The sequence below is a fragment of the Lipophrys pholis genome (assembly GCF_963383615.2).
Source record: "Lipophrys pholis genome assembly, chromosome: 14".
NCBI lineage: Eukaryota > Metazoa > Chordata > Actinopteri > Blenniiformes > Blenniidae > Lipophrys > Lipophrys pholis.
This window is the reverse complement of record NC_137633.1, coordinates 2,159,339-2,227,441: the sequence shown is the minus strand read 5'-3', so window position 1 is coordinate 2,227,441 and position 68,103 is coordinate 2,159,339. Positions and strand designations below refer to the sequence as shown.

General features: G+C 46.7%; 7 protein-coding genes and 1 long non-coding RNA gene across 12 annotated transcripts in view; 5 read left to right on the top strand and 3 right to left on the bottom strand.

Annotated features, from left to right (window-relative positions):
• Positions 1–10,076, bottom strand: part of LOC308119844 — an 11,621-nt gene extending 1,545 nt beyond the window's left edge. The window contains exons 1-3 of the long non-coding RNA XR_013935990.1: positions 9,755–10,076; positions 330–428; positions 1–180 (exon numbers count right to left, since the gene is read on the bottom strand). The exon at positions 1–180 is cut by the window's left edge and continues 1,545 nt beyond it. This is a non-coding gene — a long non-coding RNA (uncharacterized lncRNA). The remainder of the gene's footprint in view (positions 181–329; positions 429–9,754) is intronic.
• Positions 8,000–15,367, top strand: cfl2 (cofilin 2 (muscle)). 2 transcript variants are annotated; one of them, XM_080480089.1, is made up of 5 exons: positions 8,000–8,020; positions 9,238–9,419; positions 12,400–12,707; positions 13,829–13,905; positions 14,397–15,367. In XM_080480089.1, the coding sequence occupies exons 2-5, from the start codon at positions 9,417–9,419 to the stop codon at positions 14,513–14,515; spliced, it is 507 nt and encodes a 168-aa protein (XP_080336215.1). In that variant the 5' UTR covers positions 8,000–8,020; positions 9,238–9,416; the 3' UTR covers positions 14,516–15,367. The 2 variants fall into 2 exon arrangements, with proteins under 2 accessions (XP_080336215.1, XP_080336214.1); XM_080480088.1 differs by lacking the exon at positions 8,000–8,020 and having other exon boundaries at positions 8,793–9,419.
• Positions 15,368–18,335: 2,968 nt separating this feature from the next.
• On the top strand, positions 18,336–24,566 carry snx6 (sorting nexin 6). Of its 3 annotated transcripts, none has more exons than XM_080480069.1 (14): positions 18,336–18,386; positions 18,552–18,602; positions 19,550–19,654; positions 20,114–20,224; positions 20,324–20,445; positions 20,619–20,742; positions 21,069–21,164; positions 21,356–21,461; positions 21,604–21,679; positions 21,785–21,824; positions 21,929–22,015; positions 22,113–22,272; positions 22,484–22,569; positions 22,805–24,566. In XM_080480069.1, exons 1-14 carry the CDS (start codon positions 18,381–18,383, stop codon positions 22,856–22,858), a joined length of 1,224 nt encoding a protein of 407 aa, XP_080336195.1. In that variant the 5' UTR covers positions 18,336–18,380; the 3' UTR covers positions 22,859–24,566. The 3 variants fall into 3 exon arrangements, with proteins under 3 accessions (XP_080336195.1, XP_080336196.1, XP_080336194.1); XM_080480070.1 differs by having other exon boundaries at positions 18,355–18,386; positions 18,555–18,602; XM_080480068.1 differs by lacking the exons at positions 18,336–18,386; positions 18,552–18,602 and having other exon boundaries at positions 18,901–19,654.
• A 368-nt stretch (positions 24,567–24,934) lies between these two features.
• psma3 (proteasome 20S subunit alpha 3) lies at positions 24,935–29,879 on the top strand. Its single transcript, XM_080480782.1, has 11 exons — positions 24,935–25,232; positions 26,243–26,325; positions 26,409–26,532; positions 27,111–27,212; positions 27,403–27,476; positions 27,583–27,655; positions 27,811–27,876; positions 28,676–28,722; positions 28,803–28,870; positions 29,600–29,664; positions 29,739–29,879. The coding sequence occupies exons 1-11, from the start codon at positions 25,212–25,214 to the stop codon at positions 29,781–29,783; spliced, it is 768 nt and encodes a 255-aa protein (XP_080336908.1). The 5' UTR covers positions 24,935–25,211; the 3' UTR covers positions 29,784–29,879.
• Positions 29,880–31,856: 1,977 nt separating this feature from the next.
• On the top strand, positions 31,857–44,844 carry arid4a (AT-rich interactive domain 4A). The gene is made up of 25 exons (XM_080480552.1): positions 31,857–31,934; positions 32,875–32,925; positions 34,184–34,294; positions 34,776–34,841; positions 34,928–35,018; positions 35,740–35,819; positions 35,890–35,984; positions 36,123–36,255; positions 37,294–37,373; positions 37,571–37,647; positions 37,757–37,953; positions 38,039–38,111; positions 38,247–38,341; positions 38,465–38,562; positions 38,641–38,878; positions 38,956–39,188; positions 39,710–39,877; positions 39,959–40,040; positions 40,136–40,331; positions 40,600–40,662; positions 40,743–42,209; positions 42,294–42,398; positions 42,790–42,942; positions 43,078–43,224; positions 43,596–44,844. Exons 2-25 carry the CDS (start codon positions 32,920–32,922, stop codon positions 43,697–43,699), a joined length of 4,158 nt encoding a protein of 1,385 aa, XP_080336678.1. The 5' UTR covers positions 31,857–31,934; positions 32,875–32,919; the 3' UTR covers positions 43,700–44,844.
• A 545-nt stretch (positions 44,845–45,389) lies between these two features.
• On the bottom strand, positions 45,390–46,949 carry timm9 (translocase of inner mitochondrial membrane 9 homolog). 2 transcript variants are annotated; one of them, XM_080480550.1, is made up of 4 exons: positions 46,669–46,949; positions 46,480–46,527; positions 46,224–46,319; positions 45,390–45,718 (listed from the first exon to the last, which is right to left on the bottom strand). In XM_080480550.1, the coding sequence occupies exons 2-4, from the start codon at positions 46,516–46,518 to the stop codon at positions 45,584–45,586; spliced, it is 270 nt and encodes an 89-aa protein (XP_080336676.1). In that variant the 5' UTR covers positions 46,519–46,527; positions 46,669–46,949; the 3' UTR covers positions 45,390–45,583. The 2 variants fall into 2 exon arrangements, with proteins under 2 accessions (XP_080336676.1, XP_080336677.1); XM_080480551.1 differs by having other exon boundaries at positions 46,657–46,940.
• Positions 46,950–48,540: 1,591 nt separating this feature from the next.
• On the top strand, positions 48,541–66,769 carry kiaa0586 (KIAA0586 ortholog; the record flags this gene model as incomplete). The annotated part of the gene is made up of 27 exons (XM_080479814.1): positions 48,541–48,793; positions 49,353–49,431; positions 49,604–49,823; positions 49,940–50,010; positions 50,118–50,163; positions 50,251–50,365; positions 50,957–51,077; positions 60,325–60,463; positions 60,600–61,180; positions 61,248–61,305; positions 61,558–61,731; positions 61,971–62,121; positions 62,193–62,396; positions 62,499–62,614; positions 62,828–62,980; positions 63,050–63,234; positions 63,725–63,849; positions 64,155–64,351; positions 64,428–64,566; positions 64,641–64,797; positions 64,941–65,185; positions 65,311–65,363; positions 65,477–65,569; positions 65,655–65,760; positions 65,835–65,995; positions 66,159–66,192; positions 66,612–66,769. The coding sequence occupies 27 exons, from the start codon at positions 48,541–48,543 to the stop codon at positions 66,668–66,670; spliced, it is 4,035 nt and encodes a 1,344-aa protein (XP_080335940.1). The 3' UTR covers positions 66,671–66,769.
• irf2bpl (interferon regulatory factor 2 binding protein-like) lies at positions 53,686–56,081 on the bottom strand (the record flags this gene model as incomplete). The annotated part of the gene is made up of 1 exon (XM_080479442.1): positions 53,686–56,081. The coding sequence occupies exon 1, from the start codon at positions 55,681–55,683 to the stop codon at positions 53,686–53,688; it is 1,998 nt and encodes a 665-aa protein (XP_080335568.1). The 5' UTR covers positions 55,684–56,081.
• Positions 66,770–68,103: the final 1,334 nt, after the last annotated feature.

Sequence of the window (68,103 nt, the reverse complement as noted above, 5' to 3'; positions counted from 1 at the left end):
TTCATCACTCTTGTTTCTGGAGAGTCTTCCTCTGAGACGCTCGAAGATCTTTGACTTGCGACTGCGAGGTTCTCTTTCCTTTCGTCTGCAGTGTCCAAAACCAGCCAGTCGATCACCATAGGATGGCAGATCCTCCTTTAGCTGGTCGTCCGTCATGAGGCATAGAACACCAGAATCAATCTAAATTAAAGAAATATTTCATGAAGTCTTCATTCAACTGTATTAAGCTATAACAATTAACCTTTAATCAGAAATATGTTTTCATGAAGCATATCCACACTTCAAAAAAAGAAACAATTAATTAATAAAACACATCCTATATTAAGTACCTTCTCCTGTTCCATTCGCTGTATGTCTTCCTCAGGCACATGTCGTGACTTTAAATAGTCACTAAGGTCCATCTGGTCCAGTTTAAATGACTCTTGCACCTGTTGAAAAACATAAAAGCTCAAACATAACCTTAAATAATCTCCTTTTCTACAGCAACCCTCTGATTTGATTACAAATTCAATACTTAAAGTGGAGAGAGTTTGGTAAAGTTGGCACGTTATTCACAGATTCTGACTTTTAAACATTCTGGTTTATATTAATCAATGAACCTTGTAAGAAGGTGGTCCTAAAACATTTCCTTAAAATTATGAAAAAGTATTTTTGTCAAACTAAGTGTTGTAGCTTGATCAGCAGGACCACGCTGATAGATAAGCGGAGTTTGCTTGGTCTACATTACATTATAGTGAAGTTATTGAATGTTATTACTGTAGCGGCACTTTCACTAATTCAAAGTCTGCTCTGGTGAGGACCAGGAACCTGGTTTTAGACACATTCAGAGCAATATCCAATGTGCAGCTTGTCCTTTGGATATATCAATCAATTTATTGGCTTTATTGGTGTTTCCAAAACAGTCGATGCCTTCATCATATACTCAGCCCAAACTGAGTTCCTATATCTTTCCTATATTTCCAACAATAACCAAATTAACGCTGAGTATGATCCTTGGCTCAAACTGACCCCCTGACACGTCTCTCTGACACGCTTAAAAAACAGTGTTCGCTCCCCTGTTCTGCACACCTGACCTCATTCACCTGAAGGTTTTATTTCCTCCTTGCATTACCCGAGCTTCCCCTAGTGGGTGAACATAGTACTTGCACATAAGCCAGTGTACAGGTGAACACAGAGAGAGCATTGCATAAACATTCAAAACTTATCAAACATAAAAGTGTCTCCAACAATTACTAGTAATTGAATATTAATAATAAAACATTCTTTAAAAGTATAAGCTAATTTTTAATCACATTTTAAATATTCAGTTTTTTATTAATCAATGAACACTGAAATCTTGTAAGAAGGTGGTTAATGTTATTACTAATAAAAATCCATTAACCTAATGACAAAATATTTTTGTCAAGCTAATAGCAGTAGTGTGATCAGCAGGACCCAATGGATGGTCGGACTTAGTTTCTTTGGTCTTCATTACATTTGAGGGAAGTTGTTGAAGTTATTAAATTCTATTACTCATAATAAAAATCCCTTAAAATGTATGAAAAAAATATTTTCTGTCAAACTGATAGCTGTAATATGATCAGCAGAACAACTTTGATGGTTGGACAGAGTTTCAGTGGTCAACAGAATACTACAGTGAAATTATTGTAGTAATTAAAATGTATTTCTTATAAAACAAATATTAAAATGATGAAAAAGCATTTCTATATCAAACCAAGGGTTGTAGTCTGATCATCAGAAGACAAGTGAAGCTGCAGTGATTCACTTCACCAACACTAAAAGCCTAATATATAATAACCCTCAACAACATCGCGACGAACAGAAACTCCCATGATGCACCGCAGTGACCGTCTCCGTGATCGCGGAGCTTAATTGCTGCAATGCACTATGGGAGTCTTTGTTCGTCGCATATTAGATGTAATTATTGGAGGTTATATTAGATTTGTAGTGTTGGTAATGGTTGTGTTGTGTTGTGTTTTTGTTCCGTTGTTCATGTAGTTGGTTCATCTAGTTTTGTTTAGTTTAGTTTTTTAGTTGCAGGTGGGCAACCGGGAATGAAGAGGGTTTGGGTGTGGGGTCTCATCCTGCAATGGATTTTCTGCTCTTCAATGCTAAAAGTTTCACCTCAATCCATCAGAACTGTTTACACAAAATCTACTCAAAAAGACACGTTTACATGTCAGTTAAAGCAATGGAGACATTCGTGCGCCATGCACGTGATGCTCTCTGTTAACCGTGTGCTCTCAATGTATTTGGTTATGTCTTAAGGCTGCAAAATACTACAATGTTATTGTTATCATTTTTTTTTTTCTTCTTTATTGATTGTCATATTTGTATGTGATTGGCACGGGGCGTGTATTGTGGGGCGTGTTCAATAAAAATCACGTTGAGTGAGCACAGCTGGCTCTATGGCTGTGTGCTGCAGGTGAGTCACGTCGTTGCGTCTACTCTGTGAACAGGTTATGGGCCCAGTGTTTATTTGATTTATAGCACAATGAGTGGACTGGGAAGAACAGAACCTGGCGGTCGCTGGTCGCGCCTTTTGTTTGATGGAGATGAGAAGAATTACGAACTTTGGGAGGTTAGGTTTTTGGGACACCTCCGGCTGCAAGGCTTGAAGGTGATTATTACCACAGAGCCCGAGGGTGTGGAGACACCAGAAGAAGAAGCAGCATCAAATGCTGAGGCATATGCTGAATTAATCCAATTCTTGGACGACAAGAGTTTGTCGCTTGTGATGCGAGACGCAGCTTTAAAGGGGACATATCATGCTAAATCCACTTTTTTAGCCCTTAAATGCATTTTGTTGTATATTTAGAGTGTTTAGAAGTACAGAAAAGTTCAAAGTAGTCTCTTCAGGTGCTCCGTTGATATCTTTATATTCTGTTTTGGGCATATTTTGCAATCTGTTTCGATTTTTCTATTCTCTATTACGTTTTTTGAACAATGACGTCACAGTATTCGCAGCAGAACTGCCAAATTAGGACATCGACTCCAGGCCCAACACTTCGAGCAATCCACCATTTTTGTTTCTCGCTGCGATTTTGTAGTCCAACCTCAAGGATGCCGAAGTTACGAGAGGATAAGTCGAAATGTTCGGTTGTTGGATGTAGTAACCCACAAGCTTCGTTACACCGTCTCCCAGCATCAGAACCTTTTCCAAGTGCCTGGTTGAGTTTTATTTTTCACAGAAATGTACCCACATCTGTGGGTAAGGTCATTTTTGTGTGCGCGAATCACTTTAAGGACGACTGCTTCAGCAACCTCCGCCAGTATAAAGAAGGATTTGCCGAAAGACTTGGTCTGATTGAGCGGTCAGTTCCTTCTATCTATGGAGACGACGAACAGAGCACTTCGGTAAGCTGTATATAACGCTAAAAAGTGTGATGATAAGACGTCCCTGTCATTGTTTTGTTAGCAATAGCAGTTGCACCGTCTTCATATGTTAGCGCTGTGTGCTCGTTTTAGATTATAATGTAACTTCTGTGTTAAATAGTCGTTGTAATACAGGCAGTATTGTAGTAGTGGGCATGGATGGAGAAGTTAGTGTAAATATAGTAACACACCATTGCGTTACATCCATATGAAGACGTTGTTCTTCGGGTGCATCATCGTCATTTTCATCTCGCTCCGCCGGGTCCGACTCTGGCTCCAACATGTATGGCTGGATGGACAAATCTTCCGTTGTTGACATTTTGTAAATAATGTGTGAATATAAAGTTTCTGCGCCGCTAGATAATTGTATCTGTTCTATCAAACTACAAAGATGGCCGAACAGGGTGGAGTTGAACCGAGTGTCACCTCTGCAACCTGGAGAGGAGGCGGGGTATGAAGAGACCGCCCCAAAACGAGTTGCTCTCAGAAGCACATCAGAAAAGGGGTAGAAAAGGGGCCTGTGGAGCTCTAATAATGAGGAATTCAGACCCAAGCATTGCAGTTCCGCTTTATATAGACCACAACTGTATGATTTATATGTAAAAAGGAAGGATTTAAAAGCATGATATGTCTCCTTTAAAGATTTTGAGAGACTATTATGCAGGCAAAGGAAAGCCTCGAATAATAAGTCTGTATACTGAGCTGACTTCGTTACAAAAATCAAGCAGTGAGAGTGTGACTGAATATGTCATTCGTGCAGAAACTGCCATCACTGCATTACGAAATGCTGGAGAGGTTTTGAGTGACGGGCTGTTGTTGGTGGCTATGGTTCTAAAAGGACTTGCTGAGACTTTTAAACAGTTTGCCATCCATATAACGCAAGCCGAAGACAGGATAAGGTTTGCAGAATTCAAAACCAAGCTTCGAAGCTACGAGGACATTGAAAAGATGCCGTGCTCCAGCCGCAGAAGATAATATAATGGCTGTGCGCACAAGACCGAGGCTGAGACCCGCCAGCTCAGGCTCATCTGAACGTGGAGTTGACAGAACTGCAGCGGACGTGGTGCGCTACAGATGCGGCCTGAAGGGACACATGGCCCGCACTTGCCAGCGCAAACTGCGGTGCAGCAAATGCAAGAGCAACACTCACTGCGCCGCAAACTGCAGGAGACGACGGAGCCAGGACGCAACATGGAGGGCGAGCGGCACCGAGGACGGGACCGACGAGTATACGTGTTCCGGGTGACGGATGGAGAGGCAGGATGCCAACCAAGCGGCCCGGGTGTCGACGTGAGGGGCCTGATGGTTGACTGCGGGGCAACCTCGCATATAGTCACCGACATCGCTAAGTTCAAGAGGCTCGATGACGAGTTCCAGGCCGGGGATCATTGCATGGAGCTGGCTGACGGCACAAGATGCAAGGGAGTAGCAGAGCGCAGAGGTGATGCTGAGGTCCGTTTGATGGACAGTCACGGACGTCACCTCAAAACGACGCTGAGACGTGCGCTGTACATTCCCTCCTTCCCACAGGACATCTTCTCTGTGCGAGCAGCGGCTTCCGGCGGAGCAAGCGTGACATTCAAGAAAGGCGAGGACATTCTGGTGCATAGAAACGGTACAAAATTTCCAATTTATGTACATGATAGACTATATTATTTGCATACAGTACCTAATGGGTGTGATGACCAATTGGAGGGATGTTATGATTTAAAGACATGGCATGAGATACTGGGGCACTGTAATTTTGATGATGTGCAAAGGTTAGAAGGTGTTGTTGATGGCATGAAAATTCAAAGTCCAACAAACAAACCTCAAACGTGTGAAGTGTGCACCAAGGGCAAGTTTACGCAAAGTCGAAACCGAAAGCCTGATGTGAGAGCTAAAAGGCCTCTAGAGTTGGTGCACACAGATTTGGCCGGTCCAATCCACCCAGAGTCCAGAGAGGGATACAAATATGTTTTGTCATTCACTGATGATTTTTCCAGCGCCGTGTTTGTGTATAGCCTTAAATGTAAAAGTGACACACTACAAGCAACAGAGAGGTTTCTTGCCGATACGGCCCCATATGGTAAAATTCAGCGTCTTGGATCTGACAATGGCACTGAGTTTACTGCAAATAATTACAAAACTCTGTTGGTTAAGAATGGTATTAGACATGAGACCTCTGCGCCATATTCTCCCCACCAAAATGGCACAGCAGAGCGAAATTGGCGTACTCTTTTTGACACGGCACGGTGCGTGTTAATAGAGAGTAAGTTACCTAAATGTTTATGGCCTTATGCAGTGCAGACAGCAGCCATAATCAGGAACAGGTGCTTTAACACACGCACCAAACAGACACCAGTTCAGATGTTAACAGGGAGACGGCCCAATTTATCCAGGATGCAAAAGTTTGGTTCAGAGTGTTTTGCTTATAAACAAAAGAAAACAAAGCTAGATCCAAGATGTGAAGAGGGTGTTTTTATTGGTTATGATAAGAGCAGTCCGGCATACATTGTCTATTTCCCTGACAGCAGGAAAATACAAAAACACAGATTAGTCAAGTTTATGTCTAAAACCAGTGTTGAGCGACAGACTCGGACTGGCATTGTTGAGGAGGATGATGATGATGTTCTGGAGCAGAGGGTCAAAATAACTGGGCAGGATGTAAATGTAAGTCCAGCAAGTGAGCAGGTTCAAGTAAAAGAGGATGAACTGAGTAGTAGTCCTCAGACCCAAACAGTTGAAGCTACAAGGTATCCTTCTAGAGTGAGGAAGAGGCCAGACTATCTGCTTGACTATGTTTCTCAACAAGCATCTGATGAGGAAACCGATCAGGTGCAGATTAACATAGATTACTGTTTATAGAGTGACATGTAATATACCTGTAACTTTCAAAGAAGCTGTAACCTCAGACAGATCAAAAGAGTGGGTCACTGCAATGGATGAGGAAATGCAGTCACTTAGGGTAAATGTGTGGTTTTCTCTAAGTAGCTTGCCTGAGGGTAAGAAAGCAGTGGGGGGGGTAGATGGGTTTATGCGATTTAAAAACAATATAGATGGATCTGAAAAGTGCAAAGCACGTTGTGTAGCCAAAGGATACAGGCAGAAGAGAGGGGTAGATTATGAAGAGACTTTTCCCCCCTACAGCTAACTTAACAAGTATCCGAGTGATGATACAAAAAGCAGCACAAGAAAGTTTGATTCAGCATCAAATGGATGTAAAAACGGCCGACCTAAATGCACCAATAGATCACGAAATTTACATGGAACAGCCCGAGGGCTATGGAGTAAAATCTGACACAAATGAAAATGTAGTTTGTAAATTGGAAAGGTGATTGTATGGTTTAAAAGTACTGCATGAGTACTTGACCAAAAACCATTTTGAGCAGAATCAATCTGACCACTGTGTTTATACATGGGGAAACACCCAATGAGAAAGTGATCATTGTAATATGGGTTGATGATTTGTTAATTGCGGCAAGTGATGCAAATGTTCTCAAACGTGTGAAGGACATGCTTGCCGAAGGATTCAAAATGAAGGACTTGGGCAAACTTAGGCATTTCTTAGGTATTGATTTTAACCACAGTGACAACTGTGTGAAAATGTCCCAAACAAAATATGTGTCAAAAATATTACAAAGGTTTAACATGCAGGATTGCAAACCTAGATTGACGCCATGTGAACAAAAACTGGACTATACTAATGATGCCGAAAAGATGATTGATTGTGAAAAAATATAGAGAGGCGGTGGGAAGCCTCATATATTTGACAATTTGTACTAGACCAGATAGAAGTTTTGTTGTAGGCAAACTGTCACAATATTTCACAGAGCCAACTGTTTAACTGTGGCCCATTGCTCAACATGTACTGAGGTGTCTTAAAGGAACAATTAACAAAGAGCTGTGTTACAGAAAATATGACACATTGGGAATAAGAGCATACAGTGATGCAGACTGGGCGGCTAGTAATGACAGGCGTAGTACCTCTGGGTATTGTGTAGGTCTAACCGACTGTGGTGCTTTGATTTCATGGAAGACCAAGAAGCAGCCAACTGTGGCACTGTCCACCTGTGAGGCAGAGTATATAGCAATCGCCACAACCATACAGGAGCGTCTCAATCTTAAACAGCTACTGGAAAACCTTGATAAATGTCAGTACACACCACCTAAGGTATATGAAGACAATCAAGGTACAATAGCTTTATCAAAAAAATCCTGTGAGCAGGCAAAGATGCAAACATGTAGACGTCAAATACCATTTTATTAGGTCTTCTGTAAATAATGGCACAGTTACATTAGTGTATTGTCCCACTAATGAGATGGTAGCAGACGTGTTAACAAAGCCTGCAACCAAGTGTAAGTTAAGGAAGTTTGATGAATTTATTTTTGGAAAATAATATGACATACTGTATGTCAACAATGTGAGAGCAAGTGGGGGTGTTAACCGTGTGCTCTCAATGTATTTGTTTTTGTCTTAAGGTTGCAAAATACGATGTTATTGTTTTCCTTTTTTTTTTGTTTTCTTTATTGATTGTCATATTTGTATGTGATTGGCACAGGGCCTGTATTGTGGGGCGTGTATTGTGGGGCCTGTATTGTGGGGCGTGTTCAATAAAAAATCACGTTGAGTGAGCACAGCGGTCTCTATGGCTGTGTGTTGCAAGTGAGTCACGTCGTTGCGTCTACTCTGTGAACACTCTCATTACTGACATGCAGACAAGTGCGGCTCTCCCGCGGACCGTAAATGGCCCGCGGGCCGGGAGTTTGACATCCGCGGTTAAGAAATAAATGAATGCTTAGCACAGTTTATACCTCACGTTGATGCTAAAGATGTGTTGATAGTCAGGTGAGGACGTTTCATTGAAGAGTTATTGATGCTGGAAGTCCAAATCTGTTAATAATTGGGCCAACTTTACCAAACTGGAGTGGGGATATCTCGATCACTACATCAGCAATGGGAAATATGACAACACAGGATGCTATAGAGGTGACAGTAGCTATCACAATTAGAAATGCCATATGGAAAGTGATAATAATTATGTCATAATTATGACTTACCATGGGATTTTTTTTTTTTTTTTAAGTGGGAGTTTTTTTTTTTTTTTTACCTGGCGGAAATGGGCTTCCATAGTGTAGGCCACTGAAGAAAAAAAAATAAAATTCGGAGGCTACAAAAAAAAAAGAAAACCTTCTTGGCCCCAGAAAAAGTCAAAAATCAAAGTTGAGATTTTTTATTTTTTTTCACGGTGGAAAAAAAAGTCCGTCCCTCCACATGCCAGCGCGTGTCACTGCTTCCTCAAACTGCACATCAGGCTTAGGTTTAATGAAGTGGTGAAAAGTTGCTTCAGGACAGAATGGAGCTCATAAACACGGTGCAGTTATCGTCAGTATCAGGACCAGAAGAGACGGAGCAGCCTGCTGCCTGGTTCCGTCGCGGAAGTACGACGGACAAAGGCACGGATCCCGGGCTGCTTATTTAAATGTGTTCTTATTAATCAAGGAAATCCTGCGTAAAATCACATGTCCATAAGCAGTAAGCAACCCGATATAGTCAGAATTAAGTGATTTAATGTGAATTCACATCTACGGGCAAATGAGGGATGGATTGACGGTGTATCCGTGGAAAAAAATAAAATCTCGACATTGATTTTCGACTTTTTCTGGGGCCACGAAGGTTTTTTTTTTTTTTTTCTTCAGTGGCCCTAAAACTCTTCCGTAGATATTTGACACTCATCTTTGGATTATATTTTAAGTAAAAAAAAAAATGTATCGCGTTGTCACGTTTCTTTTTTTTTTTTTAATAAGTTTTAGCGCCCAGGGACATTTTCTTTTACCATTTAAGGAGATGTGATTTTTTTATTTTTTTTATTCCCGCGGCAGACCGGCTCGGCTCGCGCTCGGTTGGCTCGGGTTGATGCTCTGATCCCGCCTGGCCCCGCCCTCGCCCTGTCTCCTCTTCCTCCTCCTCCTCCGGTCAGCCGGCCACATTCTCTGCTACCTTTCACCCCTCAATAACCGTCATTTAACGGCGAAGCAGCGCGGACAAACCCCGGGACAACATGGTAAGTAAATAACACAGACGACGCGGCGCGTCGGTGCGGCGCTCGGAGCGGCTCCGGGGCTCGGCGCGGTGCGGCTCCGGGACTCGGCGCGGTGCGGCTCCGGTTGTTCCGCGGCGCGGTGGGCAGCGTGACGTGAGTTAGCATCGACGCGGCTATCTCGGCTATCCGCTAAGACCGTCTCCTCACAATTCGGTGCTTTGGTTTCCCAAAAAGCGGCCTCGCTACCAGAACTCGTTCCGCAGATATTAGTGAGGGTTATTGGGAGTATCTACAAAGATAACGGTCCGTGTTCCGGGCCTGTCCCCAGGCCGTGTGGTGCGGGGCGGCCATCTTACCCCGACTGAGGTCCTGCGGCGCCGACCAGCCCTCACTACCCGGGCCGGGGAGAGCCAGGCCCGGACGTAACGGGCCAGGCGAGCCAGGGCGTGTCAAGGCCCGAGAGGGAGGCAGAAGACCGGGCCTCGGGACCGAGCCGCAGTGGGTCAGGAAGCCGCAGTTATGGTAGTATAGACTGGCAGGGAGCGGCGGTGACTGTGCAGTCTGGGTGGAGGCCCGCTGGCCACCGGTTCTCCAAGACTGGTTCTTCAGCTGAGTCACCATTCATCCATTCTTCTGTCCAAATGAGTCACAACACGTTACTTCCAGGATCATTTACTCTGCTGCGATTCTTTATGTGGAACTTAAATATGTCTTCAATCCCCACTTTTCTAAGGGTGTGTTCACACCAGCCCTGTGTGACCCGGACTGGAGTTCATTTCAGAGACTTTCAGGGAAAGTATGCTTCGTTTGGGCCAGTGTGAACGCTCACCTGAACTCTGATCCGGATCAAAGAGGTGAACTCTGGTCCACTTGGAAGTGAACTGAAGTCCGGTTCATGGCCAACATGAACATGTCAGGAACTATCAGCGGACGAAGCGAGAGGATGTGATTTAGAACCTAGCGCATTTTGGGTCGGAAACAAAGTAAACGGCGCAAATCCGAAGAACCAAACGCAAAAAAAACCAACTTTGAAAATATCTCATGGGCAGACGTGGCGTAGTGAGCAAGACTATATCGCGGTTGTTTTTGGCTACCCGTTAGCCACGAGCTAATTACTCCTGACTGAAGTGGATTAAACCATTCTCTCCGGACTAATCAATGACCCATGTTTCTTCTTTGGCTTTCATTATTTACTCTCTGGTCAGTGTTTGTTCCTGACGATGACAAAAACAATCTATGATTTTTTTTAAAAGAAAAATTTGAGTTTCAATTCTATTTAAGAAATAATAATTCTCATTGCACTTAAAAATGACTGCAGACATCTGCTATATTGTCAAAAGTGCAACTTTATTGCTGTGATTTTCCTCAGTTAAAATGCAAATAAACAATCTCAAAATAAAAAGTAAATCTGTCATTCAATAAATTCAAGCTTTAACCCAGGTTGAAGCAAAAGTGCAAAAGCAACTACGAAAACCCACAAGGAATGTTAAAACGAAATGGAATTTTGTTTTGAAAAACTGGGGGGATTTGCTAATTAAAAGTCTTTAGCTTAAAAATCGATTTAAAGCTCTTTTTTTTTTTTTTTTTTTTTTTTTTTTGCCCATCCCTTGAATTACTTAATGAAGAAATGTTCTTAAAGGTTAAAAGTTATAATATAATTTGTAGAAGTTCACAATGAAACTTTTACGTTTTTACACACCGGCCTACTCAGTCAGTCCTGAATGATGGGTTTTGTTCTGTTGAATGACGCTGTGTGGGGGAAAAAAGATGGACTTTTATTTGAACACAAAAGAAAAGTCGTCATCAGGAATGAAATGGTGAAGGCGCCTTCACTGACTCGAGCTGCATGTTGTTTCAACACTGACTCATCGTCTATAAAAACCTGCTGAGTCGCTCTGCGGTTCATCTGAGAGCAGCGAGCTTAGAAAACCTGTGAAAAGCCTGCAAATATGTGATGGGAGGGCTTCACTCAGAGTCGGCCACAGAACACTAGGAGCGATCGAAGGACAGAACCGCGACGAGAACCAGCTCCGTGTTTAGCTTAGCATCGTTTAGCTTAGCATCGAATGCCAACTGAACGATGCATTACCAGAAGTGCACAATGCCCTCTGTACAATTTGTGCCGCTCCCCACGACCGAGTCAAATTCTCACTGAACCAGTTCCACGTGTCTCTGTTGAATCTGTCTTGGTGATCGAGCATAATGTGGGCCCTGACGTTGGTATTTTCAGGTAGGGTGGCAGCTACACCCTTTGTCAAGACACGTTCTGATCATTTCACTTGTTTCCACATGTCTGTGACGAATCGGTGTGGCGAAAACACATTTATTGAGCAGGATAAGTGGTGGTTTCTTGATGGGACTCAAATAAAACATATGTGGATGATCATGTTAAACCGTGTTATAATTTAATAAACAGTCTCTGGGTAGAGGTTTTGTGTCTTGGAACGAAGTTGCGTTATCCTCAAACGGATAACAAATTGAATGAATTACAAAAGAAGGTCCTACACTACCAAGATGTTGAAGTATATAAATTGGTTTGGCTCCTTGACAGCAGAAAAATGGACGTAAAATATTCGGCCTCGGTGAGAGAGAATGTTAATGCTTAGCAGCTCATCTTACTTTATTTATTTTTAATTGGTATTGTCCATGGTTCACATAATTCTCAACGCAACATTTTGCCTTATGCATTCACCTCACCCCTTTAACATTACAGAAAAGATGGCCACCCTAGTTTAACATAACCGATCCATCTTTTCAAGAACACACTTTGCAAATGCAGTTCTTTCCATTGTAAAAACCTCAAATGATATCAAATCACTCAGCCACTGTTGGTTTTTCTAGTTTTATCCACTTCCTTGTAGCTTATCTCACTTTAATAATCTAGTAAGTCCATCTCGTTATTCGTTTGGTTTTGCCATGTGTCACATTTGATCAGGATACGAGTTGTATAAATGTTTCTCCTGACTCCCGTGCTAACGCTGCGTGTTGTGGCGGTCCGCAGGCATCAGGCGTGACCGTGAAAGATGAGGTGATCAAGGTGTTCAACGACATGAAGGTGAGGAAGAGTTCGACCCAGGAAGAGATCAAGAAGAGGAAGAAGGCGGTGCTGTTTTGCCTCAGCGCCGACGAGAAGCATATCATCGTGGAAGAAGGGAAGCAGATCCTGGTGGGCGACATCGGAGACACGGTGGAGGACCCCTTCGCCACCTTCATCCAGCTCCTCCCATCCAAAGACTGCAGATACGGCCTCTACGACGCCACGTTCGAGACCGAGGAGACCAAGAAGGAGGACCTCGTCTTCGTCATGTGGTACAGTGTCATTGCTACAGCAACGCCCTTTTTTTCCAAAGACAAACACCTGAGATGTTTGTCAGAGTTCCTGCTCCAAACATGCTCATGTTGTTTTTTGTTGCTTCCACTGCATGGTGCACAGACATGTCTGCAGTCCTGGCAAAGATTCTGAAGTGGAAACTCTATTATAATTTATAATCTGGAGGCTGAAACTATACTCTCGCCTGTTAATGGGTGAATAATCCAACAAAGATCAGCGTTTTCTTCATGTACAAAGAGTTAGAGCGGGTAAAATAAGTCTTGAACACGTCATTGATGTGTTCCTCAAGGTGCTATGGACATTTTGTTAACAACCCATGTAATCCACGCATGCAAAGAAATCAAATGAAGTTATGTGTAATAATGTGAAAAGACACAGAAAAAGTATTGAATAGATTTTTCAGATTTATTTAATACTTCCTTGTATGGAGAAACTAGTCGCCTGCATTGCTCGAATGTGATTTTGGCTTTTTCGGCTCTTCTTCCACACAACGATCTTCAAATCCTGAAGATTCAACTCTGATCTTTAGTTCTTTCCATAGATTTTCAATTGGATCTGAATATGTCACTACATTTATTTATTTTTTTAATTAATTCTTCCTTCACTTGTATGAAGTTTGCCGGTACCATATGCTAAAGAACAGCCCAACATGATGGTCCCTCCACCATACTTCACTGTTGGTCTGGTGTTTTTTGAGAGATGTGTGTTTTATGGCATCCGAAGAGCTCAAGTTTTGTCTCATCTTACCAAAGATATATCGATTGCACCGTGAGAAATATATTTACTGAAGTGTTCAATACTTATTTTACCGGCTGTATGTGCCAATGTGGCGACGTTCACCCTGAGAGGCTGTGACCCGGTCCGAGAAGATAACTGCTTAACAAAATGAGCTCAGAAGTGCTGCTTCTACATGTAATTAAAGTCTTCAGGAAGTTTAATCGCTGTTTAGTCTGAATACACAGTGCAGGGAGGCCTAATACTCAGTTCCCTCACCCAAGTTCACCTGTCTGCCTCTGTGGCAACGCCCCCTTTCATCTAAACTGACAGTCTGTCCCCTCGGGCCGTCCCTCCCTGTTTACGCCGCTTGCTTTGTTCTCAGGGCCCCGGAAGACGCGTCGCTCAAAAGCAAGATGATCTATGCGAGCTCCAAAGACGCCATCAAAAAGAAGTTTACAGGTGAGCCGGCACGTCCATGCAGAACCTGGCAGAACCACAGTGGGTTCTGTATGGGACACTCAGAACTTGTGAAACTGGGTCAGAATCTGTTCAGGATCAGTGGGGCAGCATGAAGAAATAATACTTTTAGGGTTTATTTCCTGAATAAAAACGGTCAGGATCACCATCATTATTATTATTATTACACATTGCCACTTTGACAATTTCCATTTTATAATCTAGTTGCAATGTTTCGCCGCTCGATATTCTCCATTTTGTTTTTATTCTTCATTGGGTGAAGTGTTAAGCCTGTAGGAGTGAGGCAGATTTGAATTCCACTGTCTTGTGTGTGTGTATAGCAGGATTGACAATAAATCTCATTTTTACTTTGACCAGCAGTAGAACCTATATAGTGAGTAGAACTAGCATTAGAACCCAGATTTTGGCGGTAGAACCACCGTGAGCTGTTGAGGTGTGTGTGGACGCTGACCCTGCCCTTGGGCTTCTTGCAGGAATCAAACACGAGTGGCAGGTGAACGGGCCGGAGGACCTCAACGACCGCGCCGCGCTGGCGGACAAGCTGCGCGGCCAGGGACCCCAGGTGATCTCCCTGGAGGGCAAGCGGGTGTGATGTCACGGCGGCACGCCCAGCCGAGCGGAGCCAAGCCAACCGCCGTGCCATCCAGACCGAACCCCCGCCCTCCCCCCGACATACCGCTGTTCGCTCTGTCAGTCCCTCCCCCTCCCCCCCCGGTAGACCCCCGTTTCTTTGTTCTTGTTCTATCTGCTTTTTTCAACATGGAGATCTCATTAACATAACGATATGCAAGCCCCGCCCACTCTGTTGCCACATGACTTTAGGGTCGTCTCTCTCTCAGCTCAGAGTTTTGCCAAAAAAAAGTCGATGTGAAGGAAGCGGCCGCCCGTATGGGAGGCGAACGTGGCGCTGAGAAGCTCCGCCTCCCACCACCCACGGGTCGCCCTCACCGAGTTCTTTCCACGTGACTTTATTTATTGTTGTAAGCTGTTGTCGACTATGCACCCACCGAGCAGCACCCGTGCTCCAACACTACAGGAACCCACACATTGTCCCGCCCTCCCTCACGCTGCCTGTTTGGTCGTCGCCTTACTTTCATTTTGAATGTAACCGTCACGCCAGAGTTTAGGGTGCACTTTTTATTTCGGAAAGAAAAACACTACAGGACATTGATTTGACCCACCTCCCCCCCCCCCCCCCCCGCCCCCCTCAGTATCAAGAGACGACCCCACAACAACAAACGAACGGAGGAAAAAGACGACATCTGGAGCCTTAAAGTGGAACGTTGTTTCTGAGATCACAGGAAGCCACTTTGCAATAAAAGCGTGTGGCAGAACTTGACGCCTCGTCTCTGCTTCCACCAATCACAGAGCGCCTCCATGATTCAGAGCAAATTTAGTGACAGTGTCATTGTGGAACTTATTAAATCAACGGTTTTCCCTAGAACCTGTTTTAGAATTGATTTGTATCAAAATAACATTTCAGCAGAATTAATTTTGATCAATTTGCAGGAAGTACAAATGTATTGTGGGACAGAATATTAAAATATCAGACTCTGAGGCTCCGGTGTGGAACCTGGCCAGTACTTCATTAAAGCTGTATTAAAAACCGTTTAGAGCGTCCCGATTACTAGTAGAGGTCTGCGATACAAGTCTCTATTTCAAAATAAAAGCTTCATTAGAATAAGGATAGATCCATGTTTTGCAGTCAGAACTTTAAAAGAATCATTAAATGAGCAATAGATTCAAACTTTCCTTGATTACCTCTGAAGACCTGGATCATCTGGTCAGAAGGTTCCTTAAACCAGTGACATCCAATGAGGACCCCACTGCCGGCCATTTGGACTTTGATCAGAACATAATAGAATCCTGTGCAGCAGAACTAGTCCCTCATATTTAATCAGTCAAACCCAATAAAAACTGTAGCTTGTAGAACTTAACAGAAAGTGTTTGGAACCTCAAAACCTACTTTTTTATTCTTTAGAACGGGACAATAACCTTAAACGATTAAAATCCAAGTACAGTCTGTGAGACTTCTGATACAAACATTAAAAATAAAACCTGATGCTTTAGTAAGAATTGATTCCAAACAAATTAAATTCCCCAAATGGAACCAACATGTACCTTTTTTTTTTTTTTTATTTATTTAAAAACATTGAAGCTTTTCAGGCCCAAATTCTGCAGTGGAACCCATCGGTACCGGTAACTGCTGGACGAAATGATGAGAACCTCCCGGTAAAGAATCCACCGGTGAGGTGCCGGTTCTGGTTCTGGTCCAGGTCTGCTGGAGAACGAAACAAGCTGCTGACGCCTCATCGCACAATCTGATCCTCCTGCTGCTATTTGTGGAGCCACAACTGCTGCTGCTGCTGTCAGCGCCTCCACAAAAGGAAATACACACTCACTCACACACTCACACACTCACACAGCAGTCAAACAACCGTACAATAAAACACAACGGGCACTATCATACCAGAATCTCACAATATACACGAAACCATACAATCCACACAATCTTACAGACATGATCTATACATGATCAGACAATAAGCACAGTACTGACATACAGCCATGCAGTACTACACTCAAATGTACAATCTCAGCAAACATGATCATATGACTGGAAAAAAAAAACGACTCACTATAAATATCCTAATAATACAACATGTTGGTTTAAATGTATTTCATGTGTTGGGCCAACACTTTTTTCAAAAAGAAAAAACTGAATACTGTGACGTACTTTATTCATCAAGTAGAACCAACTTTGGCTGCAGTCACAACCACATATTCAATTTGGGCGTGGCTCTACCCGCTTTGCATATATGTATGTATATATATATATTCTATTATTGTTTGTGTGAAATGGTGGTAACATGACGTCTGTAGGAAACAGGGGGGCGGAGTCTATAAAGAGGGCGTGGGAAGCTCACCTGAGCTTTTCTTCCTGCATCGAGACTCACCTGAGGGAGAGCAGCTGAGACTGGCCTCTGTTTGGTGTCTTAATCGGTGGGATCGCCTCCAAGGAACATTGAAAATGTGTTAAAGACGCATGATCTTAAAGTGAATCTTTTACTTACAGACTAAAAGAAACAGGGGCACATGAATATATATATATATATATATATATAACTTTACAAAACTTATATACAAATACAATAACGTTTCAAAAATACCTTTCCAGGCTGGAACAGACTCCTCCCCCAGAGACATGGAGGTGGTTGGAAGCGAAATGAAGAGTCTAGAAAATTAAACCTAAAACCATGAGCTCAAATAAATTTGACTTTTTAAATCATGCTTTTAACAATTTAAAAAAATGTTCATCCTACCAATTAAGACCCCTTTTTATAGGCTCTGCCCCTTTTCCTGCACACTTCTTGTTACCGCCTTGTAAAATAGTTCAAGCTCAGGCAGATTAGATGGAAACCTTCAGTGAACAGCAATTTCCAAGTCATGCAGGAGATATTATATCTATTCTAAAAAAATATATATATATGGTTTCCGAATGTTTCAAAATTATGCTGCATGTTGTGTTGGTTCTGTCACATAAAATCCCAATAAAATACTAAATAAAAATGTGGAAAAGTTCGAGGGGGGGTGAAGACTTTTGGAAGCCACTGTACACAACAATCACACAACAGACACAATCATACGAAACACACAACCACAGTCTGTTTTCATCAGTTTGGTGAAGAAATGATTTAAACTCGTCAGAACACAGTTGCCCACTTTGTCTTTGTCTACGTGTAGTCGTGTGTGTGCGCGCGCCTCCTGCTGGTCACTGAGCCGAACTGCCTTTTTCCCCCCAGTTTGTTTCAGTGCCAATAAACTGAAGAGACTTTATGCTCAAAACTAGTCATAACATCATACAGAGATTCAGAGTTTTGATTTTGTTTGTAGTTTCAGTTTGTTTATTTACACTCTGATTTATTGTGTTTGGGCTATATTTTAATTGTGTTTACTTATCTGGACTCTGCTTGATTGCATTTATTTAGTGGGATTCTGTTTTTAATGGTTTGTTAGTACTCAGTTTCTGTATTTTAATCATTTATCCGGACTCTAATTGAACTGTGTTTGTTTGTACTCTGACTTGTTGTGGTTATTTATTCCTACCGTGCTGTGGTTATTTCTGTGTGCTCTGATTTGTTCTGTTTATTTTACTCTGATTTATTTTGTCAATATGTTTGTACTCGATATTTTAATTCTGTTTATAAAGTTGGACACTGTTTTAAATGGCTTGTGGTTCTCACTTTTCATTCAGATTAATTCTTAGGAGTCTAATTTGTTTTGTTTATTTGTACTATTATTTGTTGTGTTCATTTATTTCCACTCTCATTTGTTGTGTTTGTTTATTTGGACTATTGGTTTTATGTGTTCGGGCTCGTGCGCGGTAAAGCGCTGCGTGCTCGTGCGCCTATGCGCGGTGACGTCAGAGCTCTTCCTGTCTCCACCCGCTGGAAGCCATGATGGTTGGTTTCTGTCTCTTTCTGCGCTTCAAACTCTTTTATTGTGTCTTTTACGTGCAGCTTAGCCGCGGCGGTCCGTCCGCCGCCGCCGCTGTTGTTGTTGTTATTGTGGTTGTTGTTGTTTATGTGTGTTTGTGTCGCCGCCCTGACGGCTCCGTGTCTCCACAGCAGGAAGGGCTGGACGACGGACCCGACTTTCTGTCCGAGGAGGACCGGGGGGTGAGTGCCCTGAGCCCGGCTGTCTCGCACCGTCTGCCCGCTCCTCCCCCTCCCCCGTGGCCCGCGTGTCTCCGCCCGGAACCGGCAGCTCGTGAGCGCCAGCTCCGGTTCTGGCTGCCTGCTTTAGCCCACTAGTGCTAGCGTTAGCTCCGTGTTAGCGGGCGGTTGTTGGACCGGTTCTCCGGTAGGACAGTCCGGGCGGTTGACCCGCCGCGGGCCACCCGGCCTCACGGAGCTAACGGGCACCTGACGCGGCGGGCAGGTGCAGCTACCTGAGCCGCTTGGCGTCGCTTTGCTCGGTCACCATCACTCTGTCACATGACGGACACACGCACAACGGCACGTGCACGCGCACTAAACTCCGACGTTAATTGGTTAATCCAGCTCAGATGAGGTCAGACGTTAGAAAGTCCTGAGAAATTAAGTTCGGAGTGAGACGTCTCTGCTCATCTGTAGTACAGACACAGTCTGCAAAATACATGCAGTGTGCAACACAAATACACAGTCTGAACTACTCTGTGAGATGTCTCCGCTAATCTATAATACAGTCTGTCAAACAAATAAAAAACCTGCAGTACAAACACACACTGTGTAATCCAGATACACACACACTGCATTACCAGGATGAGTGTGTCTGAGATATGTAAGTCTGTACTCTCTCTGATGAGGTTTGCTGCTCTGAAGCTTCACTTTCCTCCCAGTCAAAACAGAATCGCTGCCTGAATTCAGTCCAACAGTGAGGAATCGAAGTGTTTGTACTTCTTGCTCTTTTAAATTCGACTAATTCTACATTTACTGCACCATCATCTGCATATGAGGACACATTTCTTACTGAGTGGACCGGTACAATGGAGGACATGAAAGGAGCTTAAATGTTCCAGTTTAAGACCTCCGCTCCGTCCTCCTGGTGCATTGTGGGATCTGTGTTCTCTGTCGTTGCTGTGCAGCCACGGGCGGTCAACGTGGATCTGCAGACGGACGCCACGCTGCAGGTCGACATCTCCGACGCCCTCAGCGAGAGAGACAAGGTCAAGTTCACCGTCCACACCAAGGTGAGACTCTCCTCCCTCACACGCCTGAACCTGCAGGGTCAGAGGTCACATCGGTCTCCGGTGTTGATGGCTGCCAATATTCATGTCATTTCATAATTCTGCGAGCGTGAGAAGTGTAACTACACTGCCATAATGAAAGAAGCTGTCGGCTATGACTGAAGATGTACCTTGTAATATGAGTTCATAACTGAATGAGTCGACTGTTTACATGACAATGTTGTCTCTCCTAATCCACATTGTGAGTCTGAGGTCAGTTGTGGTCTGCAGGTGGTCCATTTTGCCAGTAACATTCGTCATCAGTGTTAACTGTTAGAACTCGTATCAAAATAATTTTATCTGAAGCTGAAGGAGGTCCGTCCACCTCCTGAAGCAGGTTATTGGAAGACAACCTGCCCTGCCTGCTACCATTGATAATGATGATGACGAGGTGATGGTGATGAAGATGTTGTCTTCAAACAGAGCACGCTCCCTAACTTCAAGCAGAATGAGTTCTCGGTGGTTCGACAGCACGAAGAATTTATTTGGCTGCACGACTCGTTTGTGGAGAACGAAGAGTATGCAGGATACATCGTAAGACACACACACACACACACACACACACACACACACACACACACACACACTCCTGAGCTCCATGTCAGCGTTGTGTGTGTGTTGGTTGTTGTGTAGATTCCCCCGGCGCCCCCCAGACCAGACTTTGATGCGTCCAGAGAGAAGCTGCAGAAACTCGGAGAGGGAGAAGGATCCATGACTAAGGAGGAGTTCACCAAGATGAAGCAGGAGCTGGAGGCGTCAGTCACACACACACACACACACACACACACACACACACACACACACACACACACACACACACACACACACACACACTAGCACAGAACTCTGTGTTCTGGAGCTGACAACTGTCCTGTATTGAAATATTGTATTATGACATTGACTTGTCCTCCCTCCGTTGGTCCCTCAGAGAGTACCTGGCCATCTTTAAGAAAACGGTGGCGATGCACGAGGTGTTTCTGTGCCGCGTGGCGGCTCATCCCGTCCTCAGGAAGGACCTCAACTTCCACGTCTTCCTGGAGTACAACCAGGATGTGAGTACAGGCGCCACCTGTTCATATGTGAGACAGAAACGCAGCGAGACACACAAACCTAGCATCACACAGGCAGTTACCATGGCAACAAGAGCTTCTAGCTGCTCTGTCGCCACGGCAACGCAGCCGTCAACACTTTGTCACTGCGGTGAGCGAGTCGGTCCGACGTGTTCCTGGTGTATTACCCGTGTCAGGTTTTCTAATGGCGTGACCAACGTGTCCCTGGTAGCCGTGCTCATGGTCAGTGTGGTGGAGGAGAGAGAGGACACAGTGAGGTCACAGCTGAAGAGGCCGCTGTCTGATCTTTGACCTCTGACCTCTCACAGCTGAGCGTTCGGGGGAAGAACAAGAAGGAGAAGCTAGAGGACTTCTTCAAGAACGTGGTGAAGTCAGCAGATGGAGTCCTGGTGGCCGGAGTCAAGGTGTGTGTGTGTGTGTGTGTGTGTGTGTGTGTGTGTGTGTGTGTGTGTGTGTGTGTGTGTGTGTGTGTGTGTGTGTGTGTGTGTGTGTGTGTGTGTGTGTGTGTGTGTGTGTGTGTGTGTGTGTGTGTGTGTGTGTGTGTGTGTGTGTGTGTGTGTGTGTGTGTGTGTGCTGATGTTTGTGTGTGTTTCAGGACGTGGACGACTTCTTTGAGCACGAGAAGACGTTCCTGTTAGAGTATCACAACCGAGTGAAAGACGCCTCGGCCAAATCGGATCGCATGATCCGCTCACACAAAAGTACGCCCCACGCACACACACACACACTATACATCATGAAGAGATTCAAGTGAGTGAAGCCTGAGTGTGTGATGGAGCTTCCATCATGATGAAAGTGAAGAATGACTCAGCAGTTTGAATCAAAACATGTTTGTTTTTTCAGATGCTGCAGATGACATCAACAGAATTGCATCGTCTCTCTACACGTTAGGAACGCAGGACTCCACAGACCTCTGCAAGTACGACCAACCCCCACCACCCCCCACCCCTCACCCCCCCGGCACAGCTCACCTGCTCACTGAGGACACAGGCCAGGAAGTGACCTTGTCTTTCTCTTCCTCCAGGTTCTTCCTCAAAGTCTCTGAGCTGTTTGAGAAAACTCGGGTAGGTGGAGCATCTCACTCTCCTGAGTGTGTACCTGACACTCCTGAGTGTGTACCTGACACTCCTGAGTGTGTGTGTGTGACACACATGTTAATGTTTCACAGAAAATTGAAGCTCGAGTGGCTGCAGACGAGGACCTGAAGCTGGCCGACCTGCTCAAGTATTACCTGAGAGAGTCACAGGCTGCAAAGGTCCGAACACACACACACACACACACACACACACACACACACACACACACACACGCACTGTTGCCATCCATGTGATGCGTACCCGTGCTGCCTTCAGGACCTGCTCTACCGGAGGAGCCGGTCTCTGGTGGACTACGAGAATGCCAACAAGGCTCTGGACAAAGCTCGAGCGAAGAACCGAGACGTCCTGCAGGCCGAGACCAGCCAGCAGCTCTGCTGCCACAAGTTCGAGAAGATTTCCGAGTCGGCCAAGCAAGGTGGGTCTCGGAACTTTGACGACTGTTGCCCCCATGTCCATAAAAGTTAGGACGTTCTGTAAAAGTGACAGCGGATCAGTTAGAAACAGATGGCGCGTCCCTGAGCTCCATTCCTATTATCACATCCCTCTTGAGATTCTCTGAATCTTTCAGTATTTGTTGGTGTTTGGTCGACAGACGTTTCTAATGGTGCATTTTGGTTTGAACTCAGAACTCATCGACTTCAAGACGAGACGAGTGGCGGCTTTCAGGAAGAATCTGGTGGAGTTGGCAGAACTGGAGCTCAAACACGCCAAGGTGCAGACTTCTACACATTGTTACCTCTCTCTGACTCCGCCCCCTTTTTCCTCTCTGACTCCACCCCCTCATCTTCATTCTGACTCCGCCTCCTTGATTTCCTCCGACTGCACTCTTGTTTGTGTATCTCTTACTTTGCCTTCCTGTCTTTAACTGGCCCTACCCCCTTTTGGTTTTGTCTGACCCCGCCCCCGTCTCACCTCTTGTCTCTGACTCCGCCCCCTCTCACCTGCAGGGGAACCTCCAGCTGCTGCAGAGCTGTCTGGGCGTCCTGAAGGGCAACACTTAAACTGTACAACTCTGCAAACCTCCAACTGGACACGCCCCCTCAGACTACAGCACCGCCTATTTTCAGCTGGACACCCCACCGTGGGGGAAAGGGGCGGAGCCTGGAGGGAAGACGGGGTGACACCGAGAACAGACCAGAGAGAGAGAGTCTACATCACTAACCACGCTCTTCATCCTGTCCCTCTCTGCTCCTGCAGGTCTCTGGTCCTGCAGGAGCAGCTGGAGGCGCCTGTGAGAAATGTTAATGTTGTCGTGTCTGAGCGGAGCTGAGAGCTGCTCGGTGTGTCTCCGTGTGTGCAGGTGTCTTCAAAAGGAGAACAAAAATGTACAAAAAAAAAAATTTACTCTAAATGTTTGTCCGGTCTTCGTTCAGCAGCTGTTACACTAGGTTTTTTTTGTTGGTTTATTTTTCTTCCTGCTGATCAAAAGTTTTCCATTTTAGGGAAGAAAATCGTCGATGCTGTTTTGAAACAAACGTTCCTTTATGCTCAGTTTGTTTTATTTTCAGTTCACAGAGTCTATTTACAGGATCGACAGTCAAGCAAGATTTAGATTTAGCAAGTCTTAAAAAGCTTCAGTTAATTTGTAAAGTTTGACTTTACAGTTGTCATAGTGTCTCATAGTCTCTCAGCAGGTTCAGTCTTCTACTTCCTGTCTCAAGAAGTCTGGAAACAATCGGCTCTTTATTCACGTTTAATCCGAACTTTGGTGAGAGCTCCTGTTTAAAGACCAAAGCACCTGCACACTGGGAGCGTCTTCCTCCTCTGGCAGTACTGGCGTGTCCGGGGCTGGTTTTATTTTGGCGGTTAACTTCCTGTGCTGCTGCGTGTCGGGTCTCGTTCTCTTTCAAGTGTAATTTCACTCAATAAAGAAGAAAACAGCCTTGTACATGTTTGTATTAGTTAACTAATGGAACGCTAATCATCATCATCGTCACTAATCGTAGCTTCTTCTTTTCTGGGATCAGACGTTTGTTTGTTTTTTGTTCGTTGTGTTGACGCAGTGGAGCTTTGGGTCTGTTTGCCTTAATGTTTCATTTCCTGTAAAAAATTATTTTTTTTTTTTAACTTCAAACGAATGTTTTTCACTCTTCTGTGACCAAAGCTTCCGGTTCTGACTCCAGATGACTAAATAAAACTCGTCACAATCGTCCACATTCAATAAAACTTTACAGACCCTTTTCCTACAAACACACTGTGTGAGCACCTTACTGTGAAGCAGAGAGAGAACCTCTGATTTAGTAAAAAATTCAAGATTAGACAATTAGATTTTATTGATTTTTAAAAAAACAAACATTTGCAATAGCTGATGGTTTGTTTTAAACTTGCATTTAAAGCCATTTCTTTACCATTGCTTCTTTTGCTCCAAATATTAAGACTTTGTTTCTTTTTCCACAAAGTTTCTTGTAAACTAAAATTGCTTATCTAATCTGGTTATATTCATCAAGCTGTCAGTGTTTTGTTGGTTCAGGCAGAGAAACCTAAAATTCTACATTTCCCATAATGCTTCGACTTTGTGCTCCAGTTTAAATTTTTTTTTAAAAATTGTCACTTGACAGAATTTCTTGAGAAAAATATGTAAAAGTTTTCAAACTTCAAGTTAGTTTTGAGGCATTTTGACTTTATTCAGGATTTTTTTTTAAAGCGTCATATAACTGAAATATGAAATGTTAAAGACACAGAATGTCAATAAATGTCTTTTCAAATCTTGGAATGAACAAAGCACTTTTATTACCTATAGTTCCTGATAAATAGAGATGACAAAGAAGAAACGTATTTGTGGGTTTTATCCTGAACAACTGATGTTTATAAAAGACTGACTTAAAAATCTAAATTGTATAAACATATATAGTTCACTTAAGTTCATCATGCTTTTGAATTGTTTATGCACCTTTCAAATTTTTAAATTGTATAAACGTTCACACGTGAAAATCTAAAGGAGACTTGGTCTAAAAGCTTTTTAAGGAAGGCTGAAAAGTGTACTGTACCTTTAATTTGTGGCTGGCCTTGTCGTCATTGGATACGTCACTGAGCTGCGAGCCGCTTCACGCTGATTGGAGGAAAAACAGGAAGGCTCTATGTGAAGCGATCGCTTTCACTACGAAATAAAAGTTATATTAGATCCACAACAGTGACAGACGCAAAAACGTGACAGGTTAATTTTTTTTTTGGGCTTTTTCTTTAGTACATTTAGATTGTATCAAGGAAGTCTCACTGTTCATTTTTTTTCTTGCGAAGTTCTGGTGCGTGTCTGTGTTTTTATTGTGAAGGTTGGATGTGAAGAGGCTATGGTACTTCCCGTCGTCAGCAGCACCCTCACGCACACACACACTCGGACCGAGAGTTACAGTAAAGATGAGCTCCATCGGGACCGGGGTGAGTGTTTCGCCGTCCCTCGGAATCGCAGCGCCTCCTCCTCGCCTCTTTTTTCTTCGTGTTTCCTTCCTCTCCTCTCTACTCCGCGCTTTAAACTCAACTGCATTCATGCTGACGGACCATGGCGCTCCGTTAGCCTGTTAGCGTGTTAGCCTGCTGAGTCACAGCGCGGCCCTCAAATCAGAAACGAAAGTGGACAAAAACGTAGCTTAAAGTTAACTTTCATCCTCGTTTGTGTGTTTTCCAAAGCAAACTTAAGTAAGAGTAACGCCACATTAAAGCGTCACGTCTGTGTTTATTGTTATTTACTGAGAGATGCATGATGTGACAAAGATAGCATTCCAAGCTAACAGTTAGCACCGGTCCTGTCCAGACTCCATTCACAATAAATATCATTTAAGTCCCTCCGCGTGTTGTTTGACGTTTGCATCCAAAAAATTTAATTTTAAGACGTTACACAAGTTAATCAAAGTCTCCTGTTCCCAGCGGCCTTAGCGTAAAACATAAAAGGAATGTTAAAGGGTGTAAATATGAGCAGTTTTACCTGCAGCAGCCTGTCAGATGAGCTGTCAATTCAAACAGTTCATATATTTAATCAGACGTGAAAACAACAGTAGGACTCTACTCTTCTTGTATTCATAGTCTCTAAAATACAATCGGGCGATTGGTAGGCAAATTGCCCAAAAGTGCTCTACCTATAACTTTATTTACAATGAGCTGAAGTTGTTTGTGCCATTTAGACTAAAATGAGATTAAGAGGTTGATTAATATTAGTTTTAGTGGACAGAGCTATTTTTGTTTGATTTGGAAAAAAAAAGTTATTGATTATTCATGATTAAATAGTTTTGCAAATTTGTTCTCAACTGGCTCAAAACTAATCAAATTCTGAAAATGTCAAATTTCCCATTATTTCCAAACCCAAACCTATGATGAACCCAAAGATTCATGTTTTAACGTTTGTTTGTGTGTGTGTGTGTGTGTGTCCGTCCGTCCGTCCGTCCGTCCTGCAGTATGACCTGTCAGCCTCCACCTTCTCCCCGGATGGTCGGGTCTTCCAGGTGGAGTATGCCATGAAAGCCGTGGAGAACAGCAGGTCCGATTTTTTTATTTATTTCCAACCAGAAAACAAAGAGGAAGACCAACTGCTCTAAACAGTGTGTTTGTGTGTGTGTTTAGTACGGCCATCGGGATTCGCTGTAAGGACGGCATTGTGTTTGGAGTGGAGAAGCTGGTTCTGTCCAAATTGTATGAGGATGGGTCCAACAAACGCATCTTCAACATCGACAGACATGTTGGCATGGTAATAACACACACATACACACACCCATCCGTCTTCTATATTGCTTATCTTGTTCAGGAACGTAGGGCGCTGGAGCCAATCCAAGCGTAGTATGGGCGAGGGCAGCGGACACTCTGGACATGTCGCCGGTCAATCACACGGCTCCTTTAAACAGTCTGGAAGGCCACATTTAAGCTAAAAATAAAAATTCTCCTGGATCATAACGACATGTCATCTGTTTGTAACAAATCAAACTACACACAAATGTGTTGTAAATTCAGTGAGTTCTGATTATTTTAAATGTATAAAGACCTCCTCCATCAATGGAAGTAAAGTAGAAGAGGGTCCTCATCCAAGATGGCAGCCACATATATAAATATCAATGTGGCTGCCATCTTGGATGAGGACCCTCTTCTACTTTACTTCCATTGATGATCAGCTGCTGATGGTTCAGGGGAATGTCTGAGGTCAGTGAACAGAAACAGCTCCACCTACTGCCTGCTCAGGGAATGGCAGTTAAAAGTATTGATATAACTACAAATTACAAAGGACTGTTAAACTACCCCCTATTGTATGAATCCAACGCTCTCTCTCTCCAGGCAGTGGCTGGTTTGCTGGCTGATGCTCGCTCACTCGCTGAAGTCGCTCGAGAAGAAGCATCAAACTTCAGGGTGAACTACGGACACGACATTCCACTGAAGGTACGAACACGACTGTCCGTTTCTCATCCATCGCCACCTTCTGGTTAAAATGATTATCAAAGAAACCTCATCGGCGTAATCGGCTTCGTCATGAGGACAACATGAACTGATGAAGATATTTAGATGATTGTCTTGAGACTCCCAAGAAAACGTGTCTGTTTCTGACGTTATATAACGCATGTCTGCGCAGCACCTGTCTGACCGGGTGGCCATGTACGTGCACGCCTACACGCTATACAGCGCCGTCAGACCATTTGGCTGCAGGTGAGCTTCCCACCTCAGTGATGTCACTTCCTGTTTTCCGTCTGGCCGATCCATGAGTGTTCACCTCGGCTCTCGGCTGACCTTGTTGTGTTTATCCCACTCCCAGCTTTATCCTCGGCTCGTATGACAAAGACGACGGTCCTCAGCTCTACATGGTCGATCCGTCAGGTATCTCATACGTGAGTCTTACACACACACACACACACACACACACACACACACACACACACACACACACACACACACACACACACACACACACACACACACACACACACACACACACACACACCTGCTGACATCCAAAACTAACCCTCTGTGTGTTGCTTCACAGGGTTATTGGGGCTGTGCGATTGGAAAAGCGAAACAAGCAGCAAAGACGGAGATCGAGAAGCTTCAGGTGAGTTTGATTTCTTTTCGAATGAGAGATTCTTCACCGTTTCATTAATTATTGACGGTGACAGTTTGTCCCTGGACGACTACAGCCGTCCCCCATGACACATTCTAAGTTAATGATTTCCTGGATGGGAAGTTTGGCTAACTGCTGAAATCACAGGTCTCCGCTGAACGGGGCTGACTGCTCATTCACTACTGTGTGTGTGTGTGTGTGTGTGTGTGTGTGTGTGTGTGTGTGTGTGTGTGTGTGTGTGTGTGTGTGTGTGTGTGTGTGTGTGTGTGTGTGTGTGTGTGTGTGTGTGTGTGTGTGTGTGTGTGTGTGTGTGTGTGTGTGTGTGTGTGTGTGTGTGTCTGCAGTGTTGTACGTCGCAGTCAGTTTTCACAAAACCGAACATTCACTGCCAATAAAAGTTCCCCTGTGTAGAACACTGGTGGTGGTTTGATGGTTAAAACTTGATTTCTTAGATGTTTTGGAGCATCTGTAGAAGGAGGGACAGAAAAGGGTCGGCGCCAGGTTCTGGCTTTCTGGATCCAGTTTGTTCTGCACCTGCTGGACCTCAAATATCCTCCTTGGACTGAAATTGCTTCGTCTTACTTCAGAATAATGACCCTGAATGAAGACAAACGCTTGTTCCTGTTGGATCTATCGGACGTGCTGCTCCAACACTTGTACAGAAGTTATTCTGAAATCATTTCTGCAGTTTAGTCTCAGTTTGGGGTTTTATATTCTGTTTTTAATTGTGTGCTAAAATAATTGTTCAATAATAATTTTTATCCCCTCTCTTTTTTTCTTTCCCTCTCAGATGAAGGAGATGACGTGCAGGGAGCTTGTTAAAGAAGTGGCTAAAATGTGAGTGAATGAGTGAACAATTCAGTCTAAACTGAGCGCGCTCAGACAGAGGAGACTGAGATTTTCTTCTTCTTGTGCAGAATCTACATCGTTCATGACGAGGTGAAGGACAAGGCCTTCGAGCTGGAGCTCAGCTGGGTCGGCGAAGGTGAGAAATGATCGCTGCTCTTCTCTGCGTGAGCGTTACTCGTGATCAGAGGTGAAAGGTGCATTCCAGAGCAGTACGATGAGGTTTGGAGGTCAGCATGATGAGAGTCCCAAAGGTTTCGCACACTGGACTGAGCTTCTGTGATGTCACTTCCTCTTGGCTGTCTGACGACCTCTGACCTCCAATCACTGCGGGAAATCTGAAACGTTCTCTGGGTCTAAATGAAATCTGCTCCTGTGACGTCCAGAGTGGACTCCCTCTTAGAACCGCAGCTGACTGTGTCACCTCTCAACCTGCACAACTTCTTTTCGTGAAAATCACTTTTTAGTGAGGTTTCTTAAAGGCTGCTTCTGTTTGAACAGTCTCAGGTTCCACAGCTGTCCTGGAGGTACGAGGAGGACAAAGGCGTTTTTGTAAAACATGTATAAAACTATTTGGATTCTGTTTTGCTGAGTCAGGAAGCGAAAGCCTTGAAGCTGTCATGGCTTTCAGAGCCAGAGAGAACGTTAAACCGTCTCCTGTAAACAGGTCACATATGTCGGAGTGCGGTGGGGCAGTAGCCGGGTTTTTAATTCATCCACAATACAATCAAATCTTTGTCACTTCACAAGTACAGCAAACCTGGAAGCAATCCCTGCAAAGAGTAAAAACCTAAAAGTCTAAACTAAAGCAGTGAAAAGTCCGATTGAGGCAGACGATGACAAAAACATCCTCTCTTCTCTCCTTCAGTCACGAACGGTCGACACGAGTTGGTGCCCAAAGACGTGAGGGAGGAGGCAGAGAAATACGCTAAGGTGAGTCGTGCTGCGGCTGGTGTGTCTTACCTGTAGGGGGCGCTGCTTCGCTCACTCTACTGTCTGGTTTTCAGGATTCTCTGGAGGAGGAAGACGACTCCGACGAAGACAACATGTGAGCTCCTCCTGCTGCGCCTCCTTTTTTATATTTTATAGATCACTCTTATGTCCTTTGCTTTCTGTTGGTGTGGAAATAAAAAGAATTGTTCAGGTTATTGTGTGTTTGTTTATCTGATGTCTCTTTCTACACTGAAATGTTTTTGTACAGTATTTTAAATGGCTGCAGCAAAGTTTAATTAGCCATCTATAAACAGTTACATCAGTTCCTACAACAACTCAGGATGAGGCCTTGTGGTAGGAAGCGGTATTACAAGGCTAGCTGCGTTTTATATATCCGTTACACATCACAGACGTCTTTAAGATCTTTCTCTTAGTCCACATGGGGTCACAGTGGAAGTATTGAGCACAAAGAAGCTCAGATGTCTGTCCTTACCAACTTTGTTCATACTTTAACCACAAAATCATCCATGTTTCACAATCTAACTGATAAATTCAAAACGAATCAAAGATCTCTTGATATGCGTCGTTGCTGTTATCTCAGAATAAATCAGGTGTATTCAACAAAGGTGAAAAGAAGGTACATGAAAATAATAGGACTCAATCACACAAATATTCTGCGAACAGAACCCAGAAACACTTGGAAAATTACTACAACAGGAAAACATGAAATGACACTGAACAGATTTACTGTACTGTTATCTAATGACAGTTTTGATTTTCACTTAGGATCTGTAGTTTTCTGGCAAATAATTTATTGTAAATCAAGAAAAACAAGTGGTTTGAAATAAAACTGACCCCAGAGAAATTTGTACTCAAATAGAACAACTACAACATTGCTTAAGTTCAACACATAAAGCACAAAGTCAAATTCCTAAAAAGTACCAATTACTATGTAACGCCACATTGAGTACTGGCATTAGACTGAGTTTGTATAAAACCGATGAAATCACGAACAATATTGTAACTTAAGTTACACAACCATAAACAAAAACATTTTATTTTGAGTTAAACTACATACTTTTATTAGTACTTAAAAACACTGTTCATTTACAGTAACGTCTTCATTTGAAATCCGTTCCTTCTCTTGAGAAACATCTATACTGCAACTACTTATTTCTAAAAGAACATTCAGAATCACCTCCACGGTCGTGGACTCAAGACGCGACATATAAGGCCCGATCATGCCTCTCTTCCGGTGAAGTCAGAGCGCAGATGGGCCCCGCCCCCTCGGTACAAACGGCGCCACAGAGCGTCTTCCCCGCGCGAAAACGACCCATGCGTCCCGGTCTTTCTCCCGGTAAACTTGGTCCTTGTGCCGCAGCCTTCCGGTCCGGCTCTCTCCCTTCCCTGTCGTTGCCGCTACACCCTCGGAGGAGCGGTTTGTTGTTGTGGAGCGCGGCTCAGCTCAACCCCCCGAAACGTGACGCGGTCTCTTAAGCGTGACCCGCAGCACAAGAGTCCGTAAAGAAAAGTGTCCATTGAGTGTTCACGGCGGGCTGTGTAAATATTTTACCTCACTGGGTGACACTAAAGACGGTTAACAAGAATAGGACGGTCCTACTCTCAATCGGCTAACCTGTCACTCAAAGAGCAGCACGTGTATAAATATAAAATTGGCTTTAAATCGTCTGCACATGCTACTTCCGGTGACTCACGTTTTGCAATTGTCGTACAGTAAAGCAGTAAAAACCAACATTCCTGTGCGTTAACCTACAGGTTGTGTACACTATCTGCTTCCGATTGACCTAAAGTCTGGAATGTTGGTGAAATTTCAGGTTTTCGGATTGATGTTAACTTGGACGTTTTTTGAGTGGAGCTCCGTTCATTGCTTTCCAGCACGTATCTGGGCGGGGTTTCCGCGTCGACAAGGAAGTCCGCTCAACCAATAGCGATGCGCTGCTGCTGGCCGCAAAGCGCGTGTCACCAATGTCGTATGTGAGCCTTGTGATCCTCGCTCCTGATTGGACTGACCGCCAATTGTTGCCGTCATTTCCCTCGTGGCGCCGCGTTTGTATCGGCCAATGACTTTTCACGGTGACACGGGCCCTATCGAAATGGAGGAATCGTTCTGCCAATCAGATTTCTCCACTGCGACTGCCACTGTCACCACAGCCAATCGGGTGAGGGGAAACACAGCTCGGGGCTCAACAGCTTGTTGTTCGTGTATCGCTTCGCAGGCCGAGGAGAGGGGAAGCAGCTGCGGCCGTAATGTGAGTATAAAACCTTCAAATTCATCCTGGAGCCCGACTCCAACTTTCATCGGGTAACGCGTTCGGCGTGCCGGGGGCGGCGGGAGGCCGGGCGGGTGGACAGGGGAGGCCGGGAGGTGTCTGTGGGTGGCGGCGGCGGCGTTGCATTGAATGGCAGGCGGCTTGTTTTTGCGGCGAAGAAATGTGAAGCTCCTGCGCCTTTGTGGAAGAGCCGCGTATTAAATAAATAAATCCGTCACGGCGCTCCTTGTGTCCGGTGTCACACCTCCGTCCCGCCCGGGAGGAGCTCCGCTCACGGTCCGCGCCGGTCCCCGGCTCTCGTGAGCGCCGTCCGCCGCCGCTAACAGGCAGTTTAAATCGCCCCGAACCAGCTAGTTGGGTCGTTAGTTAGCCAACTAGCTAAATTTAGCTCCGGGAGCAGAAGTGGAGCCGCTCGGTTCTTATTCTCCCCCGGACGGAGTTCGGACCGGGGCTCGGTAGCGGATCGTGCACTGCCCCGCTGCCGGCGGTTGTCGGGATTTTTTTTTTTTTTTTTTGGTTCGCGGAGCGGAGGTGGCGGAGTTAGCCAAGCGTTAGCTGACATGGCGAGCCGTGATGGCGACGTGACTCGGCGGAGCGGCGAGCGGAGCGGGAAGGAGCGCTCCGCCTCACCCGCGGCTCGACACCTCGACTCGCCGGGCCCACGGGGAAAACGACCACCCCGTACCCGGAGAAGCCGAAGGCGGCCGGGGAAGTTGGTGTTAGTGCCACATATGTACTGTGATCCGAGCCGGGAGGAGGAGGAGGAGGAGGAGGAGGAGGAGGGAGGGGGCTGCACCGAAAGAATGCCTCAGCGGCTAGTGGGTTAGCTTAGCACGAACGTACCCGGGACAGTTCAACTGGCCGCGTCCTGCCCGTCCTCAGGCTCTGACCCCCAGTCTCCTCTGTCTGTGTCTTTCAGTGACCCCAAGTCCTTCGAGCTGGACTCCCTCAAATAGCCGGAGAGATGAAGGTGAGTGTTTGACCTGAGCTCCACACATGGTCCAGTTTCAGGATCTGAAGGTCCAGCTGAGCTCCGGGTCCTCACACGGTCCAGTTTCAGGATCTGAAGGTCCAGCTGAGCTCCGGGTCCTCACATGGTCCAGTTTCGAGATCTGAAGGTCCAGCCGAGCTCCGGGTCACAGCGAAGCGCTGCAGTAGAGAACGCCATGTCCACGTCCCCCAGACCCGGTCTAGAACGTTCGGCTCCTTCCCGTGACCCTGTACCCCAGCAAGTCCACCATTTACATGGAAGCAGTGACCAACATCTACATCTGGTTCAGTTTCAGAGTCTGGTTTAGGCTAAATATACCTGGATCCAGAGTCTGGTTCTGGTATCATCTTCTGATGGTTGTACCGGTCCCAGAATCCAGACCTGGCCTGAGGTTTTTGCCCCTGTTATCAGTCAGTTGCTGCGCAGTTGAATTAAATGATATCAAACCTCTCAGGACCAGGATCTGATGGACCTGGTGACCCTGGGCTGGGAAGTTTACCATCTGAGGAAAGTCCCATTTCCTGGTTAGGAGCAGGCACACGAGAACATGACTTTAAACCAGTTATGTAATAACACTTGTATAATTTTGACACGTGTCGTGATGGTTATAAAGTTAACGAACTGGAAACACTGAACTGCACAGACTGGACTTTGTCTGCATGTTTTCGCTCGTCCAAGTAGGAAACATCTCGGCGTTTGAATCGGGTCAGCTGGACTCAGTAGTCTTGTGTCTTCGTCAGTTCATGTTGGTCCCCCGATGAGGCTGATTTAGTACTTTACAGACTGATCAGGGAAATGTGTGTTGGACTCGTGACTTCTTTTCATTTGAGATAATTTGAGTTGCTGTGTTTTCCTGCTGAGGCTCCATCAGACGATGGTACTCTGTGGACAAGGTCCGCAACAATCCTCAAACTGGAGCTCAGTTGACAAATCGCCACATCATTCCTGCACCAGCTGAAGCTTTGGTACGAGACCGGATGGATCCAAGCTTTCATGGCGTTCACACCAAATTCCGCAGAAATGCATTCATTAGACCTTCTGTAGTCTGGTTATGCTGGTCCTGTGTGAACGGTAGACTCAGGTTTCTGTTCTAGCCAACAGCAGAGATATTCAGGGTGGTCTTCTGCTGCTGTTGACCATCAGCTTGTTTGAAAAGCTCACAGGTGCTCTTCTGCACGCTGCAGTTGAGAAGACGGTCTTCAAACCGAGCGCGTGTGGATATTTGTGTGTTTTGCAGGCAGCCGATGAGCCTGCCTACCTGAAAGTGGGAACTGATGTCAGCGCCAAATACAGAGGAGCTTTCTGTGAGGCCAAAATCAAGACTGTCAAACGTATGGTGAAAGTCAAGGTGAGACACGCACACCTGTCCTGTGGATATTGTCTCTCTCTCTGTGTGCTCTGATTGGCTGTCGGGGAGGTATGATGATGCTGAGAAAAGGTTTCGCTAAATGAGCTGATGATGTCAAGTGATGTCACAATTTCTCTTGGCTGTCTGACCAATCCGCCGACACCAGCTGATGAAGCATCACACACACACACACACACACACACACACACACACACACACACACACACACACACACACACACACACACACACACTAGCTGGTTATCTACCGAACAAGTCTTTGGAATATGAGGCAGCAGGAGAAAACCTGCTTGGGGAGAACATGCAAACTCCACACTACAAGACACAGACGTGGAGTCAGACCTGTGTTTTCCATTTGTGGAGCACCAGGACTGACCTCTGGTGTTCCAGTTCAAACTCCTTCCTGCAGGTGGTGCGTGTACTTCGAGTGAGTCCGTCACTTTTTGTATGTGTGTCTGCAGGTCGCCCTGAAAGGTGAGAGCACGTCTCAGGTGGTTCAGGACGACCAGGTTAAAGGAACACTACAGGTGAGACCTGTTGTTTCTATCGGCTTGCATCGTCATAAATTGTGTGTGTGTGTGTTTGGTGTCTTCATGGTGTGTATATGCTTCAGGTGGGCTCCACTGTGGAGGTGAAGACCAACGAGGGTCTCTGCTGCGAAGCCATCATCAGTAAACTGACGGACGCCAGCCTGTACACTGTGGGTAAGTCCTAACAGCTCAGCGCTACTGAAACGAGGAGAGATGGAGAACGTGCAGGACGGCGGTCTAGCTGCTGACAACCAGGGAGAAAGTGACCATTTCCCAAAAATAGCCTGCGTGTGAGAATGAATGGGGACACTGAGCTTGTAGCGGTGCTGCTGTGATTGGCTGTCGGGGAGGAGTGATGATGCTGAGTAAAGGTTTCGTTTAATGACCTGATATCACGTGATGTCACATTTTCTCTTGGCTGTCTGACCAATCCGCCGACACCAAATGAAGTGTGTGTGTGGGTGGGTGGGTGTGTGTGTGTGAACGTCCTGTTCCAGTGTCTCTGTAGGAGCGTCAGACAGCTCGATGTAGTTTGTGATCCAGTAGATGGCGTTCCAACAATTGGCTGTTAAGAAAAAGCTGATCGCAGTGGACCATCACATGTATTGATGGTTTTACACCGTGGAGGTCTGACTCTCTCGCTCTTCCATGACAACAGAACCACAAATTATGAGAAATGAACTCAACCTGACTATCTTTTATTTGACCTCCTACGTGTTCATTTCAGAGATCCTCATGTTGTCACCAATGGCTAATTCACCAGAACAAAATCATTTTATATCAGTTGGGGTGTGACTCTCCTTTGAAGCCAGGCTTCTGTAGCAGTAGTTAGTAGAGGTTGGAGGTGAAAGTGTTGCTCCCATGAGACTCAGAAACTCAACGCTGTGTGTTTCAGTGTTTGACGATGGAGATGAGAAGACGCTCCGCCGGACGTCTCTTTGTCTGAAAGGAGAGAGGCACTTTGCAGAGAGTGAGGTGAGTGCTCTGACCGTGGGACTACGTTCCTCAGTGTATCCTTCCACCACCAACTCTTCTCGTCCCACAGACGCTCGACCAGCTGCCGCTCACCAACCCAGAGCATTTTGGTACGCCGGTCATCAAGAAGTCCAACCGAGGAGGCCGGCGCGCGTCTCAGGCTGTGTGAGTGTCCACACCGCCAAGCATCACACCGCCACACCAACCGAACACAAAGCGTCACACCACCGCAACAACACCAGGCGTCACTCCACCGCTCTGCAGTGGTTTGACAATTTGTTTGATTCCTGTGTGTGTGTTCAGGGCTGAGGAGGAGAATGAGTCCTCCTCCAGCGAGGATGAGGACGAGGACAGGAGAAGGATGAACGATGAGCTGTTGGGGAAAGTTTGCAGCAGCCAGAGTGGAGACGACTGCAGCTGCTGGTTTCTGGCTCTGGTAATCCTCACACTTCCTGAAAACGCATCGGTCCAAACCAGCTGAGCCATAATGAGTTATTCAGTCATATTAACCTCACGATTAGTTTGTAATTTTGTTCTATGTCCATTACAATTTTATTATTTACGTATATTCAATTCAACTTTATTTATGTAGTGCCGAATACAACAAAGTCACTTCAAGGCACTTTTACAGAGAAAACCCAACATTTCCACATGAACAAGCAGAAGTGACGGTGGTAAGGAAAACACTCCCGTCTGTATAGGATGGTGGCTTTCTGCTATTCCTGTTTGGGTGAGAGGATAGAAGAAGAGAAAAGGAGAGGACAGACAAACAAGAGAGATCCACTCGCTCACATGTAATAGTGACACATGGTGCCTGAAAAAGGAAAGAAGCTCAGCTCCTCCAGCAGCTTTACTAGGAAATGGTCCAGGGTCCTGAACCAGCTCTAACCAAGCTTTTTTAAAAAGAAAAGTCCTAACTTTCCTTAACTGAAACTGAGCCTGAGAGGGGAAAGCTCTGCCTCCCATTCTACGTTTAGAAAACCCAAGTGTTGTTCTGGGGAGATATGTTGGACTAACGGTTCTTTAAGGTTTGATGGAGTCTGGTTGTGAAGAGCTTTGTAAGTTAGAAGGAGGATTTTAAATTCTATTGTAGATTTAACGGAAAGCTAATAATGGAGTGATGTGATCTCTCCTCCTGGTTCCTGTCGGGACTCTCGTTGCAGCTTTTTGAATCAGTTGACAACTTTTTAAGCCGTCGAATTTAATGTGAGAGTTGAAGGATCAGTCCTGGTCCAAAAGTAACTCTGGTTCCTCACAATGCTACTGGAGGTCAAAGTCATACTATCCAGTGTTACTGTAACTTTAGATGATTTCTCTCTCTGTATGTAGTGTTTTAAAAGTGGCTCTTACTCCTCTTCCTCCTCCGGCTCCTCTACTTCCTCCTGTGTGTTCAGTAGTATGACAGTGTGGTTGCAGTCTCCCTGCTCCTCCTCCTCCTCCTCCGGCAGTGGGCTGATGTGTTCTGGTCTTTCAGGTGGTGTCTCCGAGCTGCAGCGACGAGCAGGTGGTGAGGAAGGATCAGTGTCTGCTTCGCTCCTTCTCAGACGGAAAGTTGTGAGTCACTTTTTGTTACCGGCGGCCGATTCGTTTGTGCGCCGATGTAATTGTCGCTGCATATATTTGATGTTCAGTCCGTTTCTGTAACAATCTTTTTCTCCTCCTCCTTTTCCTTCATCCTGCGCTCTTTCACTTTCTCTTCTTTCGCTGCTGCTATTCTCCTTGTTGTCCTTCTTTCTCCTCCTCTTCTGTAGTTCCACTGTGGTGAGGAGATATGTCCATGTGGTTAACTCTGTCAGCATCACCAGGTCTGAGTTCTCCAACAGGAGAGGTGAGGGACTCCATTTCCCACAATGCACCGGGACACACTTATATCTTACACTGTCGCAATCATTTAAACTTTGTTATTCCTCCTCTTCCCCCTCTTGCTCTTTGTCCAGGTTTTGAAGCAGCCCGGGAGTTTCTGAGCAGCGGGGATGTTCCAGATGTGTGGAAGATGGACATGAGTCAGATCCTGGACTCCTCCTCCAGCGAGGAGGAGGACGACCATGAGGAGAAGGAGAAGGAGAGCGAGGAGGAGGATGAGGAAGAAGACGACGAAGAGGACAAGAAGAAGAAGAAACGCATCAAGGATGAGGTGAGACTGAAACACTCCTCTTCTCCGACCCTTTCCTCTGGCCTCCTTTTCTTCCTCTCTGATCTCCTCCTGTCTGTTCGTACAGCCGGAGGAGGAGTTGGACCCGGAGGAGAGGGATCACTTCCTGCAGCAGCTCTACAAGTTCATGGAGGATCGAGGTGAGACCATCAGCTGACACTTTCCAGCTCACTGTTGTCTGCCCTGTTCCTGGATACTCTCTATCCTGTAGTAACTGTCGCTCAGACTTCATTCATTGAGCTTAACTGTAAAGAGTCTGACTGTTCTTCTTTCAGGGACTCCCATTAACAAGCCTCCAGTTCTGGGCTACAAAGATCTGAACCTCTTCAAGCTCTTCAGACTGGTTTATCAGCAGGGGGGCTGTCGCAAGGTACATAAACAATGACATCACATGTCATAACATTGTTGTAACTACCTGACGTTGCGGGTTATAACACTGGTGTGTGCTGATTGGCTCCCAGCAGCTGTCTGACTGTCTGTTTCTCTGCTTCAGATCGAATCTGGTACCATTTGGAAGCAGATCTACATGGATCTGGGGATCCCCATCCTCAACTCGGCTGCTTCCTACAATGTGAAGACGGCCTACAGGAAGTAAGACGTGACCTTTTGCGCTGCTCAGGAGGTTCTGTGTGAGCCCCACTGACCTTTGACCCTCCCCCACCTCCACAGGTACCTGTATGGCTTTGAGGAGTACTGCCGCTCCGCCTCCATCACCTTCAGGACCATACACCACAACAACCCCCGCCCACCAACCACACTGGCCAATCAGAGGGCGGCGGGGGCGGAACTTAGAGAGGCCGCCACGCTGCCGGTGAAGACGGAGCCGGTGGAGCTGAAGAGAGAGGAGGCAGAGTCGGAGAGTGAGAGCGAGAAGGAGGAGGTGAAGGAGAGGCACTCCTCTGGCAGGGTGAGGCGCGGCGTCTGTGAGGGACTCAGCAATGGAGTGATGATGTCACTCTGACTCCGCCCATCTGTGTGTTTCAGGGGCGAAGGAGGTGCGTGGGGGGTCGGATGAGGATGGAGAGGAGAGGAGGAGGAGGAGCAGGAGGAGAGAACAGCGAGGAGCCGCAGAGGGAAGGGAGGAGGCGCAGCAACAGGAGGACAGACGACTCGGAAAGAGGCTCCGAGGAAGAGGAGGATGAGGATGATGACGACGACGATGAGGAGTTGGAGGAGGAGGAAGATGACGAAGAGGCTGAGAGGCGGAGAGAAGAAAGGTGAGACTGGAAACTAAATATTTGAAGTAGAAGAAAAATTACAATGGTAGAATTTATGGAAAAACTAAACAAAAGGAGTGAAATATCAATTAAAAAATTTGGTGTTGTTGAGTCAGAAAAAAGTAAACTTTCCCAGTACTTTGTTTTTTTTTTTATATATATATATATTTTGTCAATATGTAAATGAGAAATGGTCAATAAGATAAATGTACTAATCTAATCTGCATATGATGACACCACAAAATGGTGGCCATATTGGATTCCTTTTTTTTTTTTTTTTTTTATAAAACTGAACTGGTGCAACTGGTGCGATTGTAATTCTGAGGAAAATGTTGACAACCAGAAAGTATCTTAACATGTCGGACAACAGTGAGAAAATATTTCTGTATTTCACATTTCCACTGTAATAAATGATTTTCATTTCATATAATTTCTCTTTCCTCTCTGGACTCTCCTGCAGACACGTTGAGTTTCAAGATTATTTTTCAAGAACATTGAATATTTGTGTGTGTGTGTGTCAGGAATGAGGATGACGAGGACGGGGACGGGGACTCTGTGACGGGGACGAAGGTGCGGGTAAAGTACGGCAGAGGGAAAAATCAGAAGATCTATGAAGCTCACATCAAGAAGACCGACATGGACAAAGGCGAGCAGTTCTACCTGGTCCATTACTACGGCTGGAACGTCAGGTCAGGGGTCAGAGGTCACAGGTCAGAGGTCAGCCGCCTGCCCGCTGCTCTCCCAGCTCAATGTGTGTTCGTGTTCCACAGATACGATGAGTGGGTGAAGGCCGATCGGATCATCTGGCCAATGGAGAAAGGAACAAAGAAGAGAGCCAGGAAGAGGCATAAGGTGAGGGAGAGGGGAGGAGGAGAACCGGGGGGGGGTGATCGAAGAGAGATAACGCCTCCCCTGTGAGGTCACTGACCCGCGTCTCCTCGTGACAGAACAAGGAGGAGTCGGAGGAGGACAAGCCGGCGGGGCCGCCATTGAAGCTGATGGGAGCGAAGCGCGGCCGTCCTCTGGGAAGGGCCACGCCCGCCAACTCCGCCAACCGCAGTGTCTCCAAGACCCCGGGCAGCGAGGGGCGGTCCTACGGGGGGAGGAGGATGGACACGCCGTCCAGCATGGCCAACGGAGACAGTAAGACACACTGAGCGTGCGCAGAGCTTAGCAGGCCTCTGATTGGCTAGTTCACAAGGGGGTGTCGTTTTCACTTTTGAGTTAATGCTCTGAAAACGATGTAGTTTTAATGTAGGGCCACTAGTTGGTGCTGTTTAGTCTGAGTACTCTATAATGCTGCACACAGTCACACAAAGTAAAATAACGTCACATGACGCTTCGATTTAAAGAATGACAACATTGTGTGAAGTCAGACAGAAACAGGAAGTGTTTCTCCTCCTCTCTGCAGACACTCCTCGGAGACGGCCGAGGAGGATGCCTGAGATGTACGACTCAGACCGAGCGTCCAATGGTGAGATTGGCTCCGCCCACTCTTTCTTTCTGATTTGTTGAATTGCTGATCGATCTCTAACAGCTGCCCTCATCCTGCAGAAGATTCTGGGAACTCTTCAGACGACAGCGGGTCGGAGGACCCGCCTGACAAAAAGCCGTCGCCATGGCGCGGGAGAGCTGAAGCCCCGCCCAGTCAGGCTGAAGAGGAGGAGCCGGAAGAGGAGGAGGAAGAGGAGCCAGAAGATGAGGAGGACGCCAAGAGCGAGGTCACCGATGTCCCCACGCACAATGACACCAGCTCAGTTTCCATGGCGACGACGGTTCAGTTGCCCGCTGCTGCCGTAGTACCGTGTCCCAGCATGCCTCAGATAAAAGCCGACAAGGTCGTGAGCCAATCAGAGGAGCAGGCGGAGCAGGGGGAGGAGCCTGCAGGAGAGGCTGCAGTGCTGCCTACTCACTTGGACAATAAGACGTCGCCTGCCGGTAAGACGGCACCAGTCCACGCCTCTGAGAAGACATCTCCTGGACGTGAAGCTTTACCTGAGGCTCCGCCCCACAGGACGCCGCCGCCGCCGCCGCCTGACGGCCTCACTAAAACTCCAGAGAGGCCGTCGCTCGTCCTAGAGGAAGATGAGCACTCAACTCCTGTGTCCTCGCCGAGGGCCAAAGGTCGCAGGACCATAGTCAGGGAAATGGGCTGCGAGACTCCTCCCAGAATTCTTCTCTGCACGCCCGCCACTTCCAGCCCCGCCCATACAGTGCGGCTACCGTCTCCTCCCCGCAGCGGACTTAAGAGGCAGGACGAGCCCATGGTGGTCCTCCACTGTCTCCCCACACAGCGCCTCCCCCTGGAATCCCCCGCCGCTTCGGACACAGACTCCGCCTCTGAGGAGGAGGATGGCGAGGAGGAGATGGAGCAGGAGAGGAGCATCACAGCGGTCAAACGAAAGGCAGCGGAGCAGAGAGGAGCTGAGAAGAAGCTCCGCCCCACCAGGAGGCCGGAAGAGGCCGTCTCCCCCAAAAGCCTCCCCTCCCCCCTAAGAAGAACCGAGGGTGCCACAAAGGAGTGGCCACGCCCTGAGGAGGAGGACGTAGCAGAGGAGTGCCTGACGTTCATGAAGGAACAGGAAGTGCAGGCCAAAACGCCTCCTCCTGTCACCACAGAGCCCGACTCCGCCCCCGCTGAGGAGGTGGAGCCACAGATGGGCCCTGAAGCACTGGTCTGCCATGAAGTTGACCTGGATGATCCGGACGAGAAGGAGAAACCCTCCACCGCGCCGGAGCACCTCCTCCTTATGATGAGGGAGCAGCCACCAGCCCCGCCCCCTCTGCCCCACCTCCTGCACAGCACCCTCCCCTCCCCCCACCTCCCACAGGCACTGGTTCGGCCCTTCTTCTCTTCCACTGCTCCAAGCCCCGCCCCCTGCCCAGAGGACCTCTGCCCCTCCAAGGAAGAGGAGCGAGGAACGATGAGGGTGGAGCCAGAGGAGGACTCCAGCCCTGGTGGTGATGGCAGCGCCTCCTCTTCCTCCACCTCCCTGCTGTCTCTACAGGACAAGGAGCGAGGTAACACACACACACACACACACATATCCCTCTTCGTGATTGGTCCACGGGTTTTTGGGGTGACCTTTGGCTTCTGATTCTCAGGTCACAAGCGTGTGACAGACTCCACCTGCAGCCCGACCGCCAAGAAACAGAAACGCAGCCAGAAGCGGCCGAACACGCCGGGGAAGGTGGAGAAGAACGGGGCGGGTGAGTGCATGCCGATGATGTCACAGGTGGTGGGAGGGGCTATGATGGAAGAAGCAACATTTTTAAGTCCAACTGACTTCAGTAAATGAATGAATCCTCTAACTGGTGGCTACATGTTTAACACTGACTTGAATGTCTTGGGAGGGAATCAGTAAATTCATGTTTTGTACAGTTTTTTCAACTTTACATCCACTTTTCCAAGCAACGTGCCGTTCTCTGTTTTATAAATACATCCGTTACCTGCTATTCTTGGCTTCTTTCTACACAGATGTTTGTCAATGTGGAAGTTCTTTTATTTATTTTTTAACATGTAAACAAAGGTGTGTTTTCCATCAGTGAGCTGTCATTGACCCCCCCCCCCCCCCCCCCCCCCCCTCCTCTCCCCCAGCAGGTCACAGCAGTGACAGTGAGGATCAGTCCCGTCTGTCTTCCCTGAAGCCTCACAAGTCTCCTCGATGTCCGGCCCTGTCGTCTCCATCTCACAGTAAAGAGAAGGGCGGCTTCATGTCGCCGCAGCGCGCCTACAAGTGGACATTTCAGCTCGGTAACCGTCACACCAGAGAATAAACCAAATCGAAGCTTAAAATCAAACTTTCCTTAAATGTTTTGTAGAAAAGTCTTGCAGCAGTTACAGAAGCAGGTACTTGGCTAATGTCCACCTCCTCTCTTCTCTCCTCAGATGAGCTGGACAACATGTCGAGCTCAGAGAGGATCTCCTTCCTGCAGGACAAGCTGCAGGAGATCAGGAAGTATTACATGAGCCTGAAGTCGGAAGTGGCGTCGATCGACCGCCGCAGGAAGAGACTGAAGAAGAAGGAGAGAGAAGGTGAGGAAACACTGACTGCTGCTGATTCGTCTCTAGTTAAAGTTCCATTGTAATATCCCGTGTTAATGACAGTCACACAATTGTATAGTAGCAGGAAGATGCTCTATAATCTGGATGTTCCCTCTTTAGGAAAGAAACTTGATTTATGAACTTATAACAGGAAGAAGCAGTAAGAAAACAGCTGAGATAAACTAGCAACACGCAGGCGGCTCTTGGAACAGGAAGCTGACCATTATCTTAGCATGCTAATGCTAATCACTGCTACCGTTTCATGTTGCTGTCAGGAGGACTGAGTTGCGTCGGGATTAACGAAGCTCTTCCAGTAAAGAGGAGTTTGTAATTGTAATTTATAACCGATTTGTGTCTCTCAGTGTCCAACACGACGGCGTCCACCTCCTCGGGGTCCTCGGACACGGCCATGAGTCCGTCCTCGGCATCACCCACGCAAAACAACGTGGCGGTGGAGTGCAGGTGATGACACGCCCACCAGCCCAGACCCACCCCCTCTCTACACCACAGACTACGCGCACGCCAACTGATGCAGTGGCTTATGGGAAATACTCCACATACGGAGAGGGGAGGGGCTGAGCTTAGCCCCGCCCCCTCACAAATGGACTGATTGTTGGAGAGAAAAGCGCCTTCTGTTCTAAGCTCCGCCCCCTTTCCCCATTCCAGAGTGACGTCAGTCCCCCTGACTTCCTAAAAAAAAAAAAAATAGTTTTTCCAACTTCCCGCTGTGACTGTTTTTGATTTTTTTTTTTTCTTTTTTTTTATACCGAATCAGAGCTTTTATTTTGGTAAAAACATACAATAGATGTTTAAAAAAAAAATTTGGTCACTGCAGGAAACGAGATCAGCGTCAACACTTTATTCGTACGGAAGATCGGAACTGAATACATGTCAAAACTTTTAGTTTCATGAATTAAAATTATTTCAACCTTCACTTTAATTTAATGAAATTTTCAGTTTTTAAAATGAAGTTAAACTCAATCAAATTTAACAGACTTTGTTTGCATCTGAAATCAAGTTTAAAACTTGAACTGTTGTCCACTTTGAAATAAAATTTAAGACTCAATTTTAATTGTAATCCAGGCATACTTTATTTCAAAAGCAGAAAAACGAATGAAGCTGATTGAACAGGGTTTTTTTTCCTCTATTTTACGCTGAACACAAACAAGTTAATTTAGAAAAACATAAGTGGAAACTGCCTGTGATTCTGGACTTATTGTGATGACATGACACCCATTTGGAAACGCGCTGAAACATTTGGCTCTGATCTTCCATACGGGGGCGCTGTTGTCCCTCTGGAGGACTTGGTTGCACTTCTTCTTCTGTGGTGTCGGGGGACGGACGGATGGAAAATCTCCCCAATTTTTTTGTAAATAAAAACAAAGCCGGCGTGTTTGAGAGATGACATTTTACAGCCTGTAAAGAAGAATTTCTAATATTTTTTAAAAGAAAACTTTGTAACCTTTTATTCTGAAATCCTTTTTTATGTGGTGTTTTTTTGTTTTTTTTCTTGGCCGGCGGTGGATTGAATGAAACGGCTGTAAATACACACAAACACGCCATGCTGGGACTGTGCACAAGTGGCTGTTTCTAATAAAGTTTTTAAATATGTTTCCACCTGCAGCTTCGACTCATTTCAGCCAAAAGTTCACTGAGATATCAAACTTTTCCTTTGGACTGAAAAGTACTGGTGGACATGCCCACTTGCATGACTAATGTAATCCGACTAACACTGAAGGGTGATTTAAGTCTTTGGCCCCGCTTAATGGATATTTTAAGTTAATCCGCATTGTTTCTGCAGAAATGCTGAAAACAATGTAGACAACATGCCAGGCCACCAGCTGCTGCCGTTTGTTTTTGTAATGAAACCACACAATGCTAAACATTAACAGCGAGTACACAGAACACTAAAATGCATTGCTTACCTATGAAAATACCCAGGAGATTTACTGGGTTTTCACTTAAACGTTGTATAAACGGAGCCTTACTCTGGTTTCTTTAAACTCTGATAAAGGCCCAGACCTCCCTCTGATCTTTAACGGCCCCTGCTGAACTATTCAAGACTAAAATAGAGTGTATGTAATTCTTCCAACAGTAACTGATTAATAATCCTGTTTTATCGAGGGGAAAAGATTCAACAGAAATGTATACACGCAGAACATAAAATAAAAATTTACTTTTTTTCTCCAAATCATAATTATTTCCCGACTCAGGATAGAGTAACGTAGTACATGAGTTATGGAGTTGATTATAAACATTAAATAAAATCCCAGGTTACAACATAAAGAAAAAAAAAATTGAGGAGGTGGGGCATGTGGAGTTTAAGTCTGTTTCCGTGGTAACGAGGGGCTCAGCGTGGCTGTCCCAGCAGGCCCGCTTTCGCCGCCAGCGCCTCGTTCTGCTGGATGTGATACTCCTGGAAACGCATGGAGATCCGCTGAGTCATCTTCAGGTACTTCTGCAGGCACGACTCGGAGCAACTCGACTGTAAACGAACATCGAGAGACACTTTTCAATCCGTTCCTCATGACGGTGTGTGTAAAGTCACAAGTAATGGATTACTTTAAAAACATGTCAACGCAAACCCAGTCATAGCCTGTAATACCACTTCATACAAGCAGATGGTGCAGTGAGTCACTCCACCACTGCCTTCATTCAGTCTAATAAGATTTGGCTGCCATCTTGGATGAGGACCCTCTTCTCTACAGCAAGATGAGGACTCTACTCAATAAATATATCTCACTAACTTTACAACACACCTGGTTTGGATTGATACAAATGATCTAGAATTTTTTTTTTTTATTATTATTTTTTTAAACAAACTGATTTATTCCCTAATCGGAGGAGAAGCATGTCCTCATCCAACATGGTGGCCATGCCAATACCTCAGTTCTGGTTAACAGTGTACTTATATTAATGGAGATACACACATATGCATGTCTATAAAGATGGCTCACTCAGACCTGCGGGTGTAAACAGTTTGTCTTTACCTCGTCCGGCTTCACTTCTCTGGTGGTGAAATCTTTGACGCAGTCCATGAAGCAGTTCTCCGTCACTTTGTTATACGTCCCCAGAAACTCTTTAAACTGGACACAAACAAGGTCAATAAATAAAATGTCCTCTTCTTTTGCACTTTCAAAAATGATAAATACTCTGTAATGTATTACTTTATAAAAAATAAAAAAAGACTACTGGCTTATAATAAGTACTGACTCAGCATGTTTTTTGCTGAGTCAATGTGCTCACCTGTTTGATCTGGTCTGACTCGGTCACCTGCAGCGCCATCTTCAGGCACTGTGGAGGAATGCACAGGACAGCGTCACTATCCACACACTGCAGCTAATGCTAACTCGGGTGTAGTAGGAGACGCTTCAGATCTATGTGATATAGTTCTACAGTAGAACCGAGTCTGATTTCACTCACGTGTATATTTACCTCCGCTCAGACGGTGAGGACGATTCGTGCGGCGGACTGAAGGTCACGTGGCTCCACAGCGTCAAACCCTCGAAACTTGTGCGTCTCTGGTTGTTTGTATGCACGCGGCAGCGTCACCTGTCAATCTCCGGATCCTCCGAAAGCCGCGTGCACTTTGATAAAATATATTTAACGTTTGAAAATCTGAGCGCGAGGTTCCCTGTTCACCCAGGGCAGCTGACTACGTGCTGTTGATAAGATCGTCCGGGTGGCTACAGTTGCTGATTCAATACAACGTTCCTACTTTCGTCCTTTTGCTTAGTTTGACAGCTGAGCACCAACACACGGCTTCACCGCCCCCTACCGGACTGGAGGTTAAACAACTCTCGTGGTTCAGTGTTTAACTGAATCAACATTAATGTTCGTGAAACAATAAGAGACGCGACGTGATTCGGTTTGAAGCAGGCAATTAAAAACTATCAGTGATAATCTATACTTCTCACTTTGCTCTCTGTCCTTTAATCGAAAATTCACGATAACCTCCAGAGCTTTAAAAGCTGGTAGCAGAGTGATACTTCTATTTATTAATTATCTTTTTTTTGTTTACCATCATGTGCGGTAGGTGCGTGTTGGTTGTTGACAGCCACTGTCATTGACATTTATAAACTCTAGACAGTGCAGTCTACTGGCCGGCTCCGCAATGGGCGCTGACTTCCGGTAGTGGCAAAAAGCCACTAACCAGCACACATTTAGAGAAAGTATAACTAAACTGAGTCTTTACAACCATCTGGCGCTTGACGCTCCGTTACTTCATCAAAAATGAGTCATACACTTAGGTTAAGTGCAATTAGGATTCACACGTCTCATTCGTAGTTGCCACATAAACTGCTATTTAACACATAATGATGAAGGAACAACATGATACTTTACAAATAAACCAGTTTACTGCCTGTATGGCAATCAAAGTAATTGAAATACACAAGAAACAAGGGAAATCTCTCATTAAAGGAGATGTTTATTGAAAAAATGTGTGGACATATATATATATATATATATATATATATATATATATATATATATATATATATATATATGCAAAATATTATATTATATGCAAATAAGGTAAAAACAAGTTAATAATTTGTGATGTACTATCAGTGTTATTCATACAAAATAAATTTTGCATACATTATGACATACATAGATATGTATTCATGTTACAATAAAAAAACGTGTTTAACTATTAATTTCACATCACAAAGAGGCTAATTACAGTAATAGAGTTAATTACATAACTAATTACTAATTACTGTGTCATAAGTAATTCAATGATTCTCTGCCCAACTGCCTTTGTCTCTTTAATACATGCTCATTAGATTAGATCAGTTCTGAGTAATTAATGACTTATTAGGGTCCGAGCCCAAGCAGAGCAGAGTTCTTGGGTTCTCTTGAGACCCAATTGGAATGCAAGGGATTATTTAATTTCATTTAATTTCATTTTATTTCATAAAATAAAATGTTATCATGTACAGGAAAGTTTTACGAATTGTTGTTCATTTAGTCACGTATGAAATGTGATTGATGAATTCTTTAAAAATCGATTTGTTCAGCCAACTTCACTGTGTGGTCCTGGTCCTTCATGTTGCTTTGCCACTACCGGAAGTCAGAGCTCGTTGAGCCCGGAGCAGTCCAGTACGCGCTCCCGTTGCCTGGTTTCAAGATTTCGCTTTTCAGACCTTTAATCTTTTGTTTTCGTTTTCTGGTTTTATTTAAGACTTAACTAAACTTTATCAACGTGTTTGAGCTCCCCCATTATTAACGTTATCGCGGTTTTATGTTTTTAAGCCGCTAATGTCGGCGCGGGAACTTCAAAAGCAGTTAGCAGCCGTTAGCATGTTGTCACCGGAGGAGGAGCCCCGGTACCGGTCCTCCGGCACCCAGGGCATCGACGATGTTTTAATCCGGTCCACTCGGGCCACTCTTGTTGAGCGGGGACCGGGGCCGGGACCGGGACGGGGACCGGGACCGGGACCGGGACGAGTCCATATCACCGTCCAGAAGCTGCCGGAGCCTCCCTGTGACCAGAGCCAGGGACAGAAGCCGGGGAGCAGTGCTTCCTCCCGGCCAGCGGCGGAGGCGAGACCCGGTGAGAGCTGCGGAGGCAACACAACACCGACTTTATTACTCAAACAGATCGTTTGTATTTGCAGTTACAACTTTTATTGCTTCATAATGAGCATAAACTGAGTGAAGTTATGTTTACAATCAGCTAAATATTGAAATCTCAGGCAACTTTTTTTTAAGGATAAAGTGCAAAACCGGTTATAATGAAATCAAACCCACTGAAACTGTAATCTGATGAATTTAAGAAGAAAATGAATAAATTAACTACAGGTTTTATCTATCTATTTATCACAGTCAGCATTATGATCATATGTGAGCATGCTACTATTTTCATTTATTTAGATTTTATTTTGTCAATTCTACTTCTAATACTTTTGTCAGCGTTCAGATTTCATTGACTATTATTATATAAGTATTACATATATATATATATAAGTATTTGCATTCCTTCAAAGGCTGAATTTATTTTTTGAAATCTGCTTTTATGTTGAAACCCCTTATCATTCAATAACATCACAACCCCCGTCAGCTTGTTTTGATGAAATCGTAAAGTTTTTTTTATCTAATTCAAACTCCTCTAGCGTCACCAGGCGGAGACTTGGTGACGACACGCTTCGCTTGTGGATATCGAGGAGCCGCCCTGGAGGAGCTGAAACAGCGGTGAGAGACACTGGGGAACGTGACATTTTAGATGAAGCAGCAGGGAAAAAAAACAATTAGCGATAGAAGACTTTTATTTTCACCACATTGAGCTTCAGTTAACAGAACTTTCATGTTCAGGTAGTCTTAACAGTTTCTACATGTATTTTAATTTCTTCTCTGTGTGGCTCAGCTCCCACAGCGCCCCCCGCAGCAAGGAGGTCAGAGTGCAGCTGTTGGATGGTCCCGCTCCCAGACTCCAGCAGCCAGGCGGAGATGCGGTGGGTGTCCGGGCGGAGGAGGGGCCGTCCTCTGGTCTCCTGGGAGACGGCGCTAACGCAGCAGCCGTGGCTGCGGCTGCAGCGGTTGCAGCAACGGCGGTTGCAGCAACGGCGCCTCTCATGAAGGTTAACGTGAATTACACGAAAACAATGGAAGATCAGACAAATTAAATCATCAAAATTTAAATCCTGAAAAGTTGAAAGTAAACACTTCTAAAGATTGAATGTTACGTTTGTGTCGCATTCAGGCTCAATTAGAAATGGAGGTTCGAATGTCTCAGCTGGTGGGGGATGTACAGAAACTAATGCAGAGAGACAGGTTTGTGCTACACACACACACACGCGCACACACACACACACACACACACACAGACACGCACACAAATACACGGTGACATCTCAGTAACATTTTTGCCTTCTCGTCAGGGGGCGGAGCCTGTGTCCAGAGACACAGAAAAATCACCAGCTGCAGGTAAACACACACACCTTATCATCATCATCAGAGAGAGAGAGAGAGAAAGAGAGAGAGAGAGAGTTGATTTGCGGTCTTGTCCATCAGAGTCAGCTTCTGGAATCAGCTTTCCACATCCCGACAAGCCACGCCCCCACAACCTCTGACTTCACAGCTGCAGTTTGTCCCACTCACCTGCAGGTCACACACCTGCACACAGCAGGTACACACACACACACACAAAGCACCATTCCCATGAACCTCACACATGGTTTTTGTTCACAGAGCTTTTAATTACTTAAATGTGAATGAATGAGGAAAAGTCGCCAAATGTCCACCAGGGGGCAGCAGAGACTCTGAGTACCGTGTGGCTTTTCACATCTGCAGTTACTATGGCAACGTTTTACAGCCGCATACGTGTGCATGTGTGGACAATGCTGTCATGTCACCCTGAATTGATCATTTGGCTGCCTCGTGTAGATGCGAGGCACAAAGATTACTATCTCCGGACCCCGTTTGAAAATAAATAAATACATTCACTTGGTTTGTTGGGAGCACGTTCACTACACTCACATCAAAACGTGTGGAAAAAAATCAAGAATAGTGTGCTCAGATTTTTGTTTGCAATCCAGTAATCCAATTGAAAGCAGATGGGATTTGGGTGAAAATGATACCAATTTTTCCTGGTATCTCTTTGTCAGCAGCGAGCAGCAGAGACACAATATTTCATTTGTTTCTGCTTCTGTTTGCCTCTTATCTTCAAAAACTGTTTTGACATCCCGACTCATTGTTTTGTGCTTCTTCCCCTCTTCAGACGTAAACATTGTCGCCGACTGGCCAAAGAGCTCCATGGCAACCACAGCATCTGCTGCCATGGAAACCGCCCAGGTCGCCATGGAGACGCAGCACCATAGCCAACGGCTGCAGCAGACCAGGTGAGAAGGGGCGGGGGGTGGGGGTGGGGGTGGGGGTGGGGGTGGGGGTGGGGGTGGGGGTGGGGGGGTCAATAGGTTGAGTCTCGATGTCCATCCATGAGGACACTTCTCATTGGCCGACAGTGTGAGAGGGCGACCAATCAGGAGACAGACGCAATTTATGGTTTAGTTTCATTTCACTTGTCAGGAATTTAAAGACGGATTGTGACTGAAAGACAGTAATCCTGTTTTATCCTGCACATATACTACAAGAGTATTGTAATAATGTAGGAGCATTTCTATAATGGTATTATAGAAATAAAGTACTGTAGTAGTACTACAGTAATACTGTAGTGGAAGTGGCTGTGAGTCCCCTTTCTTCTTTTTTTTCTTTTTTTCTTTTTTTTTTTTTTTTGCTGCATTGCAGATTTTGGTGTGTGTGACCCACTTTAGGCTTCTGCCTTTAAGAAAATGTCTATTTCTGCTCTGCCTCTCTTCACACATCATCAGCAGGTGGTGATATCGTCCTGTAATGTCAGATGACACAGTGGAGGTTGTTTCCTCAATCTTATTTGAGCCTGTTGACACGACGTTCTTCACTCTTTACTCAGTGTTCTGCTGTTCAGAAGATTAAGTTGTGTGAAGGCTGAAGTGACTGAGTTGCGTTTGAATTCAGTGTGAACTTCCTCCCTAAACCTTCACACTGAGAGCCTCTCAGGTTAGAGGATAATTGATAATAATAGCATAAATAAACAGTGTGGTTCCTGTTGGTGTGACTTACATATAAGGGACTGATAACATGGATCTTGAAGCTCAAACAGGAAGTGAGGCAAAGTGAAGCAGTGTGATGGACTGAGAATAAGAGGTCAGATGTGAGTGAAAAGTGTCATAGCGATGGATTTTATTCGGACTGACTCGGCTCCAAAGGCACGTTACAGAGCGGCTGTGTTTCATCGTGTTTCCGAACGACACAAAGACAGAAGAACCATCACAGAGAGGCTGAACTGAAGCTTCCGTTATCGCAGTAAAAAATCTCCAAAAATAAAATTAAAAAAGTATTTCACATCCTTGTACAAACTCAAACTCATAAAAAAGTCTACAATAAGAAATGAACATCCGTATAAAAACTTGGGGAGAAAAAAAAAAGGTTTGTACAGACGGAACCGTCACTGTTCACCAACACTGGCTTTCCAACACATGGAGAAGATTTCTACATTCTACCCACAAAGAAAAACAAAAAAAAAAACCTCGCCGTCCCGGGAGCCAATCAGCTCCTAACATCTCTACTCACTGACGGATAAATGTTTCAATATACAAACTGTCAGAGTTGCTTCACACCTCAGTTTATACATTTCTACTCTTTACAGCTTCACTGTGTCTTTTAAAAAAAAAAAAATTCCATTCAATATTTTACATTTAAAGAAAGAAAAACAGTAAGAATGTTGTTCCATTGACGTCTATGAAGCTACTGACGTTCGCATGCCAACCAGCAGCATCTGTAGCAGGGGTGTCAAACACGTTTCAGTTCAGGAACTAACGGTAAAATACTGCCATAATAACCTTTTAGATTTAAACTTTTGAAGTTTTTCTCCGTTTTGGTGCCGAGTATCGGTGGTGAAAATGTCCATTTTTGATGTTCGACACCCCTGATCTAGTTTGTCCTGCAGGTTGAATGTCACACAGTCGAGGCTAATTCCCCCCTGAAACACTGACTGACGATGAGAGGAATAAACAGGCAAAACAAATAGTAATCAAACAGTCGCTGATGTTGCAGACGGACCGTCAAAGGGCCTCTGATGTCACTCAGAGCAAACGAACCATCCACAAATACAAAGACATGAAACTGAAGAGTTATTTTCATGTCAGGCGATGCTGCTTCACCTTCACATTAAAACTTTCATTTAAATCTTAGCTGGACCGACTGGCGCCTCTTAACTCTGTAAATAACGGAACTGTTTCCATATATGTTTATAAGCTCTGCTTCTTTCTTTTAACAACTGAAACGTGTTTTGTCTGCTCGGGTTGAGCTTTATTAAAAACCCTCAGCAGCAGCTCATTGTTGCTTCAAGAAGCTGAACCTCGCATTGAATTTACATTTTGTGCAGAAATCTGAATATTTAGTTCTTGTTGGATCATTTAGGAGTTTCACTGAGACCAAAGCATCTTTTTTTTTTATATATATATTTTTGTTATAATCTTGATCTGAACATGGGAGCAGCAGAAAGCTGATGATGAAACGACCACAGGTTCACACACTGAAGCTCTGAGCAGGTTCAGAAAAATGTGTTTGTGGCTGTTTAGTGTGACGCTTCAAAGCAGCTTAAAGCTCAATTTAACTTGAAAGATCCAACTCCCAAACCCGTTCTACTCTGTGAAGACGAACTGGACTCCCTCTCAGTTTCTAAAGATGTTTGTCCACCTGAGGGGAGACCGGAGTGGTGGAGGACGGAGAGTCGGTCCTGCAGGAAGCAGCTCTGGGTTGTGAATCAGTGTTGCAGCTCTGCAGTTTGTTCCTGTACATGATAAACGTGACGGTACAAGTTTCTCCTGTGGTTTCTGGTCCACCAGTGAAGTTTGAGGCTCAGCAGCAGACTGGTAGGGGACAGTCCCCCCCCCCCCCCCCCCCCCCTCAGGGGTCTCTCTCCTTCTTCACCTTCACGTCTCCGGCCAGGATGGTGGCGATCTCCCCCTGCATGAAGGCCCAGGGCACGTTGGAGCCCACCAGCGGGCACTTCTCCCCGCTGGGGCAGTACACCTCCCCGGACGCGCCCTGCGCCTTGATGCTCTCCCTGGAGCAGGGGAAGCAGAACTTGTGCCCGGGGACGGAGGGACACTGCACGAAGTGCGTGTCTTCCAGACGCTCGTGGCAGATGGTGCAGCACAGAGGCCCGCTGTTGGCCATGGGCGAGTCGGGCACGCTCTGCGCGTGCACTTGGTCCATGCCCCCCGCGGACTGGGAGGGCGCGGGCAGCCCGAGGTCCCCGCTGCGGGAGGAGAGTCGTCTCTGGCCGGACACCGAGGCGGGAGACACCGGGCTGCTGCTGGTGTGTCTGGAGGAGGAGGTGGTGGAGTGCACCGAGTCCCGGTCCTTGTTGGGCGAGTGCGCGTTCCCAAGCGTGTCCGCAACCGACATGAGCGCGGCCATCGGGGACTGTCCGTTCTGTGAAGGCGCGGCGGGCTCCGGGGGCGTGGCGCGGCCGGGTCCGAGCGGCGGCGGCGGCCCGGCGAACGAGCTTGCGGCCATGGACAGTTTGAGGGCTTCCGCCTGACTATTGATCCACTGCTGCCGCTGCTGCTCCTCCGCCCGGACCTCCGCGGAGTCCGGCTCCGGGGAAGCTTTCCTCTTCCTCACCCCGCCCCGGTTGCCGCTCCCCCCGCCTCCTCCCGCCAGAGCCCGGCCGGGGAGCACCAGGGAGGTGGGCAGCAGCGGGTAGCTGCCGTCGGTGTACGGCTGCGGCAGCATGTCGTCTCCCACCCCGTCCTTAAAGAACCGCAAAGACTCCGGTAGTAAGTCGCCCAGCAGCCGCCAGTCCCCGGAGCCGTGCTTCTTCTCGTACTCCAGGTACTTGAACCCGGAGGACAGCCCGCGGCCGAAGTCCTTCATGCAGTCCTGGTACATCTGCTTGGCCACTCCGGAGGCGCTGGAGAACACGTTCCCGGACCCGGTCGGGTACTCGATGAAGATCTTCAGCTCGTAGTCCAGTCCCGGTTTGGACACCGCGTCGAAGGCGAACACGCGGCCCACCAGCCCGTGGTCCTTCTTGAAGCGGACGTCGAACGGGGTGCAGCCGGACAGGGCCACCAGCGTGTCCCGCACCGGCTTAGGCCTGCTGGTCCACTCCTCCTGCCGGTTCCGGAGGCTCTCGCTGAGCTCGGCCAGCACCTCCGCGTTCCGCTGCTTTTCCTTCAGCTCCCGGTCCTGGTCCGTACTGGACACCGAGGCTGGCCGCTTCCCCCCGGGCTCAGAGAGTCCCGCCTGGCCGGACAGAGACACCCCGACCGTGGAGCCGTGCGGAGGGGCGGCTCTGCCCGCCAGCCCGTGAGACCCGACCGTCTGCGGCAGCAGGTTCGGAGGGACGGTCATCGGTGCCGGGGCCGACACCAGCCCCGCGTGACTCCGGCTCCGTGAATTCGGGCTCTGACGGTTCAGCTCCGGCGGCCCGTCGTCCGGTTTGAACCCGTTGGGTGCCCCGAGCCCGTTGTGCAGCCTGCCGCTGCTGTGGCCGCTGTAGTCGAACCTGGCCCGGCCGTCCGTCCCCAGGGAGTACCGGTCCAGACCGGGCTGTGGGGGCTTTCCCGGAGGGTCGGGTTGGTGGTGGTGGTGGTTGAGCTGTCCACCCGGCTCCTTCCCGCTCAGTAACACCGCCTGGCTTTTAGTCACGGTGGGCTGCTGCTGCGGGGCGGGCGGCGGTCCACCGGTGGGGGACCGGCCCTCCTGGAAGCCGTGCGCTCGCTTCAGGTGGCGCGTCGTCTCGATGACGAACTCGATCCGGTCCGCGCCCTCGTAGTTGACGCAGCCGCGGCACACGGGCTCGGTGAAGTCCCAGATCATGGCCCAGGGCATGCGGGGCAGATCGCACAGGTAGCAGGACTGTCTGCGGGACGAGGAGACCTGCGGGGAGGACATGATCCCGGGCTCCCGCCCTGCCTCCTCCCGGAGCGGTTGTACAGAGACGGAGAGACGAAGGAAGGACTGCGGTGCCTCGTCTCAGGTTATTGTTCGTCCTCCTGCTCCTGATGCTGATGCTGGATCTCCGTGTGCCGCTGCAGAGACGGAGAGGAGGGGGGCTGCGTTATTTCCCTGCATGCATCACTCCTACAGAGGCTGAGGAATTTTGATTGTAACCCCCCCCCCCCAGAAATACCATCTGGTAGAGTAAGTGACGTCACCATACCCCCTATGACGCCACTTGTTGCCCTCCTTCCACCTGTGTCACTCCTCCTCCTCCTCAGCTGCAGACTCCAGCTGAAATCTGAAGGTTAAAATCTGTCAATAATAAACGGATCTGTTTCCAGTTGGAGGTTCTTTACAGTCCCTCTCTGTTCTCCTCTTAATGTGTATCCAGGCTTCAGTCTGAGAGCAGAGTCTCCTCGTGTAACCAACAACAAAATGTCAAAACACGTATTTGATTTTGCTTCAGCAGCAGAACCACATGGTGTGTTTTCAATACATGATCCAATGCAACTGTCCAGAAAAGCCAGAACACCTGTGAGCCTATCAGAGCTGATTTTATTATTTACATATTCAATCTCTATTGTGTGAGCAAACAGTTTAACAGTCAAGCTCCCTCTGTTCTGCTTCAGTTGTAAACCATTGAACCGAGCTGAGCAGCTTCAGGAGTGAAACATGACGACAAAGGTCCTCTGTTTATTTTGATTTTAAATTTCACACTTTGTTGTAGTCGTATCCCTCCTTCTTCCTCACTTTATCCTCATTAGACCCCTTTTTCATGGCCAGTCAGTGTCTCTTCCTGCTCATCAGGTGACGGTGCAGGTCGTCAGTCCATCACAGAGACAAACAGTCTGTCCAGATGAAGACATGATCAAATGAATCAACTTGGTATTGTTCAGTTTGTAGAGCAGGCATAGGTCTTTAAATCCAGTGGCTGGTTGGATTCATATCTTTGCTCTTAAAGGTCCATCAGGCCAGAACCGAACAGGGATATTCTCAACGTGATGCGGAGAGCTCAGCGTTCGAGTCTCACTGGAGGAAAACGTCAATGACTCAGACATGTTGAAGCCGCGCTGCAGAGACTCTGTTACCAGGCAGCTTTGTGTGTGTGTGTGTGTGTGTGTGTGTGTGTGTGTGTGTGTGTGTGTGTGTGTGTGTGTGTGTGTGTGTGTGTGTGTGTGTGTGTGTGTGTGTGTGTGTGTGTGTGTGTGTGTGTGTGTGTGTGTGTGTGAGAGAGAGGGAGAGCCTTGATCGTCCTGTTCTTTGTTCACACAAAAACATGATCCTTTATCATCCAGTTATACATTTTTTTTTTGAATGTTTTTTTAACCCTGAAACAGAGGTCACACTGACCTACATATCTGCACGTGTGTCACTCATCCTGAAACACAGCGACACAGTTGATAGCCCGTTGTCAGAAGTAGCAGTAGATCATTTCCACTAGAGAGAAAATGGACACAACCAGTGCAGAGACCTTCATAATGTGATGGAATGTTTTACTGTGGATCATAAGAACATGACCAGTTAAAACCAGAAGATCAGTTTGAGTTTATTTTTTCATTTGTGTCTCCGTTTGGATGAAAGAAGAGGAAAATGTCATTTTGATTTGCAGTTTGCGAATGTCAAAAGCAGATGCAGATTGGAAAATGTTTATAAAAAACGGCTGATGATGTTAAAAAAAAAAGAAAAAAGAAAAAAAAAAAGGTCCATTTCAATTGTAAATCTTCTTCGAGAGACCCCAGACACAGTAACCCCTTCACGCTCTCTCACACAACAGTGCAGCGCTCTCGACCTTCAATAGGAGCAATTTGGGGTCTCGTGTCTTTGTCAAGGACATTTCAACATACAGAGGAAGCCACAGCCGCCCCTCCAGAAAGAGAAAGTTCCTTCAGTGGGAGACTCTGGCGTCCCTCTAGGGAATTGATTAGGAAAGAGAGCCCCGTGTGTCTGTTGTGCAGCAGTGAGGCGACGGTGAATCTCTCCGGACTCAGACGCAGGCTGTAATGTGAGTCAGCTTGAGTGTACAATCTGTTCCGATGTGCATCGCAGACCGACTGCGAGGCTGCAGCCTCCGTCTCATTCATTCATCTCTCTTTCTCTCCGTCTAACAACTGCAGTCTCCCCCACACCGTCGCCGCGTATGATGCGGTGGTTGCCATGGTAACCAGCCTCCTTCGGCTGAAAACGGCCCGTACTCAGGAATGTTTTGGAGACAAAGAGACGCCAAGGAATCTGCCGGTGGCACGCTCAGATCAATAAAATACTTTTCAATTTAAATTTGAACACACACACACGTCGTATCATGGCACCGACTCCATTTATAGACGATGATGTCAGCACATTCTTTCTCCCAGCATCTGTGGCTGCCCACCCACTTGAGCCCCCCTCCTCCTGCCGCAGCATCGACTAGTCTCCTCCCCCCTTTGTCTGGTCTGACTGGTGGCGCTGAGGCTTCACGTCTCATCTGATCGTTTAAGACGTCGAGACTCTGTATTCTGACTGTTTGGGTCAAATCTAACTCACGTCAGCCCACATGGCTTCCTTGTGAGCCTGTGTGAGGCTTCAAGCAGCCCCAGGCACTGTGGCTGGCGTGGGGCAGGTTGGTGCTGCAGGAGGTCCAGATGATCCAGCGTGAGACAGGAAACGGCACAGAGCAGCCCGAGAAGGCGAACGCACAACATTGACATTCATCTGCAGTCGCTTCTACGTCTCCCGTCTGTTACTGGTCACATGTGAAGGTCTACGGAGGAGGAGAAGAAACCCAAGCTGCCCCTCCCCTCTGTGAATGAAAGCCTCTCTTCTCTATCAGCATCCCTCCTCCCGGTCGCCATGGCAAACTGCTGAGGTGTTGCCTAGCAACGGTCTGCAGCAGCTGTTATAGACGCACACATACACAGGGAAATAAACACAGATGTCGATACACACTGCATTTTCCTCCAGACACACCACTAGTGTGTGTGTGTGTGTGTGTTGTGAGTACTCAGCCTTTTTTTTTTTCCAGTCTTTGTTGTGCAAACCATTTTTTTTGACTGTATTTAAATATCGTTGTTTATCTGTCCCATTGACACAGACTAACGCTGCGTTTACACACAGTCACGATGCGTTACAAATAAAATTTTCCCATCATTCGAGGCACATTCCTAACATTCTTATTGTGATATTACGCATCTGAACATCACAATAATGTTAGGAATGTCCCACGAATGACGAGAAAATGATATCTGTAATGCATCTTGTGTAAACGCAATATAATAATAATATTAGACAGTCAGATATTTGTCTCCTTCTGGTGGTGGTGGTGGTGGTTACGTAGACGGACAGGAGAGGAAGGAAATCTGTCAGGATGGTACGAAGAACAAGACTTGCAATTCCTCAATTTCAACACGTATAAAATAAAAAAAATTATTTAACGTATCAATCGGAGTAAAATTGACTGCTGTCTCCAAACAGCAGCTGTTTGCCAACAGCATGTTTATCACTGTCACCGCGGCAACCACTGAGTAATTAATGTAAAATTGATTCTTAACTAATAATTATTTTGTTACCATGACAACAGAGTGCCTGTACAAACCCTGGCGTTGTGTAATATACAGAGGAAGGTGTGTCCTCAGCCTTCTTGTGTATGGGAAAGCTAAACGTGGACACGTTGGCGGAGTGAAGTCCTGTGTTACCGATAGGGATGTCCCGATCCGATCGGTAGGTATCGGATCGGGGTGATATTGGGGATTTGTGAGTGATCGGGGATCGGCAAATCCAGCCGATCACCCCGACGATCTAAAAAAAAACAAAAAAACTGCGGTCCGCAACGTCACCTAATAACCACAACAATCAGGGACTAGAAGCTCCAGTCGAGCTGCAGAAGCTAGAAGCAGGTGGAGCGGGGCCATAGACCTATAAAACTAGAGTTATATATAGTGGTTTATGTGTTTATGTGCAGAAGTCCACGTCTAAATTTCTATGTGGTCTGTCTTCTGCTTTTTTATTGTGTTTGGTGAGTCACAGCGCCCCTAAAGGCCTGGCATGTGTACTGCATGCCCTGAGGCCTCGTGTTGAGCCGGGTTCATAGTGAGGTGTGGACGGAAGTTTTTTGGGAGAAGGCCAGGGAGGACAAGGATTGTTTTTTTGTCGTGTGGATGTTCCTCAGTTTACAACAACAACTAAAGTGAAAGAGAAGAATTTTGATTCAATAAGTGAGTTTTACAATAATTTCTAGCTAAACTTCTTAGCTTAGATTAGCTTCTGCCAATAGTGCTTCGAGCTTCAGACATTTTAGTTTCTCCAAAAATAGATATTGAGTATATTTGCAATAGCAATGTGAGTATCGGATCGGGAAAGTATCGGTATCGGCCGATACTCAATTCTGAAAAATCGGATCGGTATCGAGGCAAAAAAGTGTGATCGGGACGTCCCTAGTTACCGATGTTCAGCTCTCTGGAGTGTTTGTAAAGTTGTTACGACTTCATCAGTGTGTTGATGGTTGACTGGTGCTGCCCTCCACTAGTACTCATGTTCTCCTGATCTTCTTCCACCTCTTGCATTTTATTGAGAAAAGCCTTGGAGGCAAACACCGGGATTCTTTTCTATTTTTACTTTCAGGGACGACTGGCGTCTCCAAGGTCCTCAGGAAGAGTCCACAGACTCTCCGACCAATCACAGCAAGGAGGCGGCAAGCAGAGCCAATCAGGTGCTGAGAGAGATGAGACAATTCAGGGCCGAGATGAAAACACTGCTCAAGGTGAGGAAGAACCGCGCACACACACACACACACACACACACACACACACACACACACACACACACACACACACACACACACACACACACACACACACACACACACACACACACTAAATCTCTGTGTCGTCCTGCAGCCAGAAGACTTTCTGAAAACCAGCAGAACTGCACAGAGCCCACCTCAGTCCCAGCTCACCCAGTGCCAGCAGAACCTGGTCCAGTTGCAACAGAGCCAACAAGACCAGGTCCGCATGAAATGGGTCCAACAGGACCAGGTCCAACAGAACCGGGTCAACCCAAGCCAGGTCCAAACTAACCAGGTTCAACAGAGCCAAATTCACCCAGACCCGGTCCAACCAGACCAGCTCAAACAGAACCAGGTCAACCCAAACCATGTCCAACCAGACCAGGTCCAACAGAACTGGGTCAACCCAAACCAGCTCCAACCAGACCCAATCGAGCGAAACCAGTCCATACTAAACCAGTCTCAGCTGTACTGGTCTCGTCTGAACCGACCTCAGACCCAAATCTCAAAGCAGTCCCGGGGCGTGGAGATCCAGAGGAGGTCTGCGGCTCCATCCCCACTGGAAGCGGCAGCTCAAGTTCTCCATCAGGTCCGCAGACAACACAAACTCTTCAATGAGAACCTCAACTCGGCGCTGAGGTCCGCAAAGGCGGAGGGGCTGCATTTCCAGCTGGAGGCGATGTGCACCAACAGGTAGGAGGAGCAAAGATCTTTAGAGCTCTGCAACAGCTCAGAAACTGATCTGTGGTTCTCCCTGCAGGGACTGGACCCAGCAGGCCCGGATCAGGAAGACTGTTGATGCCTGGATCAACCTGCAGGTGAGCAGCCTGCAGCTCCTGGAGCTTCAGGCCTTTTGTTTCAGCTGATGAAAACTGCAGTGTGGCTCTGCTGCCCTCTGCTGGTCCATCCCTGCAACAACTGCTGGTCTCTCCTTTTTCTTTTTTTCCGAATACCTTCTTCATCACCTTGTGTTGACTTTGACTGTTTTCTCCTGATTTTGACTGAAACTTTTCCTCAGCTGTTCCTGGTTATTAAAGAATATATATAAAAACTCTCCTCCTCCTCCTCAGCCTCCTGAGGTGTCCGTAGAGAACGCCATTGACGGCAGGGCTGCAAATGCTGCTGTGACGTCACAGCAGCGAGCTCCCCGGAGCTCCGCCCCTTCCAAGAGGGGCAAGCTGGCGAGGGGGCCCAAACAAACAGGAAGTGAAGCGTTGTCAAGGAACGGAGTCAGAGGACAGAAGGTCAGACATCACTGACCATGCATTTCATTGGTCTGATAAGTCTTGTTCATGTTTCTAATTGGTGTGTGTGTGTGTGTGTGTGTGTGTGTGTGTGTGTGTGTGTGTGTGTGTGTGTGTGTGTGTGTGTGTGTGTGTGTGTGTGTGTGTGTGTGTGTGTGTGTGTGTGTGTGTGTGTGTGTGTGTGTGTGTGTGTGTCCCGGTCGGTGTGTGTGTGTCCCGGCCGATGTGTGCTCCCCCAGGAGGCGGCGCCTCAGAGAGGGAAGAGATCAGACAGCCAGCTGGAGGCGGAGGCGTACCTGACACGGCTGTACGGCAGGCCGCCTTACGAATGCCCGCCAGCATCGCCGCTCAACAGGAAGTCCCGTCCTCGCCTGGTGAAGAGCGTTGGAGGTCAGATTGAACCCGCTCAGATGCCACAGAACCGTGGAGGTGGGCGCGCCTGACTTCTTATTTTCTCTCAGGTGTGAAGCTGAAATCCTGTGGGACACAGACCAGGCTGACTCCTGCTTCTGCTGTAGCTCCGCCCCCTTCATGGACTCCACCTGTCGCATTAGGTCCTCCCTTCACTTCGTACACTATACGACCCCACCTGTGCAGTAACCCACCCCCGCCCTCAGGTGACCCCACTGACCGGCAACACCCCATCTACAAGGCAATAGCACTAGGTCAGTAAACTTCTAAAATTACCCAGAAGCCCTTTCATGGGCACACGTTTTAAAACACACACACACACACTAAAATCAAAACAAGCTTGAACATCCTTGCAGGTCCTCCCAGGGTAGGCTCTTCTAGGCCATGGCGTCCTCCGGCTGAGATGGCCCCGCCCACCTGTCCTTCAGCTGCCAGCATGGTTGCCACGGACGACAGAGCAGCAGACTGTCAGGTGAGCTGGCCGTGAGTTCCTGATGAGTCGTCATGTTGGAGCTGCCTGCAGGTGATCACATTCACCTCCAAACACAAACATGATGATGCCTCCGCCCTGCATTTGGGCTGTTACTATAGTAACAACGATTGATGCCATAACCATGGCAACCAAAGTCAAACCCCTGACACATGAAGTGTAAGCAAGTGTAACCGTGGAATATTCTGTTAACAGCAGCGGGACACTGATGAAGCTCCGCCCCCTCCTGTGACGTCACGCACCGTGAAGATCATGGAGACGAGGAGTGAGGAAGATGAGGAGGATGAGGAGGACAAGGAGAACCACTTTCCTGGAACTGACTTTCTCTCTGTTGCTGACATTGTACAGGTAACCTCCTCCTGCTCCTGCTGCTCCTGCTGTTTCTGACTCCTCACAGTGTGACACTGCCCCCCTCAGGAGGAGGAGAGTGTGGCGGGTGAGGACGCTGTGGAGGTTGATGGAGGTCCGTCCACTCCTCCGGTGCAGTACCAGGGTCCAGTCTTCCCACCGCAGGCCCCCGCTGCCTTCCGTGCCCAGGATCAGGACCCCATCCTGGGCTTTGACGTGCACAGAGATGCCCTGGAACACCGTCTGGTGGAATGGTGACTAAACTGCTCTGAACATCAGATAAACAATCGGAGTGTTGTGATGCTAGAAGTACAAGTTTAAAAAACTTAATTTAGTTCTATAGAGATAAATTTCAAGCCCAGTGGGTCTCTATGATGAACCAATAAGCCTGTTTTTTACAATCAGGGTTTTTTATGTTTAAAGATTGTTTCATGCATTAATCTAAATCGTTTAGACGATTCTCATTCTTTTGAAATATGAAAGATGTTTTACTGCAAAACCAACGTGGTTTGAGTGAAAGGAATCGACAGGGAGTGTGAGGTCTGACTCCATTCTCTGCTGAGTGACTCGGATATCTCCAGTCAATCAAAAGATGACCTTTTTAATCCATATTCTCTCTAAACAGGATGTTGTTGTTTTTCTGGATTCGATATCATTCCAGCCTATTGGCCCGTTGGAAGTTTATTGAACTTGATGCGCATCCCGACTCTTATGTGTGTACCTGCTTCATTCGTTGGTGTTCAGGGTGGAGCAGCAGGTGATGTCCCGGATGATTTTGGAGATGATCCCCCCTCCGCTCCGTGACCCTACAGGCCACTGCCACACTGAGCAGTCAGACGTCGAGGAGCAGAGCATCGCCTCGGACATCGGTAAGCTCCCTTCACCACTTTGACTCTTCCCCCTCTGTCTGACTCCTCCTCCTCCTCCTGCTCCTCCGCCCTGACTCCTCCCCCTCCATCCTGACTCCTGCTCCTCCACCCTGACTCCTCCTCCTCCTCCTGCTCCTCCGCCCTGACTCCTCCCCCTCCACCCTGACTCCTCCCCCTCCATCCTGCTCCTCCGTCCTGACTCTTCTTGACTCCTCCTCCTCCTCCTTCCTGATTCCTCCTCCTATGTCTTGACTCCTCCTTCTCAATCCTGACTCCTGCTCCTCCGTCTGGACTCCTCCTCTCAGTGGAGGCAGCAGGAGTGTCAGACCTGCAGCGGTTTCGAGACTTGAACTCGGAGGTGGTCCAGCAGACCGTGATCGAGGTTCTCACTGAAATCGTGGCAAGCATGTTGGGTCAGAGGGAGGAACCATCACCGAGCCTACGATCAGGATCAGGACCAGGACCAGGACCGGACCTAGAGAGACCAAGAACACCAGAGCAGGTCAGCTCCTCCTGAGTGTTTGCACCTCCTTTTCTGCTCCTCTTCCCAGAACTCACATCTTCTGCTTCACTTTCAGGAAAATGTGCTTCTCACACCAGCACTAACTCCACCTACCAGCCCGGCCACGCCCGCCAGCAGAGAGGCCACGCCCATAGCCACACCCCCTCCATCCGAACCAGCCTCCCCGCTGATTGAGGAGCCAGCTCAGTCTCCAGGTATCAGTAATCAGGTTACACCAGTGACATCTTATGATTCAGATGACAACATGCATTTCGATTTTGGACCTCAGAGCATGTGGCCACGCCCACTCCCAGCCCAGAGCCCGCCCCCTCAGCAGGAAGTCCAACAACTCATCAAGCCACGCCCACTTCAAACTGGCCAGATGTTGAGCTGCCATTGGACGAGGACAAACCACAACAACACCTGAATACACGCCAGCAAACACTGTATGACACACACACACACACACACACACACACACACACACACACACACACACACACACACACACACACACACACACACACACACACACAGAGTTTATAATGACTTTACCTCTACATGTCTTTCTGTGTGTGTGGTCCTGCAGACTGATGTCAGTTGCAGAGGAGGAGCCTCGTCTATCCTCCCCTCTTCCTCCCTCCCGCTCTCCTCCCCCCGAAGCAGGACCAGCACCACACAGCACATCCTCAGAAGAGTCCAGTACTTCCTCCTTTTCCTGCTCATCCTCCTCCTCCTCCAGCACAGCAGTGACTGCAGGACCTGAAGCAGCTGTGAAACACATCTCAGAGGGAGAGGTGCTCATCGGTGTCAACCAGCAGGCGGCCATGACAGGTGACATCATCTTCACCTTCATCATCATCAAAGTCACTGAAAGAAACTAAGACATCAAGTAATTCAGTCAGGAAGTTCCTGTTAATGTCTGTAATCCTCTCAGTCTCTGTCTCTTTGTGTCTCAGAGGCCGAGGCTGTCTGCAGTTTCTCCAGCTCTCTGCAGGAGTTTGAGGAAATGGTGAGGTGTCGCCGGTTCGATTCCCGCAGTGCCGGCATGTGTTACTGCAGTGGAACTTTACATCAGTGTTGAAAGGTTTGAAAGGTTAACGGTTTGTTCTCTGCTTCCTGCAGGACTTTGACCCCCTCAGTGAGGGACAGGTCAAAGGTCGGGGCCTCTCTCTGAGCCTGCTGACGAAGAGCAGAGGGGAGCGCCCACAACCAGAGGTCAGCTCACAAAGAGTTTGTTGTTCATCAATTGCTCGTTTGTTTATTTGTTGCACGTCTAACGTGACATGTTCTCTGACCTCAGGGCTCGTGGGGGAGGGAGGAGCAGCGGGAGGTGAGAGACAACGGCATGATGAAACCTGGTAGGGTGGGGAGTCTGATGTCACCGGGTCAGATCAGCCAAGCTGCAGGTCACACACACACACACACCTCACCTTTCTGTTTCCTGTATGACATCGACATGACATCACTCTGCCTCCTCCAGACGTGTCGGAGCCGAGCGCTGAAGGAAGCAATCAGATCCTCGGTATCACAGGCAACACCGCCATGGAGCTGATGAGCACGTTGACCTCTGACCTCTTCACAGACCGCTCCCCATCTCCTCCTTATCCTCTTCCTCAGCTGGGAGGAGCTAACACTGCACAGGTGTGACATACGCCAACACACACACACACACACACACACACACACACACACACACACACACACACACACACACACACACACACACACACACACACACAAAGCAGCTTTACTGAAGGTTTGATTGTTGACATGTTTTTCTTTGTTTACCTGTTTCTGTTGTCAGGTGGTTCTAGACTGCAGCACAACCTCACTCTCAGGTACGACGACCCCCCCAGTCCAGGTTCAGTAGGACGGGTTCATTCAGAGAAGCAATTTCACTTCAGGGATCATTTCAGAAAAAAAATGTCAGAAAGGAAATTATCGAAAAACATCAACTGTACAAACCTGAGGAGGAAGAATGGACTCCTGAACTCGGGTTCAGTTTGTTCAAACTTTGATAACAAAACAACGACTTGGAAATGTTAGAAAGGAACAATTTGACTTATAAAATAGAAAATACGTTATTAATCTCAGATGGAAATTCCTTATTTCTTTCTATAGTATTGATATTCTGCCTGTTGTTGTTAGTATTGATATTCTGACTGTTGTTGTCGATGACGATATTGTTACTGTCTATTGTGTCACCTGTTAATCCACCAGAGTTCACTAGCAGACTCACCTGTGTTTATTTTTGCAGCTGCACAGCAGGAAGAAGAAGGTACAGCAGCATCAGACTCCACTGATGATGTTTTCTGACTGTTACCATGGCAACGTTTCCTGTTCAAGGTTTAGTGTTATGTCTGTTCCAAGTTCCAGTTTTCTTCAAATAAATATGTTTTCTATTTTGTAAAACTTTATCCACCTGTTTCTGTGAGATTATTTAAACACACACACACACACACACACACACACACACACACACACACACACACACACACACACTACAAGAACTGCAGGAAAAAGAAAAACCATCCTGACTAAAGCTTCACCTCTAAAATGCAAAGAAACAAAGAGATGTTCTTCAGTTTGGTCCCCACTGGCATGGTAAGATCTACTGATTCCACTCAGTGAGGCTCTCACTTACATACACACACACACACACACACACACACACACACACACACACACACACTGTGCTCAGTGATGCAAAAACTGTGTGTGCGTGCATGTGTGTGTTTTACTGTCTGAGTATACAAGGGTAAGATAATCAGGAAGTGGGATTAGAGGAGCAGCAGCAGAGACAACGAGATTCCACACACACACTCACACATACACACACATGCTGAGAGGCCTCAGGGTAAATTGTCTGTGAGAAAGCTGCACTTTTTAAAAAAAAAATCGCAATAATAGCTCAGATATAAACCTCTGACCTCCACAATAAACGCTCCAGGGGCTGGATGGATCCAAGAATCGCTAAACAGTAAAACAGACGACTGACGGAGAGTCAACATGGGGCTGTGTGTGTGTGTGTGTGTGTGTGTGTGTGTGTGTGTGTGTGTGTGTGTGTGTGTGTGTGTGTGTGTGTGTGTGTGTGTGTGTGTGTGTGTGTGTGTGTGTGTGTGTGTGTGTGTGTGTGTGTGTGTGTGTGTTGATCAACGTTCACTGACTGAGGTTTAAACTAATGATGCTGCAGCCTGAGGTCATAAGAGAGAACAGTGAGCACAGGCAGAAAACAACATTGTCTTTGTTGCAACATATATTGTTGTTTTTTCTTTGTTTTCCTGTATTTTGTTGTGTATTTTTGTTTTGTTGTCTGTTGTGCACAGGACATCTGACAGACTCGCAGTATAAAGGGAAATGTTTTGTTCTGTATCACCTCATGCCCTCATACTAATCAGAATCTCCAGTGACAGCGGGTCAGCAGCAGAGGGCGCTGTGCTCTCAGCCACGCCCTCATTTGCATATTAATTGCTTCACCTCATTAGCATATTAATGACTGTCCTCATTACGCAGATGTTCCACCAGCTCAGACTGAAGCGACCCAGAAAACGAACAAAGACGCAGAAGAATTACGATCGTTCGAACTGAAGCTGAAAGCCACAGGTTTGTTTATTTCACAGTCATTCTCCGTTTTTCAAACTAAAGTGTAAAAATATACCAATTGTTAAACCCTTCAATTGTTGAAGCTTTTATTAAAAAAGACGTGTCGACCATCTATCCTCCACATTTCTTTATCCAGCTCTGAGAAA

Coding starts and splice junctions, on each gene's coding strand:
- cfl2 (XM_080480089.1), top strand. Junction 12,708..13,828: donor GACCTCGTCTTCGTCATGTG/GTACAGTGTCAT, acceptor CTTTGTTCTCAG/GGCCCCGGAAGACGCGTCGC. Junction 13,906..14,396: donor CATCAAAAAGAAGTTTACAG/GTGAGCCGGCAC, acceptor GGCTTCTTGCAG/GAATCAAACACGAGTGGCAG.
- snx6 (XM_080480068.1), top strand. CDS start 19,475: ATGTTCCAGTTTAAGACCTCCGCTCCGTCCTCCTGGTGCATTGTGGGA. Junction 21,165..21,355: donor TCCTGGTGGCCGGAGTCAAG/GTGTGTGTGTGT, acceptor TGTGTGTTTCAG/GACGTGGACGACTTCTTTGA. Junction 22,273..22,483: donor TTCCGAGTCGGCCAAGCAAG/GTGGGTCTCGGA, acceptor GTTTGAACTCAG/AACTCATCGACTTCAAGACG.
- psma3 (XM_080480782.1), top strand. CDS start 25,212: ATGAGCTCCATCGGGACCGGG. Junction 27,877..28,675: donor CGGAGATCGAGAAGCTTCAG/GTGAGTTTGATT, acceptor TTTCCCTCTCAG/ATGAAGGAGATGACGTGCAG. Junction 28,871..29,599: donor GCTCAGCTGGGTCGGCGAAG/GTGAGAAATGAT, acceptor TCTCTCCTTCAG/TCACGAACGGTCGACACGAG.
- arid4a (XM_080480552.1), top strand. Junction 35,985..36,122: donor CGGCGCGCGTCTCAGGCTGT/GTGAGTGTCCAC, acceptor GTGTGTGTTCAG/GGCTGAGGAGGAGAATGAGT. Junction 40,332..40,599: donor CAGCATGGCCAACGGAGACA/GTAAGACACACT, acceptor TCCTCTCTGCAG/ACACTCCTCGGAGACGGCCG.
- timm9 (XM_080480550.1), bottom strand. CDS start 46,518: ATGGCGCTGCAGGTGACCGAGTCAGACCAGATCAAACAG. Junction 46,320..46,479: donor AGTCAGACCAGATCAAACAG/GTGAGCACATTG, acceptor GTTTGTGTCCAG/TTTAAAGAGTTTCTGGGGAC. Junction 45,719..46,223: donor GAGAAGTGAAGCCGGACGAG/GTAAAGACAAAC, acceptor GTTCGTTTACAG/TCGAGTTGCTCCGAGTCGTG.